Below are 72,089 nucleotides of genomic sequence, written 5' to 3'. Positions count from 1 at the left end.
TTTTAAGTTAATAAGGTTATACTGTGCTGCATTTACACTCTATCACTACACTAAGGTCTTACTGCATAATACACTGTTTATGGTTTAGATATAAAGGTTTAACATTGTGAGTGTCAGCGCCGCTGGTGATCTCCTCGTGGTCCCGAGCGTCCGCTACGCTATAGCGAATCATTACGTTAGTCGGCAGCCAATAGCGTGCCTGCCTGTGATCTCTTGGCCGTGAGCGAACGTGACGCTTGAGCGTCTCGACTACGGCTAAGCGATTGTTACGCAACGTGCGTACCCTTACGGTACTCCATACGTAAATAGCGTACAGTGTTCTTAGACCTCATAAAGGGTATTATATAAGATAAATATTTAGCTTTATCAATTGGCTGCTCGTCCAGTCCTTCACATATCTCTGCTAGGTAATTTCAGCAGACATTATCCATCAGCAAAGGGCGGGAGATCATATTCTTCGCAGTGCTGACGGGATAAGCGTCTGCTTCGCCTAGTAAAGGGTGCTGAAGGAATCCGGGAACCGGAGGTAAGAACAACACACTAGTGTCTTTTAAAACTGTTTATTTCTGTTTTGTATACACACGCATATATCTGCATTCCTTTTTCGTGTATATTCATATCACTCTCCTGTTTGCCATTGTATAATTGATAAACGTACTAAGAGAGATTTGTCGCTATTTAAATAGTTAAAGTGTAAAAGTTATACACTAAGGGGTAATTTGTAAAATACACACACAGCTTTACCTGAGATACAAGAAAGACCTGTGTGGGGCTTGGTAGATGATTACAGTTAAAAGAATCATCTACATTAATAAACGTGGTAATTGTATTTTGTGGCCAGCGTACACGTGTCTCTAACAAAAGGCTGAGACTCGCGAACACAACCCAAAGGCCGACGCACGCAGCGTATATTACGCAACGGAGCGTCTGGGTACGCCCACCGAAACTCAAATCGCACAATAGCATTGTTTTAGTGGGGGCGGTATAGCATAGCCACGTGATAATAGCACAAATTGATTTCAGTTTTTCCAAAACTTAGTTTAAATACCTTACTTTACTGTAATGCCTCTGGGGACAGCTATCAGACTACGGGAAATGATTTTTCTGATCAGAAAACTATAAGAATGATAGTGGATTGAAAACTGTATGAGTGTATTGAATCCCGCTTTGTGAACTGAGTGATCTGGGTGATCTTTGGTGGAACGTGATGAGCACGGTCTGAGTGAAAACGTGCAACAGAGTGTGATAAAGTTTTCGTTGTATTACGCTCTGGCTGTTTTGGAGCACAGTAGGGAGACTCCAATGATCCTACCATTTATGGGCAACAAGTGTTTATAAGTGGTACGATTGGACCGCACGGTTGTAGGTGTGACCAATAACGCAACGTGATACAAGGTAAATTGCCCTCATACGTGTTGTGGGAAGCACATGCAAGCGTGATTTGTGTAAAGAAAAAGGAAGGGAATTTTCACTGGTCACAGGAAAATCTCTAGAGATAGGGCCTGCAACGGTTACACGTGTCTGCTAGAAGGCGGACCGGAGATACCCGGAGCAGAAGAAGCTGGTGGAAGAGCTTGGAAAACTCCCACCGTAGACTGTGTTTGGTGCATTTTAGGAAGTTTTTCTGTGTAAGGTCCACAATGGAAGCCAAGTGCACAACACAGGGACGTTCAGCAGTCAGGGTTCAGACTGCAGAGGCTTGCAGACCCCGAGGGTCTGCTCGGTTAGTAATGTGGAGGAGGTATGGTCCCCACACTGAGACCTTTTGTGATGAATGGACACGAATGACTGCGGGGGATAAGGCACCATTTCCCGGGATAGGTAGTTTTGACTTAGAGGTATTGCATAATTTAAGGCAAAGGATCTGTCTCATAAAATCCTGGAAACAACGAGTTAAACATGATGATTGTTTGCAGATATGGCTACAGGAAAGTGACATGCAAAGAAATGTAACTTACATACCTAACTTTCATCTTGAGAGGAGAGACATGGCAATGGAGAGGATTATGGTTGCGGAGAAAGGCACAATGGGGTGCGATAAAAGTGCACTTAGTAACTATATTAAGAATGAATGTAACAAACGTAATAAGGTTTATAAAAATGAAAGTGTTAAATGGACAACTATTAACCCATGCAAGTCGCACCCCTTGTTAAACTTTCCTCAGGAACACCAACAAGAAAGTGAGCCCAGCACAATGTCGGAGCCTTTTCCAGCAGCCATCACACAAGACATCCAGGTGGACGCGACCAAATCGGTAAAGACTGTAATCAAACCCCCTAACGGAGGGTCAGGTGAGGTCGTGTCCACAGGTACGTATGGTATTATACATCACACACAAACAAATGTACCTCATATCGTGGAATCAATTCAGAATGACGTTACTGGACTTAATCCTGTCAGGGTAATTGCAGTACCAAATGGGAAAACTGACTCTTCAGGAGTCACTCCTGTCAGGAACATCGCCATGTACTGCCCCTTTTCCCGAACAGAATTAAGAACAATTCTGTCTGAATTTCCTGATCCCAGGAAAGACTTAGTTGCTTGTCAAAAATACATTAGAGTGCTAGGAAACACTGCAGAGCCAAATAACAAAGATTGGAGGACAGTTTTGAGGGCATGTTTACCCCCCGATGTTGATTCATTGAAATTTATCGCTGATTGTAAGCTAGATGAGGAAGTACCACTAACAGACAAGTATAACCAAGATAATGTAAAAAGAATCAATCTACAGTTGAAAGAATATTTTCCTGCAGTAGTAAAGTGGAATAAAATCTTTACAATAAAACAAAAAGAAGGTGAATCCGCATCAGAGTATTTTCACCGGGCTCTGCAGGATATGGCTAGGTACACTGGTATAGATGACATTGAAACTAACGTACACCACAGAGAGGTAGCTGTGTCTGTATTAATGGACAGCTTAAAAGACACACTAAAAATTAGGGTACAAACCTCTATACCTCATTGGAGAGGTATCTCGGTGGCTGCTTTAAGAGAGTCCGCTATCGAGCATGACCAAAATATCCAAAGATCCAGGGAAGCACAGGGAGAACGGTTGATGGTACTGAGCATCCAAGCACTAGAGGAGGCATCAAGTCGACCGGAACCCCAGGCCCCTAGCACATGGAGAAAGCCAAGGATTTGTTATCATTGTAGAAGAGAAGGGCATTATGCCAGCAACTGTAATAACCCACATAAAGTCAGACCCCCTAGACCAAGAAATGAGCAAACTTATAACACACACAATTATAATCAGGGATCTTTTAGGAAGAATTTTGGGCCACACCCATGATATGTAGTCAGGAAAGGTGATCATTAGGACTGATGGTAAGCCTGAGGTAACGGTTAATAAATTGGGAGGTCATTCACTGAAGACACAGGAATGACAAGGTGAAACGTTGTAAATGTATTTGTGAAAAATGTTTTTTTTTTCTCTCTCTCCCCATCTCTGACGATTATTAGTAAGGACTCAAACATTGCATATCCGCTTGGTCTTTGCAGAAGTCTACCAAACCCCAGCATGACCTATCCGCATCAATGTATCCTGGCCAGATACAGACAGTGGAGTAATGCAGGTGCTGGTGGGGAGGGACTGCGCAAGGAAACCATTGGACATGTAGATATGACAGCCTGATGATCTGACAATGTTTTAAAAAAAAAATGTTCGAAAAATGTTTTTTTCTCTTTTCCTATTGCTGGTTATTGTTTATTTATGTAATATATATATGCATATGAATTGTTCTCTCTCTTTTGTTTTTTTATTTTCCTCTCTTCTCACTCATGTTTTCATGGTTTAAAGATGGTATGTCATACTTCAGCTAGACAAATGGTAATGCAAGATTTTTGCTCCTTACAGAAAGATCGCTGGTTTGGAAGAAATATTGCATCACCGGAATGTTCGTTTGGAAGACTGAGAGACAGCACCTTTGAGATGACAGCAGAAAAAGAAGAACAACAAGACTAGAGAACTTAATTATCGTAACAAGTTTCTCTCCCCCTCAAACTGTTTTTCTGTACCCCATTACAAATTTCTTCTTTTCTCCTCCTGTAAGATGGACTTGCCACAAGAGACTGTGATATGGATTTTCCTGTTGACCCTGATGTTGACCAGAGCAGTCTGTTTCGGTGAGAGTACCAGTGAGGTCGAGAAAGAAGTTTTGACACCAGAAAGGTTCCAATGACTAAGACGGAGGTGTAAATTTCCAATAGCAACACAAGCACCGAACAAAGGCGAGTACCGGAAACAATCTAACAGCCATGTTATTTGTAAACATTTTTTTTGGGATTGTTAGCTGAAGAAAACTGTATCTGTAGGCTCTGTGACAACGTAGTTGAGGATGGGTGCATTAAGAAATGCCAATCCAGTTTTAATATCCACATGGACCGGCATCCATTGAGTGACTATCACTCCTTAGTGGGTAGTGTGTGTTAAATCAAACAGATTGTTGGGTATGCTCTCAAGTACCTCAAGGTCATAGCAAATCAGGACTAGTACCATTTCCTTTAACGGTAGGGGAGGTACTTGAGCTAAAGGGTGGGAGACCGGTGGACAGGAGGTTTAATATCTCCAGTCCTCCTAGTTTGAAGCTCCACCAATATCATGTGGATAGATCCCTAATATGTTTTAACATTACCAATCCCCGAACGCCGGGAAGTTGGGAAGTGTCATGGAGCAACCAAACCATGACCTTTTCATATAGAGCAGATAGAATGCCTACAGATACAGAACTTATACGCCACATAGCCAGTAGAGAAAAATCTTTCCGATATAGGTATACCCTAGGAAGTAGGATTACGAGAGTTGGAGAGGTATCAGGATACTGCGCACATATCGTACAAACTGATACGTGTACTAAACAAATGGGAGAATTAGGGGTAGGAGATTTCACATGGAGGATGTGTAATATGGTTATGTCTTACTCCGTCCCATATGTTCTCCCCGATGATGCATATTTCATATGCGGGAGGAAGGCGTATAAGTGGCTTGCCCCAAACTCTGAAGGATTGTGTTATATTGGAAAGGTATTGCCTGAAGTAATGACTGTATCACATGCCAAAATGAAAGATATACACCGTGTTGCCCAAGCTCCTTATACTCATACCCATTACGAGCACGTAGTTAAACGGCACCTGATAGAAAGAACAGAGCATCCGGCCTCTGACATGATCCATGAATCCACCGGGATTCAGTTCCTAATCGCGTTAGATATCACTCGCACCGCTAGAGGAGTGTTGAATTATAAATACATATCTGCGCTCGCAAATTTGTTAGACAATATCACAGAAATGTATGATGACACATTTAGGTATACTGGAAGAGAACTTCAAGCTTATAAAACAGAACTGGTTCAGCATAGAATGATTCTCAATTATCTCACGGCAGTAACAGGTGGATATTGTGTCACACTGGCAACACAGTACGGCGTGAAATGTTGCACATATATTACAAATAGCACCGAGGACCCGGTCGAGGTCATAGACCAAAAGATGGACGATATTCTCCAACTGAAGTGGGAATTTCGCAGGAGACACAATCTCACTCTTGCTGCTGTAGGTAATGAGCTGACTGGTTGGGTGTCATGGTTGAACCCGCGAAATTGGTTCTCTGGTTTAGGAGAATGGGCTCAAGGAGTCATAACGGATGTTGGGAAGTTTCTCCTATGTATCTTAGGTGTTGTTATATCGATTGGTTTGATATTTAGATGCGGTCAGGCTTTAATGAAGTGCAAAAGTAGTACAAGGGTAATGAGTCTGAGGAGTGAGGAAACTGTAATTCCAATGGATTTAATTTATGACCCAAATGTAGAAACAATGATGTGATGAAAATGCGATTTCTACGGTCCGTTTCTTTCACCTGTTTTTCCGTTTTCCTCCAAGGTAAAAAGACCCACTTGGACGAGGAATTTGATGAGCCGATATACAGACAACAGATGGATTAAAGAAGAAGTTTTGACAACCTTATACACAGATTTTTGATGAACTATGCCATAGATCCCCAGTTTCCCTAGAAATTTTAAAATTACGCTAGCCCAACACTTTTGTAAATCTATGGACATTGACAAAGTTTTTGCTCGCACCTTATGGGCTAAAGCACAAAGAAGACTGCAATCAACAGACACCGAACAAGACCTCAACCGACAAATGTACATTAACCTGACATAGAATACCACTGCATTTACCGTAATTATGTCTTTTCTTCATCTCTACAACCTTCAGGTAATTACACACATAGTCGATAGGGAATACAGGCACAGATATCAGCAATCACATATTCCCCCATTCATGTATCATCAACTAAAATGTGCTCCCCATTTTGTTACAACCACAGCCGAAAAGAGCTCGGTAAAGTTTGACAGCCCATCCACAGATCCGTACCACGGGATAAGAAGGAATTCAAATGTATACTTCGCAATACCTCGAAGCTTGATGTACAACACGTACGGCACGATGATACACGACCCCCCCAAACATGGATTCATACACACATGCTTCCGCTATCTCACTAGGTCATACCCTCTTCACACCTTCTCCTCTCTCCTCCCTTACCCAACCATGGAAATGTATTAACCCCTGACATATATTTTTCTCTTTTTGAAATGTTTTAGAAGGTGGCAGTTATTGTTGACTGCCAAAGGGTGGACTGTCAAAGTCAGAAAAATATCTCTATGCACACTACCATATTTGCACCTCATACAGGTCCGTGCTGCGCATGCGTACACTCTCCCGTGCGTGCGCATACTCGCTGTCGCGTGCACCCGCAGGCGCACGATGTGCGCATTTACGGTAGAGTTTATGTGATCGTAGCGTGCGACTCAATCGTTACATATTTTCACTATATAATGTACTTTGTAGATCATGGTCCCTTTGATAGATTCTGAAAGTTTAGTTAATGTAGCATGTTCCTGGACAGAGAGATCCCTCTTTGTATTGTACGAAGGGTCCAACAGGGGTCATACAGTGATGTTTAGTATCCATCGGAAGAGTATTTAATTAGCAATATTCCGGTGTTGGTTTGGAGCGGATTAATCGCTCGTGCGAATAGTTATGGACATAAGAAGTTTATGTCCATTTACTATTATTTGCACTTACTTATCCATGCGGCGGGAAACCTAGTTTCCCACCCACCTGAGCAGTTGGAAATTGTCACAGCCCACCTGTATGAATCAACCTATGACCTTTTGTTATAATGCGAGGAGGAATTCCTGTGTCCAATGAACAATGAGATTGTAGGGACCATTGAATTGTATTGTGTGTGGGGCATAAATAGACAAGCCGATCACATCCAGCTCACTCTTCAACGGTTCTCATTGCTGATAATCGGGAGCTGGATGTCCAGAGGCGCATGCGATCGTTCCCCTTTGTGCGTAAGTTTTCTCCGCAATCATATTGATCTTACTGTTATTGTGAGCCATATCTCTCTCTCTCTCTCTTCTCCTCTTTCTCTCTTATTTTCCCTTAAAACGTAATTGTATTGTATTGTATTTCCCATGTAGTTATCTGGTTAGTTAGTCTATGTTATATTGTAGTGTATGACTTGTATTGTATTAATTCTTTTGCAAGTATAACATTCATAATATATATATAAGGCGTTGGACCCTAAGCACGGTATCTGTGTATTTCTTATAGTGTTAAGTATTCTCAGAGCGTCGGTGACGCTCGAACAGCTTTTAAGTTAATAAGGTTATACTGTGCTGCATTTACACTCTATCACTACACTAAGGTCTTACTGCATAATACACTGTTTATGGTTTAGATATAAAGGTTTAACATTGTGAGCGTCAGCGCCGCTGGTGATCTCCTCGTGGTCCCGAGTGTCCGCTACGCTATAGCGAATCATTACGTTAGTCGGCAGCCAATAGCATGCCTGCCTGTGATCTCTTGGCCGTGAGCGAACGTGACGCTTGAGCGTCTCGACTACGGCTAAGCGATTGTTACGCAACGTGCGTACCCTTACGGTACTCCATACGTAAATAGCGTACAGTGTTCTTAGACCTCATAAAGGGTATTATATAAGATAAATATTTAGCTTTATCACCCTCCTCACAGATTATTAATTCGTCCCCACTGGAATCTACCATCTCAGGTCCCTTTGTACTTTCTGGAGGCAATTGCTGGTGAATGTCTCCACGGAGGAATTGATTATAATTCATTTTGATGAACATAATCTTCTCCACATTTTCTGGAAGTAACCTCATACGCCGATTGCTGACAAGGTGAACTCTTTCGGAGTACACACTGGAGGGTGGGCAACTTAGGTAAAATAAAGCCAGTTTCTGCAAGGGCCTCCAAATTGCCTCTTTTTCCGGCCAGTATACGTACGGACTGTCTGACGTGCCTACTTGGATGCGGTCACTCATATAATCCTCCACCATTCTTTCAATGGTGAGACAATCATATGCAGTGACAGTAGACGACATGTCAGTAATCGTTGGCAGGTCCTTCAGTCCGGACCAGATGTCAGCACTCACTCCAGACTGCCCTGCATCACCGCCAGCGGGTGGGCTCGGAATTCTTAGCCTTTTCCTCGCACCCCCAGTTGCGGGAGAATGTGAAGGAGGAGATGTTGACTGGTCACGTTCCGCTTGACTTGACAATTTTCTCACCAGCAGGTCTTTGAACCCCAGCAGACTTGTGTCTGCCGGAAAGAGAGATACAACGTAGGTTTTAAATCTAGGATCGAGCACGGTGGCCAAAATGTAGTGCTCTGATTTCAACAGATTGACCACCCGTGAATCCTGGTTAAGCGAATTAAGGGCTCCATCCACAAGTCCCACATGCCTAGTGGAATCGCTCTGTTTTAGCTCCTCCTTCAATGTCTCCAGCTTCTTCTGCAAAAGCCTGATGAGGGGAATGACCTGACTCAGGCTGGCAGTGTCTGAACTGACTTCACGTGTGGCAAGTTCAAAGGGTTGCAGAACCTTGCACAACGTTGAAATCATTCTCCACTGCGCTTGAGTCAGGTGCATTCCCCCTCCTTTGCCTATATCGTAGGCAGATGTATAGGCTTGAATGGCCTTTTGCTGCTCCTCCATCCTCTGAAGCATATAGAGGGTTGAATTCCACCTCGTTACCACCTCTTGCTTCAGATGATGGCAGGGCAGGTTCAGGAGTGTTTTCTGGTGCTCCAGTCTTCGGCACGCGGTGGCTGAATGCTGAAAGTGGCCCGCAATTCTTCAGGCCACCGACAGCATCTCTTGCACGCCCCTGTCGTTTTTTAAATAATTCTGCACCACCAAATTCAAGGTATGTGCAAAACATGGGACGTGCTGGAATTTGCCCAGATGTAATGCACGCACAATATTGCTGGCGTTGTCCGATGTCACAAATCCCCAGGAGAGTCCATTTGGGGTAAGCCATTCTGCGATGATGTTCCTCAGTTTCCGTAAGAGGTTGTCAGCTGTGTGCCTCTTCTGGAAAGCGGTGATACAAAGCGTAGCCTGCCAAGGAACGAGTTGGCATTTGCGAGATGCAGCTACTGGTGCCGCCGCTGCTGTTCTTGCTGCAGGATGCAATACATCTACCCAGTGGGCTGTCACAGTCATATAGTCCTGAGTCTGCCCTGCTCCACTTGTCCACATGTCCGTGGTTAAGTGGACATTGGGTACAACTGCATTTTTTTAGGACACTGGTGACTCTTTTTCTGAGGTATGTGTACATTTTCGGTATCGCCTGCCTAGAGAAATGGAACCTAGATGGTATTTGGTACCGGGGACACAGTATTTCAATCAAGTCTGTAGTTGCCTGTGAATTAACGGTGGATAACAAAAACACGTTTCTCACCGCCCAGGCTGCCAAGGCCTGAGTTATCTGCTTTGCAGCAGGATGACTGCTGTGATATTTCATCTTCCTCGCAAAGGACTGTTGGACAGTCAATTGCTTACTGGAAGTAGTACAAGTGGTCTTCCGACTTCCCCTCTGGGATGACGATCGACTCCCAGCAGCAACAACAGCACCGCCAGCAGCAGGAGGCGTTACACTCAAGGATGCATCGGAGGAATCCCAGGCAGGAGAGGACTCGTCAAACTTGACAGTGACATGGCCTGCAGGACTATTGGCTTTCCTGTGTAAGGAGGAAATTGACACTGAGGGAGTTGGTGGTGTGGTTTGCAGGAGCTTGGTTACAAGAGGAAGGGATTTAGTGGTCAATGGACTGCTTCCGCTGTCATCCAAAGTTTTTGAACTTGTCATTGACTTATGATGAATGCGCTGCAGGTGACGTATAAGGGAGGATGTTCCGAGGTGGTTAACGTCCTTACCCCTACTTATTACAGCTTGACAAAGGCAACACACGGCTTGACACCTGTTGTCCACATTTGTGTTAAAATAATTCCACACCGAAGAGGTGATTTTTTTGTCATTTGACCAGGCATGTCAATGGTCATATTCGTCCCACGGACAACAGGTGTCTCCCCGGGTGCCAGACTTAAACAAACCACCTCACCATCAGAATCCTCCTTGTCAATTTCCTCCTCAGCGCCAGCAACACCCATATCCTCATCCTTGTGTACTTCAACAGTGACATCTTCAATTTGACTATCAGGAACTGGACTGCGGGTGCTCCTTCCAGCACTTTCAGCGGGCGTGCAAATGGTGGAAGGTGCCACCTCTTCCCGTCCAGTGTTGGGAAGGTCAGGCATCGCAGCCGACACAATTGGACTCTCCTTGGGGATTTGTGATTTAGAAGAACGCACAGTTCTTTGCTGTGCTTTTGCCAGCTTAAGTCTTTTCATTTTTCTAGCAGGAGGATGAGTGCTTCCATCCTCATGTGAAGCTGAACCACTAGCGATGAACATAGGCCAGGGCCTCAGCCGTTCCTTGCCACTCTGTGTCGTAAATGGCATATTGGCAAGTTTACGCTTCTCCTCAGACGCTTTTAATTTTGATTTTTGGGTCATTTTACTGAACTTTTGTGTTTTGGATTTTACATGCTCTCTACTATGACATTGGGCATCGGCCTTGGCAGATGACGTTGATGGCATTTCATCGTCTCGGCCATGACTAGTGGCAGCAGCTTCAGCACGAGGTGTAAGTGGATCTTGATCTTTCCCTATTTTACCCTCCACATTTTTGTTCTCCATTTTTTAATGTGTGGAATTATATGCCAGTATAAATAGCAATGGCCTACTACTATATATACTGCGCACAACTGAAATGCACCACGGGTATGGATGGATAGTATACTTGATGACACGGAGGTAGGTAGAGAAGTGGCCTACTGTACCGTACTGCTATATATTATATACTGGTGGTCAGCAAACTTTGCAAAACTGAAATGCACCACAGGTATGGATGGATAGTTTACTTGACGACACAGAGGTAGGTAGAGCAGTGGCCTACTTTACCGTAATGCTATATATTATATACTGGTGGTCAGCAAACTGTGCAAAACTTAAATGCACCACAGGTATGGATGGATAGTATACTTGATGACACAGAGGTAGGTAGAGCAGTGGCCTACTGTACCGTACTGCTATATATTATATACTGGTGGTCAGCAAACTGTGCAAACCTTAAATGCACCACAGGTATGGATGGATAGTATGCTTGACGACACAGAGGTAGGTAGAGCAGTGGCCTATTGTACCGTACTGCTATATATTATATACTGGTGGTCAGCAAACTGTGCAAAACTTAAATGCACCACAGGTATGGATGGATAATATACTTGACGACACAGAGGTAGGTAGAGCAGTGGCCTACTGTACCATACTGCTATATATTATATACTGGTTGTCAGCAAACTGTGCAAAACTGAAATGCACCACAGGTATGGATGGATAGTATACTTGACAACACAGAGCTAGGTAGAGCAGTGGCCTACTGTACCGTACTCCTATATATTATATACTGGTGGTCAGCAAAAATATGCACTGTACTCCTACTATATACCACAATGCAGCACAGATATGGAGCGTTTTTCAGGCAGAGAACGTATAATGCTGGTGGTCACTGGTCAGCAAAACTCTGCACTGTACTCCTCCTATATAATACTGCTGGTCCCCAGTCCCCACAATAAAGCAGTGTGAGCACAGATATAAGCAGCACACTGAGCACAGATATGGAGCGTTTTTCAGGCAGACAACGTATAATACTGGTGGTCACTGGTCAGCAAAACTCTGCACTGTACTCCTCCTATATAATATACTGGTGGTCCCCAGTCCCCACAATAAAGCAGTGTGAGCACAGATATATGCAGCACACTGAGCACAGATATGGAGCATTTTTCAGGCAGACAACGTATACTGGTGGTCACTGGTCAGCAAAACTCTGCACTGTACTCCTCCTATATAATATACTGGTGGTCCCCAGTACCCACAATAAAGCAGTGTGAGCACAGATATATGCAGCACACTGAGCACAGATATGGAGCATTTTTCAGGCAGACAACGTATACTGGTGGTCACTGGTCAGCAAAACTCTGCACTGTACTCCTCCTATATAATATACTGGTGGTCCCCAGTACCCACAATAAAGCAGTGTGAGCACAGATATATGCAGCACACTGAGCACAGATATGGAGCGTTTTTCAGGCAGACAACGTATAATACTGGTGGTCACTGGTCATCAAAACTCTGCACTGTACTCCTCCTATATAATATACTGGTGGTCCCCAGTACCCACAATAAAGCAGTGTGAGCACAGATATATGCAGCACACTGAGCACACATATGGAGCGTTTTTCAGGCAGACAACGTATACTGGTGGTCACTGGTCAGCAAAACTCTGCACTGTACTCCTCCTATATAATATTGCTGGTCCCCAGTCCCCACAATAAAACAGTGTGAGCACAGATATATGCAGCACACTGAGCACAGATATGGAGCGTTTTTCAGGCAGACAACGTATAATACTGGTGGTCAGTGGTCAGCAAAGCTCTGCACTGTACTCCTCCTATAATACTGCTGGTCCCCAGAATAAAGATATGCAGCCCCCTGAAACAAAGTGAGAGGACGCCAGCCACGTCCTCTCACTATCATTTCCAATGCACGAGTGAAAAATGGCGGCGACGCTCGGCTCCTTATATAGAATCCGAATCTCGCGAGAATCCGACAGCGGGATGATGACGTTCGGGCGCGCTTGGGTTAACCGAGCCATACGGGAGAATCCGAGTATGCCTCGGACCTATGTAAAATGGGTGAAGTTCGGGGGGGTTCGGTTTCCGAGGAACCGAACCCGCTCATCTCTACTTGAAATGTGAGCATTTACAAACGTTCGGGATTTATTCATCGTTTTTAAAGATCATGGAATACCTTCCACTTGCTATATATATATATATATATATATACGGCACTCACAACCAGAGAGTGCCAGAAAAGGAGATTTAGCATGAAATATGGGAAGTAGTTTCTAACGGATGCTGTTGCCCAGAGTGAGTGGGAAATACAAAGTGGAATCAAGGTGAGCAGTCCAATTATAAAACAGACTGCCCCAGAGGAAATATAGATAAGGTAAAGTTTGTAGGGAATGCCTCAGGATGGTCTCATGATGTGCACAGTGTAGAAAACAGCTTGAGGGAATGTACTCACAGCACCTCAGAGCAGACCAGAGAATAGTATGTACCTGTTGTATACCAGATGCTGCCAGATGAGGAGGTAGCTGCATTGTCTACTACCTCCGCTATTTGTCAAGTGCACGTTTTGCCCTAGGGGACTTTGTCAATGGATGCCTTCAGATGCCATTGACAAAGCAGCATTATAAAAACATGTGCAAATTTGATATCTTGATGAAGTCCTTGGCTAATGATGAAACGCGTTGATGAGGATTTGCTTTGCTTTGAACTGTTGAGATTTTTAATGGAACCAACACAATTATTTTTATTAATCACTGGAGCTATATTGAGAAACACCAGCTATCATTCTATGAGTAACACTGCAGACACAGTGTGTTAGGCAGATGGAGTAGACCCACTGTGGCTTTTAGCTTATAATCAGGAGCACCGAATGGTGGCAGAGGAGGAGGATTCCCACTGCCCTGGCTTCTGGCTCACAACCAGGCACTCTGAACAGAGTCGATGAGGAGACCCGCCACCGTGACTTTTGGCTCCTAACCAGGTGCAATGAACAGGGGTGGCCAGCTGCCATACTACCATCGGGCAATAAGCAGCAGAGCGTCAGTGATAGGTGCCTGTGATTCAACAGATTTAGTGAACATCTAACCAAGTTACTCCACCGTAACCAGCCAGCATGTACCGGAGCTTGTTCACTGTACATACTCATGGATTGCTGTTGTGATCTTTTAAATATAAGAAAATTATACCAGCCCCAGGGTGAGTTGAAAGAAACCAATTGAAAGGTTCCATGTACTGTTATTGAACTTTTAGATACAATGTGACATTCTGTCTATTTGAATAAGCAATAAAAAAGGATCCAAGACAGATCCGAGATTTATAGTCTTTATATATATATATATATATATATATATACACACACACAAGGTGGTCCTGCACTCTCATCTATACGAATTTAATGAAAGGGGTGCTCCCAGTGGATTTCACCTAAGTTCGGCAGGTCCACAATAATACAAAGAGTTTCAGATGCCTGGGGGGCACTCTCCATATCTAAAAAGTCCAATGGTTCAGTGTTTCATAAATGGCTTTAATCGGTCCATGTTTCAATTCTACAGCAAGAATCTTTTTCAAGACAAGCCTCATTCATTTTCACAAGGTTAAATTCAATTCAGCAAACAGACAGCTGCCAAAAATGAAAACATATAACATAAAATCAGTCTCACCAGCCCAAACATTTCACACCAACACCCTAGGGTATATCATAGATTCAAGTAATGTGAAATATCGTATAATGCTGCACCGAAAATAAATGAGTGAAAGAAATGACCACCAAGGTGAAGAAACACCAATAGTCACAATCTCCACAGTGTCATACTCACTAATGAGAATTCCAGTAGCTCCAGAGCAAAAAAGGATTAAATAATGTGAGCAAGTGCATTAATCCACAAGTCCTATGAGGGAGATAAATTCATAATCTATAATGAACCAAACAGCTCACTAATCAGTCCCATTTAAAAAATCACCAGGGGAGATGGAATACTCACTATATACAGATGACCAAATTAAACCAATCTCCAAGTCATTCAACAGGTCCATGGACCATCTAAAGGCATACAAACTATAGAATATAAAATACAGAAACAAAATCCCTATGTCCTTAAACATCAAATCCAACAATGGTCTAATAGACTAATATAATAATCTCAAATGTTTACTCACAAACAGGTAGTCAGCTTCGGCTAGCACACCCTGGAGCTGTGTGCTAACCCCTCATCTAACAAGCTTTATATAGGAGAGTGACAGGAAGTGTGGATGGCATTAGCTGATGCAGTGCAAACCAACTCCATGTCACCATAATCACCTCAAATATTCACAACAATCGTAACCCAACTGTAGGACCAATAGCCCCAAGAGCTATAATAGCTAAAATCAGGTATAGAACACCACTCAGCGGTATGAAGCCGCTGTCCACGGCGGTGTGCATTCAAACTACCAGAAACGCCATGCGTTCCACGGACCAGAAGTGAGCGCCGAATAGAAACCAACAGAGACACAGCTAAACTATATTAAATTGTACAGTAGCAGCACTATATTCGTCCACATATACACGTCTGCTGCACACTTAGCCTCAATAAGGCAACATAGAAAATAGTAATGACAAAGCCACACAAAGAAATTTATTTAATCAACAGCAGGGGAACGTGGAGCGCAGCCCACTAGCTGGAAGTAAAGGGTGCTATGCATTCCACTATTAATAGGAGGGCACAAACTGCACAATAAACACATACTCAGCTATACACATTCCTGCTCCTATCAACTCCAGTCCTATGTCCATTAACTCCATAATAGTAAGGCTGCCTGATCACTCCATAGTCCAGTCCTATATCCATTACTCCATAATAATAAGGCTGCCTGATCACTCATTTAATTTCGGTGCAGCATTATACAATATTTCACATTACTTGAATCTATGATATACCCTAGGGTGGTGGTGTGAAATGTTTGGGCCCGTGAGACTGATTTTATGTTATATGTTTTCATTTTTGGCAGCTGTCTGTTCGCTGAATTGAATTTAACCTTGTGAAAATGAATGAGGCATGTCTTGAAAAAGATTCTTGCTGTAGAATTGAAACGTCGACTGATTAAAGCCATTTATGAAACATTGAACCATCTGACTTTTTTGTCTATGGAGAGTGCCCCCCAGGCATCTGGAACTCTGTATATATATATATATATATATATATATATATATAAAATATAAATACAGTTATTGTTGCATTGTTCGATCCTTAAATATGTGTATCTTTAAAAATAGATCTGAGTCCATGGTTATATTCCATTAATTCACAGCAAGAGCATTAGCCCCATTTCCATAAAATGTATGTTGTTTAAAAAACATTTTTTGTTTTAAATGAGAAGCCAATTATGTGGTTTCTGTGAATAGGTGTACGTGTATATGAACTTTCTCAGTGCAGAGTAGAGAATAGGATGTACCTGTTGTATGCCAGATGAGGTGCTGCCGGATGAGGAGGTTGTTGCATTACCTACTACCTCCACTGTTTGCCAAATGCATGTTTCGCCCTGGGGAGCTGTGTCCATGGATGCCATTGGATACCATTTATATAGCAGCATTTTCAAAAGATGTGCAAACTTACATATATTGCACTGCCCACATTTATAAAAACCTGTTCATTGTAGTTTCCATTTTCTTTAATTTCTACCGGTTTTAGTGGTAACATACTAGTTGCCAGGATATTCTTCAGGTTTCTTTCTTTTTTTAAAATAACATGGGATTTCTCTGGCAGTACTTTACAAAGTATAGCATCTGTCTTAAGAACATCCTAATGTCTCAATAATGATTTTCTTATTGATTTCTCTTCATTAATATATGTTGTAATAAAACTAAGGTTGGACTATTTCTTATTTTTTACTTTATATTCAATTAAATCCTTCCTACCTGTATTCATAACCGCAAATAGATTATTCAATAAATTCTTGGGGATATTCTCTGTCACAGAATCTATTGGCACACAAAGCCAATTGCTCCTCACACATTTATGACTATGAGACTGAAAAGAAAATAATTTTAGGAGATGTGAAATCATATAAACTTTTAAAGAAAGAACCTACAGAGTCTTATGTATCATAAATATGAGTTATCTTGATGAATGGTCTCAGGAAAGAGAGTATTAATAGAGAAGAATATGAATATTTGATGCAGGACCATCCAATAATATCAATATTCTATTATATTTCCAAAATTCATAAAAATTTGGAATACCCACTGTTAGGGTCTCCTGCCCTGTGCTGCCACGTCGTCATGGCAACCGGGAGACAAGTGCTAGTGGAGTAACCTGAGCGCAGCTGATACTCCGGTTCGGGTCTTTTGCTGTGCAGTGGTTATAGGCTCTGTGCACGGCAGGGGATCCGGTGCTGGTTTTTGTGCTCACAGTCTGTGAGGTCTGAGTGGGGCGTGGACAGCACCTGCTTTATAAGGCCTCTTTTCAGGGTAAGCAGATGCTGCTGAATCTTTGTTGGTTAGTCAGTTCATGAAAGTTAGCCAGTACTGTGTAGCTTTGTATTTGTTTGTTGCTTACTGCAAATAGGCCTGGGGATTTGGTATTACACTCTGCCAATCCAGACCTAGCAGTAAGACTGGAGTCAGTCGTTTAGCTTGCTGGGGTTCTGTTACTACTCTGTGAACTTAGCAAGTTTGCGGCTGTATTCTAAGACTTGCCTGTCTAATCCTGTCTCACTGTGCTAGGTGTCAGGGGTCAGTTTAGTGGCAGTAAGCTAAAACCTGTGCACTGCAAGTGAGAAATAGGATTGTGGAGACTCTCCTTGTGTCTATCATTCCATCTCTGACCAAGGAGTTTACTGCCACACCCGTTGGTAACCCTTTAGGGTTTTGCTGTTGCCCTTAGCAACAGCATTTCGGGTTCTCTATGTATTAAAACACAACATCTTGCTTTTTCCATCTGTGCAGTTCTAATACAAGGGAGATACCCAGTTCCTTAGCCTCTGGGCTTCTCTGTTCACTTTGTGTGTATTTTGTTACCCTATTACCTTCTGTGTACTTTATGTCATATTCCCCAGTTTGTCTGTGAGTCCATTTGTTTTGCATAACAGTTCAAACACCAGTACATTCCTGCAGACACTGGAGTGCATAACAGTTCTGACACCAGTACTTTCCTGCAGGCACTGGTGTGCATAACATATTCAGCAGCCCAATACTCCTGTTGAAATTTTGTGGGAATATGGAGCATACCCCTCAAAATACGTTGCAACAGGTGGTCGATCAGGTGCAGGTCCTGACTCGACAATTTAATGATTTGTCCATTAAAATGCACACCTCCCAGGCTGCTGGTGGAGCTCCCGCAGCAGCAGCACCTGCAGGGGTTAAGGAGCCGAAAGTAAATCTCCCGGATCGTTTTTCTGGAGATCGCTCGCAGTTCTTTTGTTTCAAGGAGAGCTGCAAGCTATACTTCCGGCTTAGGCCTCAGTCTTCTGGGTCGGAGATTCAGCGGGTGGGCATAGTGATTTCCTTGCTACAAGGAGACCCACAGGTCTGGGCATATGGGTTGCAGCCTGACTGTCCGTCGCTTAAAAGTGTTGATGCTTTTTTTACGGCACTGGGCATGTTGTATGATGACCCTGACAAGACGGCCTCAGCCGAGGCTCAGATTTCGATCCTTAAGCAAGGGCGAAGGCCAGTTGAGGTTTACTGTACGGAGTTTCGGAGGTTGGCCCATGATACCCAGTGGAATGACCCAGCCCTGAGACACCAGTACCGAAGAGGTCTTTCTAACCAGATAAAGGACCAACTGGTACAATATCCCTTGCCTGATAGCTTGGATCAGCTCATGCAGTTATCCATCCGGGTGGATAGACGGCTGAGAGAGCGTAGGCTTGAAAGGGAGACTGAGATTTCCTTCCTTCCCAAGGGAACCTCAGACTCTGAGGAATTTTCTGAGGAGCCTATGCAGATTGGGGCTACCCGCCTCTCCTCGCGTGAGAAGACGCGGAGGAGACAGCAGGGGTTGTGTTTGTACTGTGGGAATAAAGGTCATGTGGTAGTATCATGCCCAGAAAAGCCGGAAAACTTCAGGGCCTGAGGGTGATGGGAAATATCCTGTCAGGCCAGAAGTCAGAATTTCCCAAGAAGACTTTTATCATTCCGGTGACCTTGAAGATCCTCGGTCAAACTGTCAAGACTGAGGCCTTTGTGGACAGTGGGGCCTACGGGGTTTTTATGGACCGCCAATTCGCCCTGAAACACTCTGTTCCCTTAGTACCCTTGGCATCGGAAATTGAGATTTGTGGGTTAAACGGGGAACCATTATCCCAAGGTAAAATTACCTCTTGCACTAGCCAGATTTCTTTGTTTATTGGAGCCACACACTCTGAAAAATTGTCCTTTTATGTGACTGTCTGTACTTTTGCCCCATTGGTGTTGGGGTTACCCTGGTTAAGGGCCCACAATCCTCAATTTGACTGGGTCTCTGGGGAGATTCTTAGTTGGGGTACTGATTGTTTCAGGAGTTGCTTGAGCCTTCCAGTCAGGCTCTCGCAGCTAAGTTTGCCAGGATTGCCAGGGTGTTATGCAGATTTTGCGGACGTGTTCTCCAAAAAAGTTGCAGAGGTACTACCTCCCCATCGCCCCTATGACTGTGCCATTGATTTGTTGCCAAATGCTAAGCTTCCCAAGAGCAGGTTGTACTCCCTGTCACGTCCTGAGACTCAGGCTATGGCAGAGTACATTCAGGAGAACTTGGCTAAGGGATTTATCAGACCTTCACAGTCTCCAGTTGGGTCGGGGTTCTTCTTCGTGGGTAAAAAGGACGGTTCGTTGCGACCCTGCATCGACTTCAGGGAATTGAACCGTATCACGATTAAAAACTCATACCCACTGCCTCTCATTTCGGTCTTGTTTGACCAGCTTCGTACTGCCACCATTTTTTCTAAGATTGACCTACGCGGTGCGTACAATCTAATCCGAATAAGAGAGGGGGATGAATGGAAGACTGCCTTTAATACCCACTCAGGGCATTATGAATATTTGGTGATGCCTTTTGGGCTCTGTAATGCCCCGGCAGTCTTCCAGGATTTCATGAATGATGTGCTCAGGGAATATTTGGATAGATTCTTAGTTGTATACTTAGATGACATCCTAATCTTCTCCCATTCCCTGGAGGAACATCGGAAGCATGTACGCTTAGTCCTCCAGAAACTCAGAGACCACCGGCTTGGGGCGAAGCTGGAGAAGTGCGAATTTGAAGTTCAGCAAATCGCATTTCTAGGATATATTATCTCCCCAGAAGGTTTCCAAATGGAGGGTTCCAAGGTACAGGCAGTCCTGGATTGGGTGCAGCCCACTAGTTTGAAGGCGCTTCAGCGTTTCCAGGGCTTTGCAAATTTTTATAGACGATTTATCGCTGGATTTTCGTCTATAGTGGCGCCCTTGGTGGCACTCACTAAGAAAGGGGCGGATGTTGCTCACTGGTCTTGTGAGGCTAAAGCGGCTTTTGCCCGTCTCAAAAGGGCATTTGTTTCGGCCAAGGTGCTGCGACACCCAGATCCAGAGCGTCCTTTTGTGGTGGAGGTGGATGCCTCTGAGATGGGTATTGGGGCAGTGCTTTCTCAGATGGGAGTGTCTGATAATCGCCTTCATCCCTGTGCTTACTTTTCCCGTAAATTTTCGCCTGCCGAGATGAATTATGACGTGGGTAACCGGGAATTGTTGGCTATTAAGGATGCACTCGAGGAGTGGAGACACTGGCTTGAGGGGGCTAAGTTTGTGGTCTCAATTCTCACTGACCATAAGAATCTGGCATATTTAGAGTCAGCGAAGCGTCTCAATGCCAGGCAGGCACGATGGGCTTTGTTTTTTGCTCGCTTTAATTTTTTGATAACATATCGCCCTGGGTCAAAAAACATCAAGGCTGATGCGCTCTCGCGGAGTTTTGCTCCAATCCAGGAGACCACCGAGGAGCCGTTGCCCATTGTTTCCCCATCATGTATTAAAGTGGGCATTACCCAGGACCTCTTATCATTAGTCCTTAGAGCACAGGAGCAGGCTCCTCCAGACCTTCCGGTAGGTCTTTTGTTTGTGCCTCCTAGGTTAAGACAGCGAGTGTTCCTGGAATTCCATGCCAAGAAGTCGGCAGGTCACCCGGGTATTGCCAGAACTCGGGAGTTGCTATCTAGGGCGGTGTGGTGGCCCTCGGTGGCTAAGGATGTGGATCAGTGGGTTCGGGCATGTGACATCTGTGCCCGAAATAAGACTCCTAGAGGGGTTCCTGTTGGCCCATTACATCCACTCTCTATCCCATCTAAGCCATGGACCCACATTTCAATGGATTTTGTGGTGGACTTGCCCAAATCCTCGGGGATGACAGCCATCTGGGTTGTCGTTGACAGGTTTTCGAAGATGGCGCACTTCGTTCCACTGGTTGGGCTGCCATCAGCCAGACACCTGTCTGAATTATTTATGCTGCATGTTGTGCGTCTCCACGGGTTGCCACTTGATGTGGTCTCTGACCGCGGATCCCAGTTTGTGGCCAAATTCTGGAGGGCATTTTGTTCCGATCTCCAGATTTCTGTCAGCTTGTCGTCAGGCTACCATCCGCAGTCTAATGGGCAGACTGAAAGGGTGAACCAGTCCTTGGAGCAGTTCCTCAGGTGTTATGTCTCCAAGTGTCAGACTGACTGGGTTGCTCATCTGTCCATGGCGGAGTTTGCCTATAACAACGCGGCTCACTCTGCTACAGGGATCTCTCCCTTCCTTTGTGTGTATGGGCATCATCCTAAGGCCAATTCTTTTGACCCCCTGGACTCCACGCCTGGTGGTTCCTCTGTGGTTTCGGTCCTTAGAGGTATTTGGCGGAAAGTGAAGAAAGCCCTTGTGTCTGTGTCATTAGTGACCAAAAGGGTTTTTGATAAGCGGAAAAGACCCTGCAGCTTCAAATAAGGAGACTTCGTCTGGTTGTCTACCAAGAATTTGAAGTTGAGACAGCCATCTCATAAGTTAGGGCCCCGGTTCATCGGCCCTTATAAGATCACCAGGGTTATCAATCCGGTGGCATTTCAGTTAAATCTGCCCCGTTCTTTGGGTATCAATAAAACATTTCATTGTTCCCTTTTAAAACGGGCGATTAGCAATCCTTCTTCCAGTGGAAGACCTTCCCCTCTTCTGATACGTGGCCAGAGGGAGTTTGTTGTTGAAAGGATTCTTGACTCCAAGGTGGTTCGGGGTCGGCTGTCATTTTTGGTGCACTGGAAGGGGTATGGCCCGGAGGAGCGGTCGTGGGTGCGCAGTTGTGATCTTCATGCCCCCAGACTGATACGCTCTTTCTTCTCGCAGTTCCCCGATAAACCCGGTGGTAGGGGTTCTTTGACCACTCGTCAGAGGGGGGGTACTGTTAGGGTCTCCTGCCCTGTGCTGCCACGTCGTCATGGCAACCGGGAGACAAGTGCTAGTGGAGTAACCTGAGCGCAGCTGATACTCCGGTTCGGGTCTTTTGCTGTGCAGTGGTTATAGGCTCTGTGCACGGCAGGGGATCCGGTGCTGGTTTTTGTGCTCACAGTCTGTGAGGTCTGAGTGGGGCGTGGACAGCACCTGCTTTATAAGGCCTCTTTTCAGGGTAAGCAGATGCTGCTGAATCTTTGTTGGTTAGTCAGTTCATGAAAGTTAGCCAGTACTGTGTAGCTTTGTATTTGTTTGTTGCTTACTGCAAATAGGCCTGGGGATTTGGTATTACACTCTGCCAATCCAGACCTAGCAGTAAGACTGGAGTCAGTCGTTTAGCTTGCTGGGGTTCTGTTACTACTCTGTGAACTTAGCAAGTTTGCGGCTGTATTCTAAGACTTGCCTGTCTAATCCTGTCTCACTGTGCTAGGTGTCAGGGGTCAGTTTAGTGGCAGTAAGCTAAAACCTGTGCACTGCAAGTGAGAAATAGGATTGTGGAGACTCTCCTTGTGTCTATCATTCCATCTCTGACCAAGGAGTTTACTGCCACACCCGTTGGTAACCCTTTAGGGTTTTGCTGTTGCCCTTAGCAACAGCATTTCGGGTTCTCTATGTATTAAAACACAACATCTTGCTTTTTCCATCTGTGCAGTTCTAATACAAGGGAGATACCCAGTTCCTTAGCCTCTGGGCTTCTCTGTTCACTTTGTGTGTATTTTGTTACCCTATTACCTTCTGTGTACTTTATGTCATATTCCCCAGTTTGTCTGTGAGTCCATTTGTTTTGCATAACAGTTCAAACACCAGTACATTCCTGCAGACACTGGAGTGCATAACAGTTCTGACACCAGTACTTTCCTGCAGGCACTGGTGTGCATAACACCCACCAGGTAGGTTAATAATGGCATATTGTTCTGAGTTTTAATAATGGCATATTTTATAGCCATGTGACTACTCTGAAGTCATATGTTAAGGAATCCACTTCTGTATTTCAACATCTGAGAAATCTTAAATGACATTGAACAAGGGGATTCGTTCCAGAAAGGAATTTGAATTGTTTAGATAATTTTATTTACAAGTATATGGTACAGCTATGGGTACAATTTTTGCACATAGTTTTGCGAATTTGCACATGAATAGCTGGGAGCGGTCTTGTGTTTTTAATAATAACTCTTTTAAGTAGAACATTTATATTTCATGAGATATATTGACAATATTTAAATTATTTGGAAGGGTGACAATGACTCTTTTAACCAGTTTTTTTACCTCTAAATTCAATAAAATGAGGATTGAATATCTGGATACAAGGAAATTATGAACACAAATGACCTTAAATAAGTGGATACTAACAGCTATCTACATTCTGGAAATGTCAGTACTGATTCTTGGAAGAAAAACATACCTTGCTCTCAGTTTTGCTGCATAAAAAGAATTTTTGGCAATGATCAAATCTGAGAGGATCAATTGGCTTTGTATACACAATGTTGGACTGTGTGTGTATGTATGGTGCTAAGAAACACTTGTGGCACCTTATAAATAAAATATAATAATAATAAATTAAATTGTAGGTAATTGCATCTACATCTTCCAATCAGCAAGGCACCCTCATCACTATATTTAAGAGTAAGTAATAAAAGTTCCAATAGTAATAGTACAACACAGTTACAATTGGAACTTTTATTACTTACTTTTAAATATAGTGATGAGGTTGCATGAGTGTGCCTTGCTGACTGGAATATGTAGATGCAAACACCTACAATTTAAGTTATTATTATATTTTATGTATATGGTGCCACAAGTGTTTCATAGCGCTGTACATACGACGGACATTAGAATAATACAGGGTACACAGAAATTAACATTACAGTAACATAAAAACTAAAAAAGAGCACAGGTAAAAATTAGCAACACAATTCTCAGTACACACTACAGCTGAGATGAAAGGAAACAAAGGAGTAGTTAGCATTCTACTGGGAGCAGGTAGCCACTGGAATAAATAAATAGTAATAAGTGAGAGAAGATGCAGGTATAGACATTCAGTATGTACAAAAAAGCTGTAATTGAAGTGTGAGAGAAGAGGGTTGTGAGAACAGGAGGGAAGAGTGCCCTGCTCCAAGGAACTCATAATCCAGGAGGTGGGGGTAGATAGACAGGTGACATGAGGTGCAAGCAAGTGATAGGCAGCATGATGGTAGGAAGTAAGTAAGGCATAGATGGCCAAGGCATGAGGTAGTAGGTTGGGAAAGTGGCCTCAAAACTAGTTTATGCAGAAGGGTAAGCTTTGATGTACAGGTGGTTTTTCAATGCCCGTTTGAAGCTTTGCAAAGTTGGGGAGAATTTAATAGTGTGAGGGATCTAATTTCAGTGAAGAGAGGAAGCGTGGGTAAGATCTTGGATTCGCACATGGGATGCAGTGACCAGGGTAGAGGAGAGGCGACGGTCATTGACCAACTGGAGTGGGTGGGAGGGAGTACATACGGAGATGAGGTTGGAGATGTTAGGATCAGTGGAGTTAGAGAGGGCATTGTACATGAGGGGAGGAGTTAAAGAGGATTCTATAGGGGAATGGGAACCAGTGCAGGTTTTGTCATAGGGTAGTGGTAGATGTGGAGCGGAGGGAGAGGAAGATAAGTCAAGCTGTGGAATTGAGAACAGATCAGAGTGGAGCAAGATGAGATCATGGGAGGCCAATGTGGAGAATGTTTGCAATAGCTGAGCCGTGAGATGACCAGTGAATGGATAATAAGTTTAATCACACTCTGGGAGAGGACTATTATGTGGCTGGAACTGACAGGATTGAGCGTGGGGGGTGAAGGATAGGGAGGAGTAAAGAGTGACGTACAAGCAGTAGAGGTTGCGAACAGGGAGGATGATGGTGTTGTCAACAGTGAACAGAGATATTAGGGAGGGTGTAGTCCCTGGATAGGGTAAAGATGATGAGTTCTGTTTTCCCTATGTTGAGGTACAGGGAGCACTCAGTCATCCAGAAGGAGATTGTGGCGAGGCAGCTGGATACTTGAGAGAGGACAGAAGGGGAGAGGTCAGGTGAGGAGAAGTACAGTTGCGTATCGTCGGCTTATGATCTATATGCACCGCCTGAATATATGTTCTCATTTAAGTTGTTACAGTACAGTAGATCCCCCATCTATTCATCTTTGGTACACAATCGTGTAATCTTTAATTGGATTATATTTTTTCTTTTTATATTAGGAGATTATGTTACTCACAGTTAAATGTATTTTGTTTGTGAGGATAAAATTGATTTATATATGGTTACTTTTTTAGTGCTAGCATATTCCTTTGCACTTCAATGGGGAACAAATAAAAACAGACTAGGTAATAAGAGACAGATATCAAGGTAACACGGCTCTTTTCGCAAGCTAAAATCAATAGGGAAATAGGTTTTGAGATATACGGGTAGGTGCTACAGTACATATTGCATAATGTTCAAGCCAGATTGCAAAGGTTCTAATGTAGGTGGGCTGTATAATCCAGTCACAAAGGAATGTTGGCCGAGGGTCAAGAGGATGTGAGAGCAAAGAAAGAGAATATACAGTACTGTACTGTACTGTAAGTCGAGTTATGTGTGCACTGTATGGAGGGGATGTAATTGGGTAGGATTATATATGATTTCTGTTGATCTCTCCACAGTTTAATTCAGAAAGCTTAAACATAAAATTCACCAAATTGATGAGCATGGTAATTGTAAACATGAAATGAAAAAAAAAATAAGACTAAACAAGAGATACAAGCATGACTTCATGAAAGTGGTGTTCCAGTCACTTTACAGGCGGTACACCATCATACATTTCAGAGAACAATTAAACAAATGCAAGCACTTTAGAGAAACGTAGTTCTGCTACTAGTGCTATGAATATACAGTATACAGTCTGATAAAGATGGAAGCCATATTTGTTCATAGGACTCCATTTTATAATTGACATCTTACAAACTGTTTCAAATTGTATTTCAGCTTAGAACTGACACAGGAAAGAGTGTAGACCTGTACTTTGTTTGAACCCATATTGTGAAGCTGTGACCTTTATCTAAGATAAACTCCTTGCACAAATATATTATCAGCAGCTAAATGGGAAGGCTGCAAAGGCATTTATCAGTTTGCGGTATAACAGGAACGGAAGCAGACCCAGACATATGTAGATTATGAGTTTAACCGAAGTCCACTGTTGTCACACGTAAAACCGCAAACTGGAATTATAGCGTTGCTAAGAAGATAGTTTATTAACCAATAGGATTATGTTTTGTGTAAGGAAGCTACGCCACTGTATGCAAATATGTACCTCTTTATAATGTAATGTTTTCAGGAAATAAAGCAGCTCTGCACTATTATTCCTCACTGAATACACGTGTGGCTAGTTATTACAAAGGTTATTTTGTTGACTGGTCACTGGCTGCAGCCGTGTATGAACCTGATGCTGACTGACTGAATGCGTGCTTGAACTTGGTTAAGCAAAGGGTGCCCCTTCCTGGGTTCACCTTTATCAAGTCATTTGGTTTGGTATGTTTTAGACATTTGTCTTGCTCTTATTGTACAATAATTTACATTTAGAGAGTAAAAGCTATTGTGGATGATTTAACTGATGAAGAAGATGAGTGTATTGCTGCATATATCAGATGAATTCTTTGTTCACAGTGTGACCTGGACATCTCATGTCTAAGCATTCAAAGGATAAGATGCCAACTGGCATTTGGTTTTGTCCCTACAAGGTAAGATGGAGAGGCTGACTGGGGGCCCCAGCATGTGATCGCAGCCAGTTGCAGTTCTGCTAAAATAGCAAAACTGCAACTAAAACTGAATAAGTTCATAGGACACTGTTTTTAAAACACCAGTGACTACTGACACCAGTGACTACTGATACTGAAGTTTGTTTCTTAATAAAGATGATTAGAGTTCGAATCAACTACAGTGTGACTGTCTTATATATCTTAACAGACAATCACAGTATGACATTTCTTTATTGGTTATTGGCTACAGGAGTGTAAGTAAAATTATACTAGAGAGGATTTTCCCCTTTTTTTTCATCTCCTATTTTAAATTATATTTATAGACTTTTTTCTACATTTTTTCCAAGTTTTTTTTTAATTATATTATATATTTTTCCTTCTTGCTGTGTTATGATTGATCTATAACTTTAGGGGATCCACCACTAATACACATTTTCCTGTATATACATGCACAGGCAGTTTACATTAAGAGTTTGGATTATTTAACTCATAAATGCTACTATGCTAATATACTAATACTAAACTGGTTATCACTTATTTGTTTCAAAACTTTTGCAGTAACCTAAACCCTACCACTTTGCTATCTGTTATATCTTCTCTTGGATATTACACAGAGAAATAACACTTTAATCAGGCATAACTTCCCACAAATTTACATATCAAATATAATCAGGGCTTAACGTGGTCCTGGAGAGGTGGTAGAACTAATTTCCTCCACCACCTTCTTAGTAGCTGAGTAGCTGTCACAAGCATCCAGGAAATGAGAGGGCCTAACTGACTGGGAGATAGTCATTTTACACGTAATAGATTAGACCCCAAAAGAGAATATTTTGTCTCAATTTAACATTGTTGTGTCCTTGTTGCTAGAGAAACCTTCTGAACCATTCAAGGCCTTTCTAGATTCTAGTGTCTATGGCATTTTCAATATGGTCAAGAAAGTTCAAAAGCTCATAATTTCTTGTGTGTCTTTCAGGTTCCTCTCTGTATAATAATTTGAATGGGAATAAAATGCCTGCAGCTACTATTTGCTCACAAACTCAAAATCTAACAATGCAAGTTGACACTCTCAACAGGGAGTTAATCTCCTTCTATATGCTCCCATCAGCTGAAAGTCCTACTATCCTGGGTCTACCAAGGTTATATTTACACAGTCCCATCTTAGATTGGAGTAAACAAAAAAATTCTGTCATTGTGCTCTCAATGCCATCAGAAATGCTTGTCGGCAATCATACAGTACCTCCATATTGAGTTATTCAGAGTACCACTATCTCTCAAAATGACTATTTTCCAGCACCGGATAAGTCCTTCTGATATGTGTTTAGCAAAAAACAGCTGAAACACTACCTTTTCATTGGGAATGGGAATGCCCTATTGACCTGTTACCTGAAAAAGTGCCTAATCAAGGAAGAGTATTCCCTCTGTCAATACCTGAGACCAGGCAGAATTCAATACATTAAGGAAAATGTTCAACAGGGGGTTTATCAGGGAGTCAAATTCAATGGCTAGTGCAGGACTCTATTTCAATAAAAAGAGAGACAGGGTTCTTGGACCCTTTTTGATTGCCAGTGTCTTTACGCCATCTTCATAAATGACTGACATCTTGGAGGACTTTGATAGGATAAAAGGGGCAAAGGTCTTCACTGAACTAGATCTTTGTGGGGCCTAAAATTGTATCAGAATCAGAGCCGGTGATGAATAGAAAGCAGCCTATAACTTGCGTGATGAAGTAACATGCCAGCTGTTTCTCAGACATACATAAATAACATCTTCTGTGATCTTCTTTACAAATATGTTGTGGCCTGTCTGGATGATATACTAATATTTTGCAGGTATATATTAAGTCACTATGAGCATGCATGGGAGGTCTGGTTCAGACTCTGAGTAAACCAGCTATATTGTAAGTTGGAGAGATGCACATTTGAGCAGAAGGAGATTGAATTCCTGGGGTGCATTGTTTCTGCATCCAGTCTGCAGATGGATCTAGAGAAGCTCTTCACCATTGCCAACTGTCCTTGATTGACTGAACTTAATGCAATTCAATGCTTTCTAGGATACTGCAATTTCTATAGGCAACTTGTTACTCATCAGTAGTAACAAAATTATCTGCTCATACAGTACATAAGTTTGGCCCCCTGAAGCTGAACAAGTGTTCTCTTACTCATAAGTATTTCTCTTCAGCATCTTAGGCAACCCAAACCTGATCAGCCTTTCTTTCTGAAGGTGGACACTTTTACAGTTGGTGTCAGGGCAGTGCTCTTGCACTGCCCTGCACTGCAACAGGGAAGTGATATTCCTGTGGCTTCTTTTCATGCAAAATCTCCAGCCCTGAAAAACTATACCATAAAGGACAAGGAGTTACTGGCTATTATTTTGCCTTTGCAAGAATGGTGTCACTTGCTAGAAGGAGCAAAGTTCCTGATAACAGTCTGCACAGACCACAAAAACGTATTGTTCCTCAAAACAGCTCACTGTTTAAATTATCACCAGGCTAGAGGGTCACTGTTCTTTGCCCAGTTCACCGTAGTAATTACCTTCTGCCCAGGAAACAAAAACATCAAGGCTGATGCACTGTCTGGAGTATTCAATTTCTCCCAACAAGAGGAAACTTATGAGAATAAATCAGTATTTGTTTCTGTAACCAACAGTTAAGATTCCTCCATGAAAGACATTTGTAATGCCAAAGCCTCTCTTAAAGCTTATCCATGGGCTCATTCATCTGACTTCACATGCCATGCAAGGAAGAGGAGGGGTTAAAAACTCTGAATTTGCTCCTTAGAGGTTTTGATGGCCATCAGTGTGTAAGGATGTCAGAGACTTCATGGTGCCTCACCTACATCTGCTAAGCACAAAGTTCCACTTCAAACCCCAATGGGTCTGTTATATTTGCTACAAGTTCCTGACTGTCTATATATTGTAGATATATTTCCATGGGCTTTATGGATATTCCTTTTAGTCAAGGGTTCAATACTATGTGAGAGGATATGTTTTCCAAGGCAGCTCATTTTGTTCCTTTAAAGAGATTGCCCTCAGTTCCCAAGTTGGCAGAAGTATTTATTATGGAGATTTTCAGGCTATGTTGGCTCCCTAAGGACCATTGTTTTGGATAGTGGGGTTCACGTTATCTCCACATCCTGGAGAGATTTGTTAACGTTTTTATTTCAACCTGAGATTCTTTTTGGCTTACTTCCTAAATTGCAATTGTCAAACTGAGTGAGTAAACCAGGATCTCAAAAAATCTATCAGAATTAATGTATCTGCTAATCAAGCCAATTGGGTATCTTGCTACCATGGGCTGGGTTTGCCCATAATAACCTTTTCAGAAAGCCTCAGGACATTCTCTTTTCTTTATTGAGAATAGTTTCCATCCAATTCTACCTGAATTGTCCTCTTGCCAGTCAGTAACATTACCAGCAGTCCGTGACACTGTGAAATCTTTTTTTACTAATTGGAGTGATTTGAAAAGGAATTTAGGCAAAGCATCTATGTGATACAAGTTCTTTGATCAAATGAGAAGTAAATCCCCCTTGTTGAATCCAAATGATAGCATCTGGCTATCATCTAGACATCTTTGGCTGAAAGTACCAACCATAAAATTATCTCCCAGGTTCATAGGCCCTTCCAAAAAATTTCATGTGATTAATCAAGTGGCTATAAGGTTAAAACTATCAGCTACACTCAAAATCCCTGATGTTTTCCATGTGTCACTTCTCAAACCACTCATTATTAAACAGATTTTTACATCCAGTCCTCCTTCTTCTGCCATTACAGGTGATATCAGATGTCAGACAAATTCTAGTCTCCATAGTCTCTCAATGATCCTTCAATTTCTGGTGGATTGGAAAGTGTTTGGGCAAGAACATTTTTGGGTTTAGATGTCAGATATCCATGCTCCCTGTCACGCTGACAGTACCCCCCCTTTTGCGGGTGGACTCCGGACACCTATGTGGTTTAGTTGGAAACTTGGCATGAAATGTCCGAAGAAGTCTTGGAGCATGGACATCCTCTGCATCTACCCAAGATCTCTCCTCTGGCCCATACCCTTTCCAATCAACAAGGTACTGGATGCGACCATAACGTCTGCGAGAATCGAGGATCTTGTGAATCTCAAATTCATCTCCATGTGCTGATTGGATCTTGGGTGACTTAGGCAGAGCGGCTCTGAACCAATTAAGTACCAGTGGTTTTAAGAGAGAAATATGAAATGCATTAGGAATTCTTAACTGCGGAGGTAATTTCACTTTGTAAGCCACAGGATTCAACACTCTTTCGATTGGGTAAGGCCCAATAAATCTGGGAGCAAACTTTTTTGTAGGAACCTTTAATCTTAGGTTACGTGTGGAAACCCAAACCCGATCTCCTACCTTAAGGCTTGGTACAGCTTTTCGTTTCAGATCTGCATAGGTCTTATATCTCTTGGATGTCTTGAGCAAAGTCTTGTGAACTTGTATCCAGGCTTCAGTAAATTGACGAAGTGTTGACTCTGCGGCCGGAACCTCGAGTGTAGGCAGAAGTTGGTAGTCAGGAACTCTTGGATGGTAACCATAATTAATGAAGAATGGAGAAGATTTTGTGGCAGAGTGATAACGATTGTTATGGGCAAATTCTGCGAACGGGAGGAAGTCCAACCAGTCGTCCTGTGAGGAGGACATGAATAAACGCAGAAAAGTCTCCAGATCCTGGTTCACTCTCTCTGTTTGACCATCCGTTTGAGGATGATATCCTGAGGAGAAGTTTAATTTCACGCCAAGAGCAGAACATAGGGATCTCCAAAACCTGGCCACAAATTGAGGACCTCTATCAGACACGATCTCCTGGGGTAGACCATGGAGTCGAACGATCTCTGCTATAAACAATTTTGCCAACTGGGATGCAGATGGAAGATTAGCCAGAGGAACAAAGTGTGCCATTTTAGAGAATCGGTCAACTATGACCCATACGGTGTTCCGCCCACCAGACATAGGTAAATCTGTAATAAAGTCCATAGAAATATACGTCCATGGTCTTAGTGGTACCGGCAAAGGATGGAGTAACCCGGCTGGTGGACCTTTGGGACTTTTATGCTGGGCACATTTTGGACAGGCAGCTACGAATTCCTGAACGTCAGTCCTGAGATGAGGCCACCAGTAGGAGCGTTGAATGAATTTAAGTGTATTATGACCGCCCGCATGGCCCATGAAGGAGGAGGAGTGAGCCCATGTAAGAAGTTTTTTGCGAAGATTTGGTGCAACGAAGATCTTCCCTGGAGGGGGAAGTAGAGAGGTATTAGTTGCAGAAAAAGAGGTGGATTCCAGGATAAATTGCTCTTTTGAATGGTCAGAGGGTCCTTCTGAACTTAGGGAGCGAGATAATGCATCTGCCTTTTTGTTGAGGGAACCTGGTCTGTAACTGAGTTTAAAATTAAAACGGGTAAAGAAGAGTGCCCATCTTGCTTGGCGTGGGTTCAGACATCGGGCTGACTGTAGATACAGGAGGTTCTTGTGATCCGTGGTCACCGAAATTGGATGCTGAGCTCCCTCCAACAAATACCTCCACTCCTCAAAGGCCAACTTAATTGCCAGTAATTCCTCTTCCCCAATAAAGTAATTCTGTTCAGTGGGGGAGAATCTTCGCGAGAAGAATGCACAAGGATGGACCTTCTTGTCCTCGAAAAGCTGGGATAATACTGCTCCTACTCCTACAGTAAAGGCATCAACCTCCACCAAGAACGGACGGCTGAGATCGGGTTGTCGAAGAACTGGAGCAGTCGTGAAGGCCTCCTTTAAAGATGAAAAAGCTTCCAAAGCCTCCGGAGACCATTTGGCAGGATCAGCTCCCTTCCTAGTTAATGCGGTTATAGGAGCTATGACAGAAGAATAATTTTGAATGAATCTTCGGTAGAAGTTAGTAAACCCCAGGAAACGTTGAATTCCTTTAAAGGTAGCTGGAAGTGCCCAATCCTGAATCGCCTGGACTTTAGCGGGGTCCATCTGTAACCTCTGCCCTGAAAGAATGTAACCGAGGAATGGAATCGTGGGTACTTCAAAGGTGCACTTCTCTAACTTACAGAATAACTGATTCCTTCGTAAACGAGTTAACACTTCTTTGACTTGTTTCCGGTGGGTCTTCAGATCCCTAGAAAAAAATGAGGATGTCATCTAGATACACTACCAAGCAGTCATAGAGGAGATCTCTGAAGATTTCGTTAACGAACTCTAGAAAGACGGCTGGGGCATTGCATAGGCCAAAAGGCATTACCAGGTATTCGTAATGGACGTCGCGGGTATTAAATGCCATCTTCCATTCGTCCCCTGGGCGAATACGTATAAGATTGTAGGCCCCCCGTAAGTCCAACTTAGTAAATACAGTAGCTCCTTTAACACGGTCGAACAGTTCTGGAATCAGAGGTAACGGATATCTGTTCTTAATTGTTATGTCATTGAGACCTCTATAGTCAATACAGGGCCGCAACCCCCCATCCTTCTTTTTGACGAAGAAAAACCCTGCTCCGGCCGGAGATGTAGAAGACCTGATGAACCCTTTCTCCAAGTTCTCCCGTATATACTCCGACATGGCCTGTGTCTCGGGAAGTGAGAGAGGGTAAATTCGACCTCGGGGAGGAGTCTTACCGGGTACTAGCTCAATGGGACAATCCCAAGTACGATGCGGAGGCAAGGTGTCCGCCCCATGCTTACTGAAAACATCTTGAAAAGATTGGTATTCCACAGGAAGGCTGGAAGGGTTGGAAGAACAGAGAGGTCTAACTGAAGGTAAACAGTTCTGAAAGCAGTCTTGTCCCCAAGAGAGAACATCCATAGTTTGCCAATCTATGTGGGGATTGTGTCTGATTAACCATGAAAACCCTAGGATTAGTTCATGAGAGGTTTTAGGAATTACAAGGAAAGAGATTTTTTCTGAATGGAGAACTCTGACCTTCATCTTGAGAGGAATAGTACGAAAGGATATAATACCCTCTGGGATATAACTTCCATCCACTGCGGTAACAGAAATGGTACGATCCAAAGGAACCGTTTGTATTCCAGATCGTTTGACCAGAGCTGACGTAATGAAGCTTTCGGCGGCTCCGGAGTCAAGTAGTGCAGGGATGAGAAGAGAAGAAGAAGGGAGCTCCAATTGGGTTAACAGGACAGACTCTTTCTTGGTATGTAATTCTGAGAATTCTCCTAGCTTGACCTCTCCAGCACAAACTAGGAGCGGGCGTTTCCCGGACGTAGACTGCAAGTTTTAACAAAGTGATCAGATGCACCACAATACAGGCTCTCTTGTCGCCGTCTCTGACGTTCTTAATTGGAGAGGTGGGAGCGATTAATCTGCATGGGTTCCTCCACAGTTGGTGATGATGGTGTTGGTGGAAGAACAACTCTAGGCTTAGGGCGATCTGACCGCAACCTCTCCATACAGCATTCCCTGTACCTCAGATCTAACTTATTGCATAAAGAAATTACTTTATCCAACTTATCAGGTACGTCCTTAGTTGAGAGGTCATCTTTGATCTTTTCGGAGAGACCGCTCCAGAAAGCTGCAATGAGAGCCTCCTCGTTCCAGTTCAGTTATGAGGAAAGGGTGCGAAACTGGATCACATACTGACTGACCGTACGCGTGCCCTGACACAGGCGCAGGATCTCCAATGAGGCGGCAGAAGTCCTGCCCGGTTCGTCAAAGATTCTTCGAAAGGTGGCCATGAATTCTGGATAGTTAGATAAGATGGGATCCATCCTCTCCCACAAAGGTGAAGCCCATTCCAATGCTTGCCCGGTAAGTAAAGAAATTATATAGGCTACTTTGGTTCGTGCTGATGGGAAGTTGGCCGACTGTAGTTCGAACTGGATTTCGCACTGGTTAAGAAACCCGCTGCATTGTTTTGGATTCCCATCAAATTTACTGGGAGGTGGCAAATGCAAACGTGGAAGTGGTACTGGTACAGGAGGAAGAAGGACCGGAGGTGCCAATGTGGGAGCAGCTGTAGATACTTGAGGTGCCGTCATGGCAACACAGAGAGAATCGAGACGTTCGGACATACTCTGCATGAACTGCACGATTTGAGATTGTGTGGCCTCCTGCTTACTTAAGCGAGAACAGATATCTGCAGTTGAATCCCCTCCTGAGGCCTGATCACCGGTCGAATACATTTGGCCAGTGCTTACTGTCACGTCTGGCAGGGTTTGAGGATCCGGCAGCTGAGATTTGCCAAAGGAGGTAGCAGGCTGTGAATGAACCAGATGAGGGGGCTGGATATAGTTCCTTCGCATGGGACACGGAGCAATGAAGAACGTAGGCGGGGTTTGAGAGTCAATGGAAAGTATTTATTATGTACAGGGCTGAGGTAGGGAACTGAGGCTGTAGCACAATGGTTAAAGACGTGGCTGGAGGTGAAGAACTGCGGACTGTGATTTGAAAGATGAGACTGTAGATGATGAACTGTGGAACTGTGGATGGTAGTTGAAAACGTGGCTGGAGACAAGGACTGTGGACTGTGGTTTGGAAAACGAGGCTTGAAGATAATAATCTGCAGGCTGTGGTCAGTGGAACAAAGGCGTGTTTGGTGAAGGAGATCTGTGGAGTGTGGCTTGAAAGACGAGGCAGAAGACCCGGGCCCGACTGTGCCCAAAGAGTATTACTGGACCGGGTTTTCCAGGAGCGCTTCCACAGGCAGTAGCAGGCAAGAAATGGCAGGGCTGCAGCAGCAACAGAGAACCGACTAAGCAGGATCAGGAGGATCCAAGATACAGCATGAATCCTGGGAGCACAGGCTAAAGCACCTACAAGAGGGTTGTAACTTGAAGCACTGGCGTCCCTGTCCTAAACCAGCCCCCTTTTATAGGGAGAGCTTCCCCTGGATTGGCTGGAAGAAACAGGAAACAGGAACTATGCTTAAAACTTGGTCTCCAACATGGCGGCGCCCAGTAATGCAGACCATTTTGTAAAGCCACATTGCTCACTGCCCCTGGTCTCCAAGCAACGGTTCAGCAAGAGCGACCCGCTGTAGCGGCGTCCCGCCACCACGAGCGGACCCCCTCACCCCCGCTACTGCTGCCCACGGATCCGGCGCAGCAGCCCACTTCCGCCGCTGCCCGCACAACGCCAAGGAAGCCAGCCCCGCGGCCCCAGCATACCGGTAGGACTCCGGACGCTGACACTCCCGAACTTATTCTGAAATTCCACCAAAAGTTTCCACATAAGCCCTTTGAGGGGGTTAATGTCACAATGCACTGGAGCCCAACATTCAATTACCAGATCTGGCAGTGCTGGCATATTAGTGCTGCAGTAGGCCAGCTGCAGATGGGTGCTCACTACAATGAGACCTTCTGTCAAGATGTTCCCTCTGCTTCCCCATGCTGTGTCAGTTCAGTCCCCAGCAATTGTCAGGGAGCCTTGGCTCCCATAGGTACGTGCACACGGCTCTATCTTATATTTACAGAATTTGCTCCAAAAGTGACATCACATTTTGTGTCAATTTTGAAAGCACCTATATAAGTGAGTCCCTATAGACTCATACACCATACTCCAGCATCTAACCCTTGTTCTTCCTAGTGCATTCCCTTGGTGAATTAGACAACTTGATTCCTAGTTCTTGTGTGTTCTGGTCCCTGCATGATCTCTACCTGTTTCTGAACCTGAGTTTCCAATCTAGTCCTGACTACATAATGCATGCCTCTCAGTGTACATCAGTTCCAACTCCAGTGTATACAAGCCCCATACTTGGGAGCCCAGACAGAGAGTTACAACCTGCATGTCAGGTGCAACGAAACCCAAACATCTTTGCAGGGGTCTTTGGTGATAACAATCAGCATGTTAGACTCCATTTCCCTGTTCTGAGTATTGGCCAATCAAAAAGTTTAGTCAGCATCCAGGATTTCCATCAGGGAGTTGCCACAGGCTTGTATCAATGCAAAATGTTAGTGTTGACAACTGCTTTCATAAATAGATTGATGGAAGCAATGCAACAACTTGTGGTCAACTCTGAATATTGGTAGAGAGTTATATTTATTTCTAAGCAGTGGTGGTTGACTTGTATGATGCTTTGAATCAGTCCCAGAGTGTTAATGTGCACCATCAACTTAGACCGCAAATAATCCAAAATTCATCAATTATGAACTTAAAGAATGAGAATGAAATAAAAGAGGGTGGATATCTTAGTTTGCAAAATAGGAAGATATCCAGGTAAATAATGTAAATAGACCAATTTTTTAAAATGATATGGTAAGTGCAGGAACTGCACTGTATATTTTTTAATCACTGGTTTCCTTACACTGAGGACATGAAAATTTAACTTTTGACTTGTTTTTGGTTTAGGAGATAACATGTACAGGTGAGAACATATTCATATCCCAATTAACAACCCATAGGTCAGGACAATTTCTATGAGTCAAGGGTTCAAAGCATTGTTTTGTTGCATGTGCTACAACCTTGACAGAGTTAAGATATAAACTTTTGGTTGCTCTGTTTATTAGTTATAAGAAATAATGAGAACAAATGGAAAGTGACAATACTGGTATTGGAACCATATAAATATTTTAAGAATGAGATAGAAACATTTTCTGTACATGAACTTTAGTCTTCAGTTTTTCTTGTAAAAAAACATAGCTAATACAAATAAAAAATTACAAATCATAGATTATGTACATACATCATGCATATGTGCGTGTGTGTGTGTGTTTGTGTGTGGGTAAATATATATATATATATATATATATATGTATATATACATTATATTAAATATATATATATATATATAGAATATATATATATGTGTGTGTACAATATATATATATATATATATATATATATATATATCAGACAATAGCCGGATGGATATGGGTATTAAATGCTGCGATGCCCTCCATAGCTCCAATGGCATGGGCCAATATAGATTTGTAGAAAGACAGCAACACTCAAAGCAGACTGAATGAAGTATTAAAATTGCAGCTTTATTAGTCCAACAGCATTTCGGGTGTACTCCCCGTCGCCAGGAACAGGCATTCACAATACAATGCAAACATAACAAGACATATATAGCAGGCAGTTTATATATATATATATATATATATATATATATATATATGTAAGAAAACACATTTTGCTATCCCTATTGCACAGTGAGTGAAAAATAACACTATATAACAATCAGATAATACAGAGATCTTGGTTGCATATATCTGCAGATATAGGGTTAAACCCCCAGGCCGAACGGCAAGGCATCTCTGTCACTGGGGGGGGTCTCTAACACTAGGTATGGGTCTGGGGTGCCAGACCCCATCATGTCAGCACAGGCTGGCCACCCTAGGGCAACACACAGGTCAAAATTATTTGTGGTTAATAAGAAGCACATAAGTGCTATGTAAGCGAGACGTTTGAGTAAAATAAAAAATATATATACAATGTGATAGGAAAAACATAAGTGTTAATAAGGTGTTAGGGTGTGCTGAACTAAAGCAGCCCAGCCACACCAGCACAGGGGGTACTGCGCCCAAACCCACCCTATAAATAATTATAAATATGTCTGGGTCTAATAGCCCAGTGTAAGGCCACATGATAATGGCTCCTACAGCATCTGACAGCCAGCTTACCTGGAGACACCCCTAGCTTCTCTAATGGCACTCAGGAGTCACCAATTCCTCCTAATGCTGACCCATCCATGCTTCTCTATCACAATGCACATTTATTGGCAAGCTGCTCTGTCACATTTTGATGTCACTCAGATGCTAAAAGGGAGGGGTAATTCTGAGTAAGAAAAACATTTTTCTATCCCTTATGCACTCTGAGTGAAAAATAACAGTGACAGAGACACCTTGCCGTTCGGCCTAGGGTCTTAACCCTATATCTGCAGATATATGCAACCAAGATCTCTGTATTATCTGAGTATTGGGGGTAATTCCAAGTTGATCGCAGCAGGAATTTTTTTAGCAGTTGGGCAAAACCATGTGCACTGCAGGGGAGGCAGATATAACATGTGCAGAGAGAGAGATAGATTTGGGTGTGGTGAGTTCAATCTGCAATCTAAATTGCAGTGTAAAAATAAAGCAGCCAGTATTTACCCTGCACAGAAACAAAATAACCCTCCAAATCTAACTCTCTCTGCAAATGTTATATCTGCCCCCCCTGCAGTGCACATGGTTTTGCCCAACTGCTAAAAAATTTCCTGCTGCGATCAACTCAGAATTACCCCCATTTTGTAGTATTATTTTTCACTCAATGTGCATTAAGAATAGTAAAATGTTTTTTTTTCCGAATCACCCCTCCCATTTAGCACCTGAATGACATCTGATTGAGCAGCTTGCCAATAAATGTGTGTGTATGTGCGTGTGTGTGTGTGTGTGTGTGTGTGTGTGTATATATATATATACACTGCTCAAAAAAATAAAGGGAACACTAAAATAACACATCCTAGTTCTGAATGAATGTAATATTCTTATTAAATACTTTGTTCTTTACATAGTTGAATGTGCTGACAACAAAATCACACAAAAATTATCAATGGAAATCAAATTTATTAACCCATGGAGGTCTGGATTTGGAGTCACCCTCAAAATTAAAGTGGAAACACATACTACAGGCTGATCCAACTTTGATGTAATGTCCTTAAAACAAGTCAAAATGAGGCTCAGTAGTGTGTGTGGCCTCCACGTGCCTGTATGACCTCCCTACAACACCTGGGCATGCTCCTGATGAGGTGGCGGATGGTCTCCTGGGGGATCTCCTCGCAGACTTGGACTAAAGCATCCACCAACTCCTGGACAGTCTGTGGTGCAACGTGGCGTTGGTGGATGGAGCGAGACATGATGTCCCAGATGTGCTCAATTGGATTCAGGTCTGGGGAACGGGCGGGCCAGTCCATAGCATCAATGCCTTCATCTTGCAGGAACTGCTGACACACTCCAGCCACATGAGGTCTAGCATTGTCTTGCATTAGGAGGAACCCAGGGCCAACCGCACCAGCATATGGTCTCACAAGGGGTCTGAGGATCTCATCTCGGTACCTAATGGCAGTCAGGCTACCTCTGGCGAGCACATGGAGGGCTGTGCGGCCTCCCAAAGAAATGCCACCCCACACCATTACTGACTCACTGCCAAACCGGTCATGCTGGAGGATGTTGCAGGCAGCAGAACATTCTTCTTGGCGTCTCCAGACTCTGTCACGTCTGTCACATGTGCTCAGTGAGAACCTGCTTTCATTTGTGAAGAGCACAGGGCGCCAGTGGCGAATTTGCCAATCTTGGTGTTCTCTGGCAAATGCCAAACGTCCTGCACGGTGTTGGGCTGTAAGCACAACCCCCACCTGTGGACGTCGGGCCCTCATACGACCCTCATGGAGTCTGTTTCTGATCGTTTGAGTAGACACATGCACATTTGTGGCTTGCTGGAGGTCATTTTGCAGGGCTCTGGCAGTGCTCCTCCTGTTCCTCCTTGCACAAAGGCGGAGGTAGCAGTCCTGCTGATGGGTTGTTGCCCTCCTACGGCCTCCTCCACGTCTCCTGATGTACTGGCCTGTCTCCTGGTAGCGCCTCCATGCTCTGGACACTACGCTGACAGACACAGCAAACCTTCTTGCCACAGCTCGCATTGATTTGCCATACTGGATGAGCTGCACTACCTGAGCCACTTGTGTGGGTTGTAGGGAGGTCATACAGGTACGTGGAGGCCACAGACACTACTGAGCCTCATTTTTACTTGTTTTAAGGACATTACATCAAAGTTGGATCAGCCTGTAGTGTGTTTTTCCACTTTAATTTTGAGGGTGACTCCAAATCCAGACCTCCATGGGTTAATAAATTTGATTTCCATTGATAATTTTTGTGTGATTTTGTTGTCAGCACATTCAACTATGTAAAGAACAAAGTATTTAATAAGAATATTTCATTCATTCAGATCTAGGATGTGTTATTTTAGTGTTACCTTTATTTTTTTGAGCAGTGTATATATATATATATATATATTTATATATATATATGCTGTATACAGATGTGTCCTCATACATCTAGCATTGATACACCATACAGCGCGAGATGCCTGGCATGAGTGAGCTGCCAGGTCCTACGCATCTTAGTCACAATGCAATGCAATTAGGACACATGAGTTGAATGTGCTGATTCATTTGTTACAGTATATGACACTTGTATATTGTGTGAGACTGTATACGGAGCAGAACAGAATTTGTATTGGAAAAATGCTGCAGCTGCTACATCGTAGCACTTCGTATACAGATTCAAAGACTCAGTTGCATGCAGATATACATGTGTCATACTGTATATCAAATTAATCAGTACAGTATCTTCATGCATGCTAGTCACATTGCATTGTGACTGAGACGCATTTGCATAATAAAAAAAGCAAAAAAAGAATGCCTAGCGCTAGAAGATTCTCACGCAACCTGGCGTGCCAAGAGGGTCTGTTTGGTGTGACTGCAGCAAAGATGTATGAGGACATATCTGTATATTATAATACTTAATAGAATATAAATATAAAGAAACTGTTAAACTCTTCAATTGGATGGTTTGTGTAATAAAAAAAATCTGTATTTTATCATTATACAATATATAACCATTAAACTCTTCAATTGGATAGTTTGTGTAATGAAAAAATAAATTGGAACATAAAAATATTTTAGACATAGTATGGCGTACTGTAAATATGGCAAAGAAGATAATCTGAGTGCTATTGTATAAGATAATATTCTATGTGACAAAACAACCATTATGTCCAAATAATGGTTTTAGAAGAAATAGAAGGAGTGAAAAGAATGATGTGAATTCTGGGTTAACTTCAGATAAAACACAATAATTACTTGGTATTATGATGGAATTGGTCGTTTTTACTGTTGCTGCTGATGGGATTGTTGATGTTCTTTTTGAGGTTTACTGCACATAGAGAGTGTTGTAATTTAATTTTAAACTCTCTGGAGAGGTGCACAGTGTCCCAGGAAAGTGACCTTTAAATTCAATAACCAACAAGCATGTAATTCTTTCCTTCCTCTTAAAACTGGATGTGCCTTTATATGAGCTGAGACACCGGCTGTGTCTATAATCCAATAAAATTGCTTCTTGCTCCCAAAGTGTAATGGTCATGAATATATTATGCTTCAAAACAAGTAATGGGGTGTGCTGAAGAAAAATGTATCAATATATGATATATAGTATATGTCTTGCTATACTTTATGATTCAGTCAGTTATAATTAACCACAAAAGAAGAAAAGCTTGAAAATAAATGACAGTTAATATTAACTGCTTCTTGGTGAATGAAACTTGAGAACATTAACAAATGCACTGTACAGTATAAGTATAATTTTGATTACAGCACTCTTTATAGATTTCAGCATATACTGTATATGACACTGGAAAACCATTTCCATTATGCAGTTCTCATTTCCATCCTGAACAATATGATGGCAATATTGCTATCTACTATAAAGTAGTTCTCACATGAGTATTCCTGCAAAACACCTTCTATTGCAATTGGAATTGTCTCTATCTAACTTTTTTTAAGTTAGAAATCAGATTTATGCTACACAGAGTTTATAAGCATTGGCGGGTAAAATGTTTTACTATATTTGTGTTGCTGCACTTGCCACCCCAAAGTGTGATGTGTTTTATAAACTAAGCATCATTTATGTCATAGACGTTGTCTAGTTTATGTGGTTTCTATTTTTCTATATTTCACGTTAACAGAGCCAACCAAGCAATGTACAACATAGTATACTTACAATTAATACTACAAATAAAGTTCATTCTACCTACTGTGCCATCTCTTGAAATATTAGGCAATGACCCAAAATATTCCAATGAAAAACAATACATTGTTAGTTTGAACACCTTTGAAAGATGACACACATTAGCTATTGTGTATCGACATCTTCTAACTTTAATAAATTACCACAATAAAATTAATAATCATATGATCACATTGCTGAGTGAACTGTTGGATCATATTTAATGTTTACACATATTTAAGCACATGGAAATTTGATCTGTTACTTAGACCAATTTATAGGGTCATTCGCTCTCTGACCATACTGAAATATACGTAATCCTAAAATATAGTTAATCTTAAAGCAAAAAACAAGATAACTTTCTATATGGAACACAAAACAAAGACAGACACTCTATGAGTACAAAAAAAATCCAATATGGTGAAATAATAGCCCTTTACCAGTTGAATATAAAGCTTTGATTTTCCTATATTTGATAGCTTATTTGAAAAAATAATTGCACCATAAGGTGTTTGTGCTTATGTGCCACTTAAACTGTTTACCCCAGTGCCAAAGCAGGGTGACTGTACATCCTGGTCCAGCAGACCCCTATGTATATGATGTCATGATATCATGGTGGGAGATGTGGTGAAGGAAGTTGATGGTTTAAGCTTTCCTTGCAGCAGTTTACTTCTTCAGATACCTTGCAAGGTAAAACAGTGTAGCAGAGTGCCATCAGGTTAGCAATAGTGCTTCCCTCTTGGTTGTGACCCCTGGGTGGTGGAAGTAGTCACACAACCCTCATTGCAGCCCTGGTTTATCTGTTCATGCTATAAAAATATTATGTTCCTCTTGCTAGCAAATCATGTTAATAGCATGCCCCTGAATCACTTGACATTGAATACCTGCTGCACTGCTTTTTATGTTACAGTAATTCTAGTTTGCCTACTTCTTCTGCAACTACACAGTGATGAATAGATATGTTGGCCAAACCCAGGTCCTATAACCTGCTTCTAAGAGAATTGTAGAAATTTATACCAGTAATAGGTCGCCTAATACACTTTGTGGGCCACACTGGATAAACCTGTAACACTCCCATTACAGTAGGTTGACCTTGTTCAGCACCTGGGCCCATTCACATTATTTTTACCAGTAGTAAGGTGAAGTGGCTGAAAACTTATTATGTTTGAAGCTGCACAAGCACCCGGGATATTTATGAACTTTATAATTACTGGGTCAGAGGTAAAGAATGGGGTGATTTGTTTTAGATTACTATTGTTAAATGAAAGGGTTAGTTAGCCAATTAAGGGCCAGATGCATCATCGCTTGGAAAGTGATAAAATGGAGAGTGAAAAAGTATCAGCTAATCACCTCCTAACTGTCATTTTTCAAACACAGCCTGTGACATGGCAGCTAGGCCCTGATTGGCTGGCACTTTTTCTTTCTCCATTTTATCACTCTCTAAGCGATGATGCATCTAGCCCTATGTGTTAATAAGAGGAATTTATAGGCAGTACATAGACAGGCAGGATAAGATTAATCTTTCTTTTTTCCAGTTTTGATCCCCACAGACCAACTAATTTGGTTTATATGTTTCATTATTTTCTATTAAATTTTTTGGAATGCAATATTTTTGTGACCCTTCCTTCAAACAGGTGAGTCACAGCTTGGTAGAAAACAAGGCTCCTCAGTGACTTTTGTAGCACAAGTGCGGTTGAGAGGCACTGAGAATGGCTGTAACTCAGGTGAGGACTTGATGTCCATCTCAGGAAGAGGCCAGTACTATTCCAAATAAAGAGGGGGTGGGGGTGGTACAGCCAATCCTGTTTGTGCTGTGGTGGGTTCCTCCACATTTATTTTAATATCTTTGTATGGCTGTTGCCCAGGTTTGCTGTGTTTTCTTTCCACCCTTCATAGCTACAATTCAAATTCAATACATTTGGATGTAGATTCAATTCAGTTGTCTGTGTATTAATTTCTAGTTAATTTGATAAATTAGAGTATGGAATAATAAAACCACTGGGGACTTAATATATTTAATAAATAAAGGCTATGTCTCCAGTATCTTTATAACATAATAGCAAGAATTTTACAGAATCATTACAAGCCATAAAAAAAGATATCACAGCAAAACAGGACTGAGGTGGGGGTGCAAGTGGAGATTTTGATGAGGTGCATGTTGCCCTATTGTCTCCTGTTGCCCAAAATTGACTTTCAAATACACTACTCAATACTGTCAAAAAGAATTGCTGGACAGAGTCAGGTACTATATCTTGCTTACTTAAGAACACTGTGTATAGTTCTTCTGTATTCAACATATCATCAAACATCAGTGTCATTGTGCATCATCTAAACTTGCTGTTATAGGGGGTAATTCAGACCTGATTACTGCTGTGCATTTTGGCACATCGGGTGATCAGGTCCAAAATGCACATGCATATGCACCGCAATGCGCAGACGCATCGCACAGGTACAGAGCGGAACACTGCTCAGCGATGGGTTTGTGCGACGGATCCGTTCGCACGGGCGATCGCAAGGAGATTGAAAGGAAGAAGACGTTTGTGGGTGGCAACTTACCGTTTTCAGGGAGTGTCTGGAAAAATGCAGGCATGGCCAAGCATTTGCAGGGAGAGTTCCTGACATCAATACCGGTCTCGGACAGGCTGATGTGATCGCAGTGGCTGAGTAAGTCCTGGGTTGCGCAGGGACTACACAAAATCTGTTTGTACAGCTCTGCTACACTTGCACAGCTAAAATACACTCCCCCTGTAGGCGGTGACTATCTGATCGCAGCAGTGCAAAAATCGCCTGCTAGCGATCAGGTTTGAATTAGGCCCTTAGGGGCAGATGTATTAACCCATAGAAGGCATAAGGAACTGATAAACCAATGATAAGTGCAAGGTGATAAATGCACCAGCTAGTCAGCTCCTGCCAATTTGCATATTGGAGCCAATTGGCTGGTGTGTTTATCACCTAGCACTTATCACTGGTTTATCGCTTCCTTATGCCTTCTCCAGGTTAATACATCTGCCCCTTAGTACCTTGTAGTGGTAACTTCAGGTCAGTTTATAATGTAGACAAGTATTCAAACCTGCCATACTTCACCTGTTAATCTCATATTAGGTACTGGGGACAACCAAGTACCTGAAAACATATTGTCTTCCTTGAGAACAAGGGTTGGAATAGGTGATAACTCATTTAGATTGATTCTAATAACTTAACAAGTGAAAAGGTCCCATTTGCCATTTTAAATTAATGAGCATAGCAGAACCCTAGAATAATGTCTGCATAAAAAGACTCAGGGATTCTGGCCTGAAGGCACCATAGTAAAATCTTTTATCTAAGTGGCAGCACTTCTTAACAGCATACATCTATAATTAAATATCAGGGACAGTAGTGTTAACTGTGAAGTATTGTTTTATTTTAACACCACATTTACGAAACCCCAGTAGTCTGTACATTTGTGTTTTATTATACATTTTAGAAGATAGTGTAAATATACTATATTTAAATATACTTCTTCACATCACAATGTGCTAAATTTTACTTTCTTTTCTAAGCAAGAATTTTATTGCATGTTTATATTTTTAATAGTGTTATAAAGTTAATGACTTCTGTTTGTGATCAGTCATTCATGTTATTTAGAAAAGGTGATTCAGTCAGCTCACCAGACCTTGGCTAATCTGTGGAATTTCTTTTAAGCTGACTTCTAATGCAGTGACTAAAATGTACAAAGTGGTCCCTATTGTGTTTACTAATTGTGTTTCATGTCTGCCTATGTACCAAATATATCATGATGTAGTTAAGGCATATTCAAAATACATTAGACTAATTTGTATGTCATGCTGAGTGTTGTAAAACAATAGTCTTTTTTTATAATACTTTTAAATCGGAGTAATGTCCCCTGCTGCAACATACAGGAGGAAACTTTCAAATATTTTGTACAGAATGAGTTCCCTAGAAGTTTCATTTATGATGTCAGTCAAGCTTGAAGTGGTTTCTCTGGAGTCAGGGATCCACTTCAATAACTTGAATTAAGTTGTGTTGAAATGCATCAAGCATGAGAAAGTAACTCAACTGAGACAAGATTTACAGCTTATGCTTTGTCACTGCAAACAACAAAGTGGTGACTTGCACTGTAAGAAAGCGGCCAACAAATGAAGACTGGCAGCAGCACAAAAGATGACACCAAGATCCATTACTTTGCTACTAGTCAGCTACTAATTCAGAATTTGTTTCTTCTCAGCTATTTATTCAGTATTTCACATAATGACTATATATATATATATATATTATGCCTACCAAAAGTGTATTCTGAAATATAATTCAACAATGTTCTTTTTTGTGGAAATGAGAAATTATAGTAAAAAAATTAGCAACACATGCATAGTGACAATTTCAAAGGAATACGGAAAACTATTTTCTATTTTGCAGCATTAATCTCATGATTAAAGCAATTTGTAAATGTGCAACTGTGTTCAGAATAATGAGTTGTTACTGCCAAACCAATCAGAAGTTGGCACAAATAAATGGTGATCCACCCGAGTGCTTCATTTAACACAGGTCCAAAGTAATTTCAGTAAACCGCCATGAGAACAAAATCAACCATATCAAAGTATTTCTACCTGCAATGTTTAAAGTAAATGTTAAATATCTGTTTCCTGGCTAAACATGGAATAACTTCCCCAAAGTCAGGAAACAGCAGACTATATAAATTAAAAACTGAGCATTTTTCTTTCAATATCAATTACATTTATTTATTTTAGAAGCATTTTATGTTGTAGATAAAAACAATATTAGCATATTTTACAGATAGCAGTGCTAGGCAAAAATAAGCATCTGTCTGTTCGCTTGAGTGCAACTGCATCTGCACCTGCAATATGTGTATGCTTTCCATATGGGAACGTTCAGTCCAGGATGTTACCATTTGCTGCATCTGTAATGTGTGCAGCTTTCTTGCATTTATGAAATGTAATGTCTAAGTAATGCCTACACGTCTCATTAAATCACCTCCTTACTGACCACTTAACTGGCTAATGTTGTTTCCAGAAATGTCCTAAAAATGAATGATTTTTTTTATTATCAAATTATGTAAATAATACCTAATTAAATCTAATACAGTTTAATTTTATTAACAAACGTGCAGATTTGTTGATAACATTTTACTGTACTGGGGATAAATAGGAATTATTTACATAAGGTGATCATTTAAACAATCCACAATTTTGGTAACTTGTTTTGTTAAATTTTTTTAAAAAAATGGGTTTATACAGTTAAAACCACAATTAAGTGGCAAATATATATATTCACTATAAAGTATTCTTTTTTTACCACTGTATATAAAACAGAGGAGGGAGAGCAGGGGGAGGTGGGGCTGCTGCAGTGCAGATAGCGCAGGCTTTTTAGCGCTCCGGATAGCAGCCACTCCCTGGCAATGACTATAGCTGGGGGAGAGAAGGGTCCCCATGAGCCGTGGCTGCAGGATGACTGTCTTTTTGCAGTCACTGGTTTGCAATACTGTTACAATATCCTATCTATACTTTGTCTGGCAAGAGGAGGATGTGCAGAAGTTGCTGCAGAATACATATGATTTACCAGTGGCCAGAATCCCGGCTGTCATGATCCCAACAGCGGGATCCGGCCACCAGTATGCCGTCAGTGGGGCAAGCGCAAGAAAGCCCTTTTGCAGGCTCTCTGCACTCGCCACTGGCTATTTTCTCCCTCTGTGGGTCTCGTGGACACCCACAGAGGGAGAAAAGCCTGTGGCGCCGGTATTCCGGTGGAGGCATTTCACCGCCTGTCGGGATTCCGGCATTGGCATTGGGACTGCCGGGATCCCAACAGGCAGTCTCGTTATCGCCTCTTGGTTGCTGCAGCAACTCAAGTGGCCAGCTGGATGTGGTGAGCCCAGTGGCTTCTGGAAGAAGCAGACATCTGTGAATGGTTGCATCAGATGCTGTACGACCATGTCAGGGAAAGCCAAGCTTGGCATGGTCACATCTGATGCTACCATGCCAGGCAACTTGTGTTGTGACCATGGTCTTACTTTGACAGCTTTAATGATCATTGTTGCTTGTGTTTAATATTAAGCAACTCATGGAATTTTGGCTAAAAAATTATATATTTCTTAAGTTTCACACATCATTATACAGTATGTTATTATAAATATTTTTACCATCTGTATATTATTTACAACTTGCCCCATGGTGCCTCATTTAGAGTTAGTAGTAATTCTAGCTACAAGGTACATATTTACAGTTTGGCAAAGCCATGTTGTACTATAAATGTAATAAATATAGAACAATTTAGAGATAGGATGAGGGTGCATCTTACAGTAACTCAACTCTATCTCATATTTGTAAAGAATAGAGCTGCCCAATATTGGTGTACAACAAGCAGAAGCAGGAAATATTTTCCTAGAATGATAAAAAATAAACATTTGTACCCATTTATTTTAACTGGATTTTATAATATATCAGTTAACTTTTGTTTGCAAACTGATTTGCTGTATTTCATTACTTGCAAGTACAGTATAATAAATCAAGTACAAAAGCCGTTCTACCTACTTAGCGTTCCTTCTAGCACCCAGCACCTAATCAGTGAGGTGGGAATATTTTAATTTTGATGGGCAAAAATTTAGACGTAATGTGTCGCTATATAAACTGTGGCTGCTGCCCTTAAAAATGAAAATGCAACTGATTAGGTGCAGGTTGTTAGAATGAACACTACCTATTTACCACTGTGAAGTTCCTTTATAGAGCTCAGACATGTACAGTATTTTTGTAAAAACAACATAGGTCCAGCAATGTGGCAGCGTTGCAGGAGCACACTGGATGGTTTGTACAAATACAATATTTGGTGATGTGCACAGGCACAAGACCCGTGCAACACATGTGCAGAATGGATCATGCCATATTGCTCACAGCCCCCTGTCAGTTGCAGAATGATTTACATACTGCAGCATTTAGGGGGTGGAACAGAGGTGGCGACCAACACCATTTTTCAAAATGGGGCGGGATGCCCCCATTTTGAAGGCATGATGGGTCCAGAGTCTGTGTCATTGGGTGCAGACTTCCTGGACCCAGGTGTCCGACGGCCAGTTTGAGTAAGCTTTAGCTGGACAGTGACTAACACCATTGCAAATTCTCAGATGCAGCACTCGGATCAGTTCCTTACAACCATGAATCAGGCCTATAATGGATGTCTGAGCTATTGGGTTATATAGCAATGAGGGGGTTAAAAAAAAATCAGACAAGGAAAAAGACAAAACTACTGTACTGTAGCTCATACTTGTGCACTCATTTCTACTTATAGATTCACACAATGTACAGTAAGTCCAAAACAGCCAAATGCATGTAAACACAGCATTGACCATGAATCCTTCTACACAGTAACTGTCCCTGACAGTCTATTTTATATTTTGGACACTTCTTAATTATCCCCATCCTCATCTTTTTTTCACAATGGATTTCTTTTTTCTTTCTTTCTATGCGATACGTATGATATCATATTTTTAATGAGAATGTGCTTTAGTTAGGAAACAGGATGCGCAAAATAATTAATTTTAAAGTGAACGGTTATTATGCTTTTTTTTTTATAATTATACTTATTTTTAATATAAGGACATAGAATCCTTTCACACAGCATGAGATTTTTTTTAGTTGACATGGCTACACCCTAGTGACAGACAAATATAAAGCTACTTAAGTTTTCCCTACTCAGATGAAGTATAATGTGAACAGTGTTTGAGAAACAAGGACCTGGGCAGCAAAGTATAGTAAGACATAAAAGGACTTTTGTAGGGGATATCAGATACAAAGCCACATTGGCCTCTGAGTGTAGCATCCTTACTATTCAATTCTCAATTTCACAAATCCAAATTAACAGCTAAAGAGATTGATGGCATCCAGGAACACAGGCTTCAGTTTTCAAAGTCTGTGCCTATGGCATAACCATTTATAAAACAAAGGTCCTCAGTCTAAATTGAGACATTACTTATGTATTCTAAAAAGAAAGATAATAGCTTTTTCTTTTGCATAAATGAGGCTAATACCTCACTAAAAAAAAGACTGTACATTATATAGTGAATTACAGTGAGCTCATTTGGATTTTTTTACATAGATATAAAAAAATACAGGTACAAACTTAAGCCAATTATTTATGAATTCATTAATAAGGTTTACAAATATGTTTAAGTAAAGGTAGGTTCAGAATGATTTCCCGGAGGCCGGGATGCCAGCAGCTGGGCAAGCGCAAAGAGTCCCCTTGCAGGCTTGCTGCGATCGCCATGCTGCAGGCTCGCCACAGGCTCAATCCCCACTCTATAGGTATCAGGGACTCCTATGAGTGGGAATAGTCCTGTTGTGCTTTTACAAAGATGTGATTTTCATATGACTTTGCTTATGCCCCGAGTCTCAGTGATGTAAAAGATATATATGCCAAATTTCAAGAAGATTGGATAATATTTAAGGGTTGCACACATTGATCACTTTTATCTCAAACTAGTGAAATTTCTAATATTGAAGTGCTTTGTACTAATGGGCTTCTCATGTATTTCTTTCATCTTCTGCAGGTAGTTGAACTTTAAAATGGGAACCAAAAGAGGAATTTGACTGCTAGAAAAGGTGCCTAGTGGTGAATTTTTAGGAGCTCGGCTCCCTTCAAAGGAACAAGTACTTTTAGTTTTATTTATCATCACAAGGAAATGAAATAAACACTTTCGGATGCTGCCAAATCTACCAGTACTAAACTACAGAAAGTGTTGGGGAAAGCAAATATCCCTGTTAAGACGGAGGAGAATATCCAATGCCGGTATACAGAAGCTGAACAAAGAATACCAAAATCTGAGTAAACAGAATCGAGAAACACAGATAAGCAAATGTGAATACCTAGGAGGTTGGTCTGAAAACGACTTCAGTTTCAGGATTCCAGGGGTTCTGCATCAAGCAAGGTGAATGGCAAAGGCAATATATGCACTTAAAATTGTCCTCTTCACTAAACAGTTGAATATTCCTCAACAAAAATTGAAAGGAATGAAACGGGTTACACATTTTGTCAGCCTCATATATGTTCGCTTTTGGCACAAGGAAATTGTAAGTCAATGGGCTCCAAAGAATGATTTGGATATGCTACAGCTTCTGAGCACTTACACAGATGCAGACGTCAAAAACAGTGCTCTCACAGTTGCTAAGAGACACCTTTGGTGTCTGTCAGAAACAAACGTAGGATTGGCTTTTTTGGACGAGCGTATTACTCAAGCTGAGAAGGAAAAGATGAATGAAAATTTAGAAACCAAACCTGCAAAGAAAAAGGAAATGAAACAATTAGAGGGTAAAAACCTAGTTTTTGAAGGTAAAGACCTGAGCCATTTCGTTACTAATAAAACAAAGACATTCTTTGAATTGTTTGGGATCTACGATGTGACAGAATACTGCAGTGATTCTCTAAGAAGCCATGTGAACGCTCTTAAGGTGGTCAAAGAGGAATTGCTCTGATAAAAAAGTTTAACGAATCGGTCAGGGACGAACAACAAAAACAATTCTTGTTGAGAGTAGTCGAACAGAAAAGTTGTCACCAAGCGAACAAAAGAAGGGATTGCATCGTTCAAAGTTGATTAATATAACACATTTTTTGCCTATCATACTACCTATTAATCTTAGTGTCTAGTTTTAGTATTATTTTAAGTTTGTGATTCGTAGTTTTCCCAATAAAAGTAATTGACATTGAAAAATCATATTTTTTGCCTACTTTTACAAAACTGATCAAAGTGTGCAACCTGTAATATTATCAAATCTTCTTGAAATTTGGCATATATATCTTTTACATCACTAAGACTCAGGGCGTAAGCAAAGTCTGCAAAAATTTATCATTTTATCTTTTGCCTTACAAGATGAAACCCCTTAATATATGTATATATATATATCAGTGACGTGCGATGAGGTAAATGGCTGGGGAGGCACTGGCTAATATCAAAGACAGATTTACATATATATGAACCCAATAGCAGAGCATGTCGGGGAGGGCTGCACTATGCTGTGTAGACTGTGCAGACTACTGGCATATGTCATAAGGGACACATCCCTTAGCGCAAGTGACTGCACTGCCATTGCTAGGCACAGTACACACTGGCCAGAGTCACTTACAGTACAGTACATTATATAGTGGGCAGCAACTCTGGCACGCTGTCAGGCAGCCAGTGACATTGGGCCTAATTCAGACCTGATCGCAGCAGCAAAATTTTTCTCTAATGGGCAAAACCATGTGCAGTGCAGGTGGGGCAGATGTAACATGTGCAGAGATAGATAGATTTGGGTGTGGTGAGTTCAATCTGCAATCTAAATTGCAGTGTAAAAATAAAGCAGCCAGTATTTACCCTGCACAGAATCAATATAACCCACCCAAATCTAACTCTCTCTGAAAATGTTACATCTGCCCCCCCTGCAGTAAACATGGGACCTCATTCCGACCTGGTCGCACGCAGGCGGATTTTTGCACTGCTGTGACCAGGTAATCACCGCCTACAGGGGAGGGGGACCGGGCTGTGTAGGGGAGCGATCGCTTGTGCAGAGAGCTGCACAAACAAAAAGTTTGTGCAGTCTCTGCACAGCTCAAGACTTACTCAGCCGCTGCGATGAATCTTCTTGGAGCTGACGTTAGGATCCCTCCCTGCAAACGGCCGGACACACCTGCATTTTCTTCGTCACTCCCCAAAAACGGTGAGTTGACACCCCCAGACGGCCTCTTCCTGTCAATCTTCTTGCATTAGCCGCTGCTAACGCTTTCTTCGTTCTTGTCGTAGCTGCCGTCGCCGGGCAGCAAAGCGCCTGCTCATTGCGGCTGGCACGCATGCGCTGTTGATACCCGATCACACGGCTGCAAAAAAATGCAGCGTGCGATCGGGTCGGACTGGTTTTGCCCATTAGAGAAAAATTTTGCTTTTGTGATCAGGTCTGAATTAGGCCCCTTGTCACTGTACCATACACTATAAGTAGGCTTTGTGTCCAGTTTCTTATGGAACAGTGGTATTTTTTTTTATGGGGGGGGGGGGGGGGGGTTCTGTACATTTTGCTAATCAATGCCATATTAGTTATTAATACAACCCTGCAAAAAGGGAAAGAGAAGCTCTGCCTCTTTAATACTCCTTTCACGCCGCACAAATTACCCAGTATATTGCCGGGTTGACATGGGTTTAGGTGCGGTGTGAAAGGGGTATATTCCGATTTCCCGCGTCGCATGGCCTGGTATTTCAACCCGGAAATAAAGCAGGGTTATTCCCGGGTCAGGTGCACAGTGTGAACGGGATGCCGGGTCGATGTGATCCGGGATTCGTTCACACTATAGGGATAGGCGGCACTTGGGAGATAATCTGATCTCCAAGCACCGCCTCTGCACACGTCACTGCGCACGTCACCAACCCGGGTTGGTGCCGTCAGCCTGAAAGGGGTCATGTGACCTGCTTTAGCGATGTGAAAGTGGTATGAGTCTTGCAGCAGCACCATGTCAGTACAGGGGGAAGGTGGCTGAGCTTTCTTCCTGGCAGAGACCTGTGCCTTCTCCACCTCCCCCCCTGCCCTCCCCAACACACACACATACACACACACCCGCACAAACATACACACACACACACACACACACACACACACACACACACACACACACACTACAGATTTAAATCATTAAGGAAAAAATAAAAATATAGACTGCTGTTAATGTATACATTCTTACAAAAGACAGTAAAGTGGACAGTACTGTGTCATATGCCACTAGAGAGTACCTCCATACATAACAAGACCAAATTGGAAACGTGTCACATAAAATCTTGCCATGTAAGAGTGTGCATGGGTAGTCAAATAACACTTGTACCTTTTTAATAGACTGTTTCTTTAAAGAAACCTCTTCCCCCTCAGCAGTAGTACAGTGGTCAGCTATATGTTTGCTGGGGCCAGTTAATGATAGCTTTCCCACACTATGGTGGCCTCAACATTAAACCTAGATGGATGATATGGTGATAAAAGAGCTGGGGATCACTGTTGTTTACCTGCCTGGTGATCTGTATGAGGAAGCTGTCTCCTTCTTATGGCTGTATCCCACGTTCAGTGCAGCACAGGGGAAGGAGGAAGAGTGAGGTAGCTAATGCATATGCATAACTGATGGGGCGTGCCTTCAGCCTGTGTCAAGCACGCATGTCAGAGCTGCCTCAAGCTGGAGCTGTTTTCAATGCAGGATTATGCCTGACTCGTGGCTCCACCCCCAGATCCGCCCCCAGCTCCGTACAGCATTTAACAGCTAGAGAGAGGCAGATCTCTCAGTGCCTCTCTCTCCTCTGCTCTCTGCATTTGCAGAGTGCTGCAACTTCATATTCCAATGACAATAGCATCATTTTATACTGATCTGTGTTCAAACACAAATCAGTGTAAAAAACAGCTATTTTCACTGGAATATAACAGGTGAGGCTCTGCCTCCCCTGCCTCCCCTGACTGCACGTCCCTGATATATATACAGATGGAGCTATGCTCATTGAGCGTGGCTGCATTGCATGCGAGAGCGAGTGGCATGCCTAGGTGCACCTGCGCCTCAGCATGCCGCTGAGCATACAGTGACACTCCCATTCACTTTGAATGGGGCGCATGCATGTCTACGATGCACTCATGTCCTATTCATTCCTAGCAGTGCACTTCGCCAGGTGCATGTAGTAGCAGACGGAGCCATGATTAGCGTGGCTATATATATATATATATATATATATATATAAACTTGTTTCTGGTATTCCAGGCAGTTCGACATTGACTTATCAGAGAGTCTCAAACATTGTACATATACAGTACCTACCAGGGATAGTGACTCTGAACCTATGGCTGTCTGACTGGCTTATTAGCACCCCACCCAGAATTTAGAGGAATTACCATACTTCACATTAAAGGAAATTGTAATTGTATATTATAACAAGACACAATAACATCTGAGTCCTTGAATGTAAGTCACAGAAGAGAGTTTATTTATTTGGGCATTGTCAGTCTCACACACAGTACAATTTATATAACTATTTCTGACTTTGTTACCCTCTTTTTCTTAGTATTTTGCATGTTTTAACAAAAGTAATTTTTTTTTACTAGGTGCACCACACCAAGACAAATCTTTGTTCTTCTGTGATATAAATATATATATATATATATATATATATATATTATTATTATTATTATTATTATTATTATTTGTCACACCCTATGTTGCTATATTGGTACAAGCTGATATATAATAGAAAATAATGGGTCCTCTTCTTTTTCCTTGGTATTCTGATACAGAAAATATCATGTGCGATTGGCATTTTCCATATTATCTCACATGTTCTCCTGACAGGATGAATCATCCTCAGGCTAAATCGCTCCACCCCTCTCCTCAGAGACAGATTACACACACTGCTCTGTATTACTCCACCCCTCAATCTCCCCTCTTTAAAGGATATCTGTGTATATGTTTGATCTTTAGTGTTGCAACTTTTTTATAAATAAATGTATTTGCATATAAATAATATACAGTGATATCCTATACATTGCACATAATACCTGCAGGGCTCCATCAACTTAATGGGGTGTCACACTTACATCTACTTTATACACCAATGTGCAATGTCACACAAGTAGAGTACACTGTATAAACCATTGCTTCAGCCCAAGGACATGGAATGAAAATTCAGAAGTAACAATAAGACTGACACACTTCATAAGAGTTGAAGCCTCCAACAACACATGCTTATAATTTGATTGTTTTTTCGTGCTGTCGAATGATTCTATATCAATTGCAACAGGGTTAAGACCATGCACTAGTAATTTAGAACAAAAAATACCAGTTACAAATGTTGTCACCAGGTGGTGATGTGGTTATACAAATCTCTTGAATAAGTCTACCTGGCTCCTTAATTTGTATCAACCCTTGACATATTCTGATTCTCAATTCCTGATTCCTGCTAGTGTCCCTACCATAATACTATCTCACCCTATTGGTCTTGAAATACCTGTTGTGTTATCAGATTGGACTTGCTGAACACTATGTGGTGCTAGGAACAACCTTATGGAGCCGTGAACCGTGTACTGATGTAATGAATCCCAAACCTCCGTGTGGTGCTCCCTGGTGAAAACCCACCAGTGTGCTAGACACTCCTCACCTTTTGCTAGTAATGCAGCTCCAAGCTGATAATGGAATTACACAACTTCCAGATTAGGGTACTGGCTATGTAAAATTTCAGTCATCCAATAGAAATGTTTTAGTACCTGGAAACACCTAATATTTCAGAAATAAAATGGCTTTGTTTTTAAATCACTACAAAATTATTTGTATTTCAGTCTACTATTTATTTATTATTATTTATTAACAGTTTCTTATACAGCGCAGAAAAATCTGTTGCACTTTACAATTGGACACAATGATAAAACAAAACTAGGTAATAACAAACAGTCATAAAGGTAGGAAGGCCCTGCTCGCAAGCTTAGAATCTATAGGGAAATATGCATTGATACACTTGGATAGGCGCTATTTATTACATAATTGTCCACCGGATTGCAAAGGTTCTAGGTGGACTGCAAGATATGACATCACAGCAATGATGAAACATGGACAAAAGGAAAGGAAAGTGAAGAAATAGAAAATATGTGGAGGATATGTTTGGACTGTATAGTGGGGGTATAATCGGATAGGAATCTTATGAGGTTGAGTGAGCCATTCTGGAATGTGATAAGCTAGCCTGAAGAGGCGAGTTTTCAGGGAAGGTTTGGAGACTAGGGGAGAGTCTTATTGTGTGTGGTAAGTAGGGATGAGCGGGTTCGGTTCCTCGGAGCATTAGGGGAGCATTAGGAGGAGTACTAGTTACTTGCTGAAGTGATAGATAGTGTGACTGTATATTATCTGACTTGTGGGGGAGACACTGACAGTGGGGAGCAGTTAGAGTCTGAGAGCAGGACTCAGGAGTACATATAACGTACAGTGCACACTTTTGCTGCCAGAGTGCCACACTGCCATTGTGACCACACTGACCACCAGTATAATATATATTGTGATTGTCTGCTTAGGAGTACTACTTGCAAGTTGCTGATAGTGTGACCAGTGACCTGACCACCAGTCACCACCAGTTTAATATATATATATATATATATATATATATATATATATAATTGTATATAATATATATATAATATTGTATACCACCTACCCGTGGTTTTTTTTTTTCTTTCTTGATATTATATATATATATATTGATTTCATCTCATTATCATCCTGTCTATATTAGCAGCAGACACAGTACGGTAGTCCACGGCTGTAGCTACCTCTGTGTCGGCAGTCGTTCGTCCATCCATAATTGTATACCACCTACCCGTGGTTTTTTTTTTTCTTTCTTCTTTATACATACTACTATAGTAGCTTACTGTAGCAGTCTGCGGTGCTGCTGAGCTGACAGTGTCCAGCAGGTCCGTCATCAGTCATTACATAATAAATATATCTACCTGTCCGGCTGCAGTACTAGTGATATTATATATATATATTGATTTCATCTCATTATCATCCAGTCTATATTAGCAGCAGACACAGTACGGTAGTCCACGGCTGTAGCTACCTCTGTGTCGGCAGTCGCTCGTCCATCCATAATTGTATACCACCTACCCGTGTTTTTTTTTTTTTCTTTCTTCTTTATACATACTACTATAGTAGCTTACTGTAGCAGTCTGCGGTGCTGCTGAGCTGACAGTGTCCAGCAGGTCCGTCATCAGTCATTACATAATAAATATATATACCTGTCCGGCTGCAGTACTAGTGATATTATATATATATATATATATTGATTTCATCTCATTATCATCCAGTCTATATTAGCAGCAGACACAGTACGATAGTCCACGGCTGTAGCTACCTCTGTGTCGGCAGTCGCTCGTCCATCCATAATTGTATACCACCTACCCGTGGTTTTTTTTTTTCTTTCTTCTTTATACATACTACTATAGTAGCTTACTGTAGCAGTCTGCGGTGCTGCTGAGCTGACTGTTTCCAGAAGGTCCGTCATCAGTCATTACATAATAAATATATATACCTGTCCGGCTGCAGTACTAGTGATATTATATATATATATATTGATTTCATCTCATTATCATCCAGTCTATATTAGCAGCAGACACAGTACGGTAGTCCACGGCTGTAGCTACCTCTGTGTCGGCAGTCGCTCGTCCATCCATAATTGTATACCACCTACCCGTGTTTTTTTTTTTCTTTCTTCTTTATACATACTACTATAGTAGCTTACTGTAGCAGTCTGCGGTGCTGCTGAGCTGACTGTGTCCAGCAGGTCCGTCATCAGTCATTACATAATAAATATATATACCTGTCCGGCTGCAGTACTAGTGATATTATATATATATATATTGATTTCATCTCATTATCATCCAGTCTATATTAGCAGAAGACACAGTACGGTAGTCCACGGCTGTAGCTACCTCTGTGTCGGCAGTCGCTCGTCCATCCATAATTGTATACCACCTACCCGTGGTTTTTTTTTTTCTTTCTTCTTTATACATACTACTATAGTAGCTTACTGTAGCAGTCTGCGGTGCTGCTGAGCTGACAGTGTCCAGCAGGTCCATCATCAGTCATTACATAATAAATATATCTACCTGTCCGGCTGCAGTACTAGTGATATTATATATATATATATTGATTTCATCTCATTATCATCCAGTCTATATTAGCAGCAGACACAGTACGGTAGTCCACGGCTGTAGCTACCTCTGTGTTGGCAGTCGCTCGTCCATCCATAATTGTATACCACCTACCCGTGTTTTTTTTTTTCTTTCTTCTTTATACATACTACTATAGTAGCTTACTGTAGCAGTCTGCGGTGCTGCTGAGCTGACAGTGTCCAGCAGGTCCGTCATCAGTCATTACATAATAAATATATATACCTGTCCGGCTGCAGTACTAGTGATATTATATATATATATATTGATTTCATCTCATTATCATCCAGTCTATATTAGCAGCAGACACAGTACGGTAGTCCACGGCTGTAGCTACCTCTGTGTCGGCAGTCGCTCGTCCATCCATAATTGTATACCACCTACCAGTGGTTTTTTTTTTTTTTTCTTCTTTATACATACTACTATAGTAGCTTACTGTAGCAGTCTGCGGTGCTGCTGAGCTGACTGTGTCCAGCAGGTCCGTCATCAGTCATTACATAATAAATATATCTACCTGTCTGGCTGCAGTACTAGTGTGATATAATATATATTGATTTCATCTCATTATCATCCAGTCTATATTAGCAGCAGACACAGTATGGTAGTCCACGGCTGTAGCTACCTCTGTGTCGGCAGTCGCTCGTCCATCCATAATTGTATACCACCTACCCGTGTTTTTTTTCTTTCTTTCTTCTTTATACATACTACTATAGTAGCTTACTGTAGCAGTCTGCGGTGCTGCTGAGCTGACAGTGTCCAGCAGGTCCGTCATCAGTCATTACATAATAAATATATCTACCTGTCCGGCTGCAGTACTAGTGATATTATATATATATATATTGATTTCATCTCATTATCATCCAGTCTATATTAGCAGCAGACACAGTACGGTAGTCCACGGCTGTAGCTACCTCTGTGTCGGCAGTCGCTCGTCCATCCATAAGTATACTAGTATCCATCCATCTCCATTGTTTACCTGAGGTGCCTTTTAGTTGTGCCTATTAAAATATGGAGAACAAAAATGTTGAGGTTCCAAAATTAGGGAAAGATCAAGATCCACTTCCACCTCGTGCTGAAGCTGCTGCCACTAGTCATGGCCGAGACGATGAAATGCCAGCAACGTCGTCTGCCAAGGCCGATGCCCAATGTCATAGTACAGAGCATGTAAAATCCAAAACACCAAATATCAGTAAAAAAAAGGACTCCAAAATCTAAAATAAAATTGTTGTCGGAGAAGCGTAAACTTGCCAATATGCCATTTACCACACGGAGTGGCAAGGAACGGCTGAGGCCCTTGCCTATGTTCATGGCTAGTGGTTCAGCTTCACATGAGGATGGAAGCACTCAGCCTCTCGCTAGAAAAATGAAAAGACTCAAGCTGGCAAAAGCACCGCAAAGAACTGTGCGTTCTTCGAAATCCCAAATCCACAAGGAGAGTCCAATTGTGTCGGTTGCGATGCCTGACCTTCCCAACACTGGACGTGAAGAGCATGCGCCTTCCACCATTTGCACGCCCCCTGCAAGTGCTGGAAGGAGCACCCGCAGTCCAGTTCCTGATAGTCAGATTGAAGATGTCAGTGTTGAAGTACACCAGGATGAGGAGGATATGGGTGTTGCTGGCGCTGGGGAGGAAATTGACAAGGAGGATTCTGATGGTGAGGTGGTTTGTTTAAGTCAGGCACCCGGGGAGACACCTGTTGTCCGTGGGAGGAATATGGCCATTGACATGCCTGGTGAAAATACCAAAAAAATCAGCTCTTCGGTGTGGAAGTATTTCAACAGAAATGCGGACAACATTTGTCAAGCCGTGTGTTGCCTTTGTCAAGCTGTAATAAGTAGGGGTAAGGACGTTAACCACCTCGGAACATCCTCCCTTATACGTCACCTGCAGCGCATTCATAATAAGTCAGTGACAAGTTCAAAAACTTTGGGCGACAGCGGAAGCTGTCCACTGACCAGTAAATCCCTTCCTCTTGTAACCAAGCTCACGCAAACCACCCCACCAACTCCCTCAGTGTCAATTTCCTCCTTCCCCAGGAATGCCAACAGTCCTGCAGGCCATGTCACTGGCAATTCTGACGATTCCTCTCCTGCCTGGGATTCCTCCGATGCATCCTTGCGTGTAACGCCTACTGCTGCTGGCGCTGCTGTTGTTGCTGCTGGGAGTCGATGGTCATCCCAGAGGGGAAATCGTAAGACCACTTTTACTACTTCCACCAAGCAATTGACTGTCCAACAGTCCTTTGCGAGGAAGATGAAATATCACAGCAGTCATCCTGCTGCAAAGCGGATAACTGAGGCCTTGGCATCCTGGGGGGTGAGAAACGTGGTTCCGGTATCCATCATTACTGCAGAGCCAACTAGAGACTTGTTGGAGGTACTGTGTCCCCGGTACCAAATACCATCTAGGTTCCATTTCTCTAGGCATGCGATACCGAAAATGTACACAGACCTCAGAAAAAGAGTCACCAGTGTCCTAAAAAATGCAGCTGTACCCAATGTCCACTTAACCACGGACATGTGGACAAGTGGAGCAGGGCAGGGTCAGGACTATATGACTGTGACAGCCCACTGGGTAGATGTATGGACTCCCGCCGCAAGAACAGCAGCGGCGGCACCAGTAGCAGCATCTCGCAAACGCCAACTCTTTCCTAGGCAGGCTACGCTTTGTATCACCGGTTTCCAGAATACGCACACAGCTGAAAACCTCTTACGGCAACTGAGGAAGATCATCGCGGAATGGCTTACCCCAATTGGACTCTCCTGTGGATTTGTGGCATCGGACAACGCCAGCAATATTGTGTGTGCATTAAATCTGGGCAAATTCCAGCACGTCCCATGTTTTGCACATACCTTGAATTTGGTGGTGCAGAATTTTTTAAAAAACGACAGGGGCGTGCAAGAGATGCTGTCGGTGGCCAGAAGAATTGCGGGACACTTTCGGCGTACAGGCACCACGTACAGAAGACTGGAGCAACACCAAAAACGCCTGAACCTGCCCTGCCATCATCTGAAGCAAGAAGTGGTAACGAGGTGGAATTCAACCCTATATATGCTTCAGAGGTTGGAGGAGCAGCAAAAGGCCATTCAAGCCTATACAATTCAGCACGATATAGGAGGTGGAATGCACCTGTCTCAAGCACAGTGGAGAATGATTTCAACGTTGTGCAAGGTTCTGCTGCCCTTTGAACTTGCCACACGTGAAGTCAGTTCAGACACTGCCAGCCTGAGTCAGGTCATTCCCCTCATCAGGCTTTTGCAGAAGAAGCTGGAGACATTGAAGGAGGAGCTAACACGGAGCGATTCCGCTAGGCATGTGGGACTTGTGGATGGAGCCCTTAATTCGCTTAACAAGGATTCACGGGTGGTCAATCTGTTGAAATCAGAGCACTACATTTTGGCCACCGTGCTCGATCCTAGATTTAAAACCTACCTTGGATCTCTATTTCCGGCAGACACAAGTCTGCTGGGGTTCAAAGAACTGCTGGTGAGAAAATTGTCAAGTCAAGCGGAACGCGACCTGTCAACATCTCCTCCTTCACATTCTCCCGCAACTGGGGGTGCGAGGAAAAGGCTCAGTATTCTGCTGGCGGTGATGCAGGGCAGTCTGGAGCGACTGCTGATGCTGACATCTGGTCCGGACTGAAGGACCTGTCAACGATTACGGACATGTCGTCTACTGTCACTGCATATGATTCTCTCCCCATTGAAAGAATGGTGGAGGATTATATGAGTGACCGCATCCAAGTAGGCACGTCACACAGTCCGTACTTATACTGGCAGAAAAAAGAGGCAATTTGGAGGCCCTTGCACAAACTGGCATTATTCTACCTAAGTTGCCCTCCCACAAGTGTGTACTCCGAAAGAGAGTTTAGTGCCGCCGCTCACCTTGTCAGCAATCGGCGTACGAGGTTACTTCCAGAAAATGTGGAGAAGATGATGTTCATTAAAATGAATTATAATCAATTCCTCCGTGGAGACATTGACCAGCAGCAATTGCCTCCACAAAGTACACAGGGAGCTGAGATGGTGGATTCCAGTGGGGACGAATTGATAATCTGTGAGGAGGGGGATGTACACGGTGATATATCGGAGGATGATGATGAGGTGGACATCTTGCCTCTGTAGAGCCAGTTTGAGGAGAGATTAATTGCTTCTTTTTCGGTGGGGGTCCAAACCAACCCGTCATTTCAGTCACAGTCGTGTGGCAGACCCTGTCACTGAAATGATGGGTTGGTTAAAGTGTGCATGTCCTGTTTATACAACATAAGAGTGGGTGGGAGGGAGGGCCCAAGGACAATTCCATCTTGCACCTCTTTTTTCTTTAATTTTTCTTTGCGTCATGTGCTGTTTGGGGAGTGTTTTTTGGAAGGGCCATCCTGCATGACACTGCAGTGCCACTCCTAGATGGGCCCGGTGTTTGTGTCGGCCACTAGGGTCGCTTATCTTACTCACACAGCTACCTCATTGCGCCTCTTTTTTTCTTTGCGTCATGTGCTGTTTGGGTAGTGTTTTTTGGAAGGGCCATCCTGCGTGACACTGCAGTGCCACTCCTAGATGGGCCCGGTGTTTGTGTCGGCCACTAGGGTCGCTTATCTTACTCACACAGCTACCTCATTGCGCCTCTTTTTTTCTTTGCGTCATGTGCTGTTTGGGGAGTGTTTTTTGGAAGGGCCATCCTGCGTGACACTGCAGTGCCACTCCTAGATTGGCCAGGTGTTTGTGTCGGCCACTAGGGTCGCTTATCTTACTCACACAGCTACCTCATTGCGCCTCTTTTTTTCTTTGCGTCATGTGCTGTTTGGGGAGTGTTTTTTGGAAGGGCCATCCTGCGTGACACTGCAGTGCCACTACTAGATGGGCCCGGTGTTTGTGTCGGCCACTAGGGTCGCTTATCTTACTCACACAGCTACCTCGGTGCAAATTTTAGGACTAAAAATAATATTGTGAGGTGTGAGGTATTCAGAATAGACTGAAAATGAGTGGAAATTATGGTTTTTGAGGTTAATAATACTTTGGGATCAAAATGACCCCCAAATTCTATGATTTAAGCTGTTTTTTAGGGTTTTTTGAAAAAAAACCCCGAATCCAAAACACACCCGAATCCGACAAAAAAAATTCGGTGAGGTTTTGCCAAAACGCGGTCGAACCCAAAACACGGCCGCGGAACCGAACCCAAAACCAAAACACAAAACCCGAAAAATTTCAAGTGCACATCTCTAGTGGTAAGGCATTCCACAGAGTGGGTGCAGCCCGAAGAAAGACCAGCAATAATGCACGGGAGCAAGTAATGAGTGTGGATGAGAGATGTAGATCTTGTGAGCGGAGAGGTCGCATTGAGGAATGGCAGATACTGTTCGGAAAATGTCAGATACTGTAAGTAGTGCCATTCCTTTTTTAAAATGAAAGTACTTTAACTCTTTTTTTAGTGGTGTCTTTTGAATATTGAACTACAGTACAGTATATAAACAATATACAGTAATACACAGCTTTGCACCATACATTTATTGCTAAAGTTGACATGTTTGCAAAAACAGAGAATGGATTAAAAATACATAATCAAGGCAGACTGCCTTCCTAGGTTTTATTTGATGCATATTTAGGTGTATACGGTACATACTTTTAAGTAAAATGTATTCTTCTTGTAATCTACAGTCTTTTCCCTATCATTATAATTCTACTGAGTTGATTTGTCATAAGCTTTCCAGCCTGTGTTCTCTTTCCAATTAGAAAAAGCCCATCTCAGAAGAACTTACTATCAAGTGAAAGCAGGTTACATACAAGTAATATATAGGAGGAGGGACTTCCGGTTCCGGCATGGGAGAGTGAGCAGCTTCTCCCCTCGGCTCCGCTCTAAGCACCTATCCCTTACCGCAAGCACGCTGTCAGCCTCAGGGAAACATCGCTCCCGGTCTCCCCGGAGGACAGAGGAGACAATGGAGAAGTTTCTAGCATCACCAGCCGCCCCAAAGACGCTTCCTCCGCCGCAGCCACCGAGACAGGAGAAACGCAGGGGGGGACACAACATGGCGCCGGACGCTGATACAGCCCCTGGAACTCTGGTCAGTAAAAAGCCAATTGCGGCTTCTGCTAGCGCTACGGGGGAGTCTAAGTCTGCTGTGCCTAATCATTCTTCCTCATATGAGGACCTGGTACTGGCGATTCAAGAGGCAATGGCACCGTTATTGCAGAAAGCAGTGGTGGATATAATGACACAGATTAAAAATTTGGCTGGCAGGATGTCTGACGCTGAGCAACGCATTAGTGATAACACTGATAATGTGGCGGGGCTGCAGAAAACTGTCTCTGCTCTGGTTCTGGACAACAAACGGCTGTCAGAGAAGTTAGATAGCATCGAAAACAGAACCAGAAGAAATAATTTAAGAATTATTGGTTTGCCTGAAACACTTAAAGGAGCTTCTCTAGAGCACTTTGTTCATACTACACTCCCTGCACTATTGAAGATAGACAGGGACTGCGCTGACATGGTGATTGAAAGAGTGCACCGCTTAGGAGATCTGACCAGGAACTCCTCTCAACGTCCAAGAGTGGTTATTTTCAAGACTTTGAACTATCTACATGCCTTGGAGATTTGGAGGGCGTCTCGCAAATATAATCCTATTTTATGGGAAGGGCACTCTTTGCGTATTTTCCAAGACTTTTCTGCCGAACTTTCGAGACTAAGACGTGCCTTTTCCCCAATTTGTTCTATACTTGCCAAAACCAATCGAAGATTCATGATGTTATTCCCGGCGCGACTGCGTATTTATACTGGATCAGAGTTTTCTGAGTTTACCACACCTGCTGATGCGGAGGCATTTCTCAAGGAAGAAGCAGATGGGAGAAACATTATGGATTTGTCTCAGGCCCCGGATGACTGAGACAAGTAATGCTGTTCCTGTTCTAAAAATTACTGTTCCCTGGGATATATTTCATTATTGTACTGTATTGCTCATTTGTTTAGATCTTATAATGGCTCTTAGTTATTAGTTTTGAGTAATACGTTACATTAATATGTTTCATGCGTGCTTAAATTTACACCCTGATTTATCAGGGATGGCTGGTTAATTACTATGTTAATTGATGTTCTGGGCGGAGACCATGCCGATGGGTTCTATTTTCTATGTCGCTACTGCAGAATTCAGTCTTTGGGGCACTGGTTGTACGAGGACTGAATTCCTACAGGAAGTCTATGCGGAGGATGGGTTGTTGCTGCTCATGGTGTTTTGTTTTTTTGTGTTTCTTATTGGTATTTGTGTTTTTATTTTTATTGTTTGTTTGTCCCTCTTGTGTGTCCCTCTCCCATCCCCTCCTAGATTAGGATCACAATTTCCTGTGCTTAGAGTGGTGACTATTTATTCTTGTGATGATGTCTCTTAAGGTTGGGTCTCTTAATGTCCGTGGCATCCATACTCCTGCCAAACGTCGGCGTTTGCTGACTTATTTAAATAAACGTATGATAGATTTAATTTGCCTTCAAGAAACTCATCTGCAGCCTGAGGAGATCAAAAAATTGAATATGATGGGATGGGGGGTACTAGGTTCTGCATCCTATAATACTAAATCACGGGGAGTGGGGATACTAGCTAAGAAATCTTTAAATATTATGGTATCTCATATGGTTTCAGATGCAGAGGGCCGGTTTTTAATACTTAAGCTAGAATTCCGGGGTGTGGTCTTTCATATATGCAATATCTATGCGCCAAATATATACAGTAAAACCTTTTTTACCTCACTGATTGCGAGATTGCATATCTTGGATCCTAGCTCATTGATAGTCTGCGGTGACTTTAACTTGCTCTCATCTTCCTTCCTGGACAGGACCCCCCCCTCCGAAACGTGAGCTGACTCTGCCAAAGATTGGTATACCATTTTTTCTTAAGTCACTTAATTTAATTGACACTTGGAGGGCTACTCATCCCATAGAGAGAGAATATTCATGAATTTCTCTGACCCATAATACGTGGTCAAGAATTGATTATATCTTGGTAGCTGAACAGCTATTTCCTAAAATAGAGTCGGTAGATATGGAACCCCCTGTGATAGCGGATCATGGCCTGGTTCATGTGGTGTTGAGCTTTGGTAGGACAGAGGGCTCTACTCCCCATTGGAGGTTTCCTTCCCACTTTATGCACTCACAACATATGAAGTCTCAACTGGAGACTTGGTGGAGGGAATATCTAATGGAGAATATGACGCATGCAAATTCTAATCCCACAGTCTTCTGGCAGGCTGCCAAGACTGTAATTAGGGGTAAATTAATTGCTTATGTTTCTTTTCTTAAAAAACAACGTAATGCCTCTTATCTCGAACTGCAATCTACTCTCTCTAGTGCTTTTCAAACTTATAAATTATCTCCTTCCCCAGAACATAAAACTACCTACCTTTCAGCCAAAATGCATTTTAGTGAATTATTACAAAAGAATGGGGACAATTATCTCTTCCAAGTTAACGCCAAGTTCTATAAATTTGGTAATAAGACCGGACGGCTTTTGACTAACTTATTACAGGGATCGAGAGGTCAGTCTGTAGTTCATCCTCTGTTAAAGGCGGATGGATCTCTCACTACTTCAGACATACAAATTGCAGAGGTTATGAAATCCTTTTATGAATCCCTCTATTCTATTCCAGTTGAAACTACTGAACTAACTTCTTCTCCTACTATTACTGATCCTCCTCTTTCCTCTTCTTCTCACTATCCCTCTGCTTACTGGGACTCGCTCTCACTTCCTCAGCTCCCTGACTCTTTTTGTTCAACTCTAACTGCACCAATCACCACTGCAGAAGTCCTATTAGCCATAAAACAGCTGAAGCTTGCCAAATCCCCGGGTCCTGATGGCTATGCTAATGAATTTTATAAGCTGTTGAATTCGCACATTGCCCAACCCTTAGCTGCCTGTTTTAATCATATAATTGGCACAAGGAGTCTTCCCCTTCACTTCTCGGATGCCTTTATTAAAATGTTACCAAAGGCTGGAAGGAATCTTGCTCTTCCAGGATCCTACAGACCTATTTCATTGCTAAATTCTGATTATAAACTTTTTACAAAAAATTTGGCTGAAAGATTGAAACCTATTCTGCCACTTATAATCCACAAAGACCAAACGGGATTTATTACTGGGAGGCATTCGGTGGTGAACGTGCGAAGAGTCCTTGTTGCGATACATCAGGCTACTGTTGTTACCCCATCTTCTTCCCCCTCAATTTTAATTACGTTAGATGCGGAAAAGGCCTTCGACCTTGTTTTATGGCCTCACTTGTTCCGTACCTTAGAAAAATTTGGTTTCCCTACTCAATTTATTGAAATTCTCCGTTTGTTTTACTCTAACCATAAATCCCAGGTAGTTTGTAATGGGCTCTTCTCTTCTGCCTTTACTCTCCGTAGAGGCATGAGACAAGGATGTCCTTTGTCGCCCCTTTTGTTCACCATCGCAATAGAACCTTTGGCGGTGGCGATACGATCGTCTTCTTTATTAACCGGAATAGGGGTGGGGGCTGAGGAATTGAGGGTGAGCTTGTTTGCAGATGATACTCTTATCTCTAATCCTCGGCGCTCTCTGCCAGCTTTACTACATTTGCTGCGCTCTTTTGGTATAGTTTCTGGATACCGAATTAATCTTTCCAAATCAGAGATTCTGCCTCTGGGAGCGGTCCCCTCTGATCCCTCTGTCCCCTTTTCAGTCGCATCGTCCCAGATTAAATACCTGGGTATTCAAATTTGTTCTGATTTAAAAAGACTGTTCTCGGCAAACTTCCAACCCATAATTACTAAACTCGCAACGAAACTGGAGGCGTGGAGGGACCTTCCTCTCTCCCTTCTGGGTCGTTTAACTGTTATACACTCAATCCTTTTCCCTAAGTTGTTTTACTGCATGCAGATGTTGCCGATTGCGTTAGTACAATCCAACATACAAAAAATTGATGCCCTGTTTTCTAAATTTCTCTGGCAGGGTAAACGCCCCAGGATTTCTAAAGCTAAACTTATAATGCCAAGGAAGGAAGGTGGGATGGGTTATCCCAATTTAAAGATGTATTCACATGCCATTTTCTATAGATATATCCAAGATTGGATATTAACCAAATCTCACTATACGGATCTTTCTCTTGATATGGAAGTTTTCGCACCATATTCGCCTAGTGCCCTTCTTCAGACATCACCCTCCTTTATACCTGCAGAAATGCGTACTCACATTTTATTTGCGGATACTTACAAGACTTGGATTGCTGTTAATAAACACTGTAACAGTGATCCATACACTACGACCTTCATCCCCTTATGGGGTAATCCCTCTTTCTCCCCATCACTAACGAATCCATGGTTTAAAATTTGGCGTTCTAAAGGGCTGGATCTATCTTGCAAGATCTTTGACCCGGGGGGCCATTTGGTTTCTTTTGATATGATTTCTAGCCGTTTTTCGATCCCTAACACACACCTATTTATGTTTTTGCAAGTTCGCCATTTCTTGATGAAAAAAAAAGCACCCCCTTTCGTATCACATAAGCCAAAAATCACACTGTCCCAGATTGATTCTTTAGAGAAACTGTTTTATTTTCTTTTACACACTGATTATAAGGTGAAGCATTTATACTCTCTGCTTATAACCTTCAATAGTCGTAATCAATGGGAGATGTTGGTGTCTAAATGGAAAATGAATATTCCATTATTGACTACGCTACAAGATCTGACAGCCTCCTATTCCCTATCTTTGAAAATATTAAAATCTGCTTACCTGCAAGAGGTACATATTCGTACCATACACAGGGCATATATCACCCCATATCAACGTAGACATATGGTCAAGGACGAACTTGGTTATTGTTGTAAATGTACAGCTGTTAAAGCGGATTTTATGCACTGTATGTGGGACTGCTATAAGATTAGGCAGTTTTGGTGTAAAGTTATACGATTTGCCAATGATATGTTCCATCTTCACCTTTGTCCAGAACCAGCCGCTTGTTTAGGTATACATTTTTCCAGTTGGTATCTGGGCCAGAATAAGAAATGTGTCTTACCATTGCTAATTACTCTATTAGCGGTATGTAAGAAATGTATATTACTCCACTGGATTAAAAAGTCTGCTCCTAGATTGGGGGACGTAAAATGTAAACTCTTACAACTCTTATATTATGAAAGGAAATATGCTTGTCAGGACCTAGCTACAGGAGTCAGGTCATTTTCTATTAAATGGGCTCCATTCATTGACACTCTTGACTTAACTACTCAGCAACATATATTTAGAGTCTTCAATGATTATAAACCTTCATAGACGTGTTGAGACGATATAAAGTGGATTATATTACACTTGCACTGGTTTATGTTGTAATTTGCAACACATGATCTAGGATCCCCCCCCCTCCCTTTTTCTCATCCTCTCCCTTCTGTATGTCTCTTTTGATTCTTTTGGGTTTATTTCTTTCTATATTATTATGTTTAGACTGATCTAGATGGTCAGATATCATGACGATCACATCTTTTGCCCTTGCTATTATACCTTAGGGTTTTTTATCTGTACTCTAGGGATTGATGTTATACCTACATAATACCTTTATTAATGGTTACTTTTTATTGTAATCTTTCATTCACCTTTACTGTCATGGTTATTGTATGATATCTGACTGTATTGCAATGTTTACTTTCTGATGTAAATGGAAAATCTGAATAAATAAATATTAAAAAAAAAATACATAGGAGGAGGGTAAGGAATGAAATATCTTCTATTTATGAACTTTTGATCTTTCACGTAACAATACTTTTCTTTTATACAAGTGCACATTATGTAAATGCGGACTTCATGTTAGTTGTGCAGTGGAATGTATCCATTTGTTGTTGAATGGATGCATTGTAGTGCAATATTACATTTCATATTGTTAAATCAAATCCTAATAATGTTCCACTATTAGAAACACATTTTATTCCATGGTTACTAATCTCTTTAAGGGAATGAAGGCCTTGAAGTGCAATGTGACCTTACCTGGCACTGAAAGACTACTGTTATTTCATCATTATCAAAATGTACCCTTGAACAACATAATAAGAATTTACTCACCGGTAATTCTATTTCTCGTAGTCCGTAGTGGATGCTGGGGACTCCGTAAGGACCATGGGGAATAGACGGGCTCCGCAGGAGACTGGGCACTCTAAAGAAAGATTCAGTACTATCTGGTGTGCACTGGCTCCTCCCTCTATGCCCCTCCTCCAGACCTCAGTTAAGGAAACTGTGCCCGGAAGAGCTGACATTACAAGGAAAGGATTTTGGAATCCAGGGTAATACTCATACCAGCCACACCAATCACACTGTACAACTTGTGATAACTTACCCAGTTAACAGTATGAACACAACTGAGCATCACTCAACCGATGCCACATAAACATAACCCTTTGTTAAGCAATAACTATATACACGTATTGCAGAAAGTCCGCACTTGGGATGGGCGCCCAGCATCCACTACGGACTACGAGAAATAGAATTACCGGTGA

The sequence above is a fragment of the Pseudophryne corroboree genome, chromosome 5, assembly GCF_028390025.1.
Source record: "Pseudophryne corroboree isolate aPseCor3 chromosome 5, aPseCor3.hap2, whole genome shotgun sequence".
Taxonomy (NCBI): Eukaryota; Metazoa; Chordata; class Amphibia; order Anura; family Myobatrachidae; genus Pseudophryne; species Pseudophryne corroboree.
The sequence above is the reverse complement of the archived record's forward strand: the minus strand, read 5'-3'. Positions refer to the sequence as shown.